The sequence below is a fragment of the Dendrobates tinctorius genome, unplaced genomic scaffold, assembly GCF_039654945.1.
Source record: "Dendrobates tinctorius isolate UK_male_01 unplaced genomic scaffold, ASM3965494v1 ptg000038l, whole genome shotgun sequence".
Lineage (NCBI taxonomy): Eukaryota > Metazoa > Chordata > Amphibia > Anura > Dendrobatidae > Dendrobates > Dendrobates tinctorius.
The window spans coordinates 25,838,881-25,910,969 of record NW_027361706.1 but is presented as its reverse complement, the minus strand read 5'-3'; the positions used below and the strand labels follow the sequence as shown (position 1 = coordinate 25,910,969).

Genomic DNA, 72,089 nt, shown 5'->3' with positions numbered 1-72,089 from the left:
ACAGAAAACCATGGAACAAACCCATAAACCATGGCCAGAGTGTCTCCCATTAGCATTATTCTCAGTAAGGTACACACCCACGGGGAAAACTAAACTGTCACCCTTCGAGATACTGTTTGGAAGACCACCGAACACAGGGTTGTACTACCCACAGGTCTTAACACTCAATGTGGATAATTTGACAAGTTATGTAATCCAGTTGCAAAAGCATTTAACTCAAATGCATTCTCTAGTTTTCTCTTCCACTCCAGATCCAGATAGTGTGGAAGGAATCACTGTCTACAACCTGGTGATTACGTATATGTCAAGAAACACTCCAGAAAGACCCTTGAACCCCGATATCAAGGACCTTACCAAGTACTCCTAACAACGCCTACTTCTGTTAAGTTGGAAGGACGACCAACCTGGATCCACGCATCGCATTGCAAACTAGCCACAGGAATTAACAAAGCATAAGAGTGCATAATGTTTTGGTTTGGTTTTGTTGCATTATCTGTAATAATGGTAGCTGCGTGGGACAATCTAAATTCTCCAATGTCCTTGAATAATAAGTTTATACAACATCATGAAAAAATACTAAATGATTGGTCAAAAGACACTCAGTCTCCAGCAGATTGCTGGATCTGCACACATTCACCAATATCGGCCACTAGTATTCCGTTCCTTGTTATTCCTGTGCCACCCGAGGAATTATTTGCCTGGACCAGTTGTTCTGATACACTCGCTAATAATGCCACAAATAATGTGAAGTTATGGAACACAACTGTTGGAATACCTATTGTGGGATGGGTAGGATACCCTTGGTGGCAGGGTAATCTTTCAGGAAGTAACACATACCTTCAATATCTGGCATATAAAGGGGGGCTTGGGTACCCAGGAATAGAACTCGATTAACCTACCTGGGGCAAATTCCAATGTATGGCCTACAAGTTAGTTTTAATGTAACTTCCCACTCTACTGAGGCCTTCAAACCAATACTGCTAGAAAGAAGGTTGCATAATACGTCCTGGGAGTATTCCAATTTATTTCCCCAGGGCAATAATGAAACTTGTTTTAATATTTCAGGTAATATACCTTGCAACGAGTCATCTGGATATGAGAAAGGAACTCCCACCTGTGGAAATCCCGATGTAGGGTAGTGTAGCCCTTTAGGACAACTTCCAAATTGGTGTATGCTTCAGAATGTATCTGCGTTCATAGATTTAGTTCATAGACTGGTATTACAACATTCAGCCCTATGGGACCTACCTAGTGACATGTTCTGGGTATGTGGAGACAATGCATATAAATGGTTGCCAGTAGGGGTAAAAGGTGCTTGTACTCTGGGTCGTTTGACTCCAGCTACCTTTGTTATTCCGAATGACCAGTTGAATACTCAGAGCATAGCTAAACACACGTTGTACAAAAGAGCTGCTGACAATACACCTCGCCTCTCTGGGAGACCACATATAGTGCAGATGAGTGTGGCTAATAAAATTGTCAGTTCTATTTTTATTTATCCTATGATTACTCAAATGTGGGATAAATTAGTCAGGGCTACAGATTACTTAGATGACCAAATATGGGATATATTGGATATATTGAACACCACCGTTGCTGTCCAAAATCAGCTCATCATAGCCACTAATCAGCATACCATAGTATTAGATTATTTAACTGCAGCGCAAGGAGGTATGTGTCAAGTCATCGGACCAGCTTGCTGTCATTATATAGATCCCAACAGTAGTTTAAAGTTAAGATAAAAAATAGAGGATGTTCAAAAACTTAGAGATCAGTACAATAAAGACAATGATCGTACTAAGGATAGTTGGTGGTCAGATACATTCTCCTTTCTTAATCCAGCTAATTGGTTTAAGGGTATTGGAGGCTGGATAACTGGGATTATACTAAGTCTATTACGTATTGTTGTCTGTATCTTCGTAATATATGTGCTATTGAAACTTGTTTTTTGGTGTATCTCTGTATGCAAGAAAAGATGTAGAAATAGATAAGGAAGTTTGACTGTAAACAACAAGAATTTAACTATTATTCCTTTGAGTCCTAGATTGACATCTCATTTCTGGCATGAAGGAGCGTACTCTTGCAATGATGGACGTGGCTTCAGTATCTGGGGGATGGAGAAGGTAGAAGACCTGTCTCCCTTGGGCAACCCGTCGGCCTGGGATAGTACCTGGTGAACGAGCCACTATCCGCTGTTGTTGCAGGATCCAGTGTTCCAGATTGTGGAAAATGAAGATGTCAAAGGGGGGAATGATAGGAACTGAAGGAGTTAAATTGAGTTCTGTCTATGTTGCATTCTCTTGTTTAAAACCTTATCTGTTCTTCGAGGAGATGTCTCAGACATCTCCCTTGTGAACCAAGGTCAAATACCTCTGCTTTTTCGCCTAAATGACTTTCTTTGTCGAAAACAAGTTGTAAAATCATTTGTACTGCGCATGTCTGTAAAATGTTTAAATTCTTTACTATAAAAGACGGAAGCCTAACTGATAAGCCAGAGGCGTCTTGAGAGGCATCCCGAGTGGTATTATACAGCCGTGTCTGTGTTATCCTTCTCGACGGAGCAATTGATTAGAGACATATGGTGCTTCACACCTAAGAACATCGGTCCTTCAGATGAAAGAGTAATCTGAGGGATCCCGACAGTTTCTATGCTTAATTATGGTTTCACTGTGCACACTAGTTCTTGTCACGATTCCACCCCTCAGTGTGTCTGGGATGCAGTTACTGACAGCTCAGTGTCCAGTCTAGAGCAGGGGCGTGAAGAGCTGTCGGTATATTGACTGATAGCTCAGCCATACAATCCTGAGACTGGGAGGTGATGGCTGTCTCCAGGTGTTCATCATCCTAGGCAATACTTAACTGAGCCGTTTCTCCCAGACGTACATTGAGCTACAGTGTGGTTTTGTCTCTCTGTGCCTTGTGTTCTGTTCAGAAATTTTTTTTTCAGACACTAGATAACCATAATAAATCATTACAATTGGAAGTGATTCTTTTACAGCAAGTAACTCTGATATAAAGACATCAACTGCATTCACCATGATAATTGCAGTTAAAATAATCTGTATAGGCTTCTCCAAGATAAAAGAAAATAATTGGACGATTCAAGTATTTTTTTTTTTTATTACGGACAGAGTGAAAAAAAAAAGAGACCTAATTTAACAGACTGTCTTGAAAGTTCTGCATGGTTGGCAACCCTAGTCACCAGTTGTGTGCTTGTGGAGGGGATAGTGAAAGTGGAGGGGATAGTGAAAGCAAGTTGTATATAGTTACAATGGAGCAGTGCTGCATGCAGGGGGCATTTATGCACATGTAATCGAAGTACATGTATCAAAGTACTACTGGCAGTTATAACATGGCAGTTAGACAGGGCAGGAGACAGGTAAGACATTTATATACATCTACTCCCTGTACATTTGGAGTACATCAAATATATACCATATGCATTTGTGTAATTTTTATTCTGGCCGCTGCATTCACACACATCCACCGCCCTGGCATTAACTCTCTACACTCCATCCATATCGGCCACTCGCTCCTTTCCTCTCCTATGTATAGCACTCACGCTCTTTTCACATTGCTAAATTGCACAGACCCAGTCAGTCCCACCATTCAACATAAGAGACGCTCTCACAAATCACTTAACCATCTGCTCACTCTTTCTATCCTCCTCCTAGTCGCTGGAGACATTGCTCCCAACCCTGGTCCCCCATGTTATAGAAAGTCAAACCCCCCGACTGCTACACTCAGATACCCCTCTAATCTTATTAATATTCCCTGCATGCCATCTGTCTCTCTTAATTGTGCACTTTGGAATTCTCGCTCAGTGTGTAACAAACTCTCCTTCATCCATGACTTCTTCCTTTCTAATTCTCTTAACCTCCTGGCTCTTACTGAAACCTGGATCCAGCAGTCAGACACTACTGCTGCTGCTGCTCTTTCATACAGGGGACTACACTTCTCTTATATCCCAAGATCAGACAATAGAGCAGGTGGAGGTGTTGGTCTGCTCCTATCACCAAAATGTACATTTCAGGTTATCCCTCAACTACCCTCACTAGTCTTCCCTTCTTTTGAGGTCCATGCCGTTAGACTCTACACCCCTTCTCCATGCGAGTGGCGGTGGTGTATCGTCCTCCCGGCCCCTCCCATCAGTTCCTGGATCATTTTGCCACTTGGCTTCCACATTTTCTCTCCTGTGACATCCCTACCCTCATCATGGGAGATTTCAACATCCCCATTGCTCTTCCCCTCTCACCATCTGCTACTCACCTTTTATCTCTAACCTCCTCATTTGGCCTTTTGCAGCTTACAAATTATCCAACGCATGAAGACGGGAACTCCCTCGACTTGGTCTTCTCTCGGCTTTGTGCAGTGGATGTGTCAGAGACACCGCACTACACTTGCTCATAGAGCCAGTGCGCGTGTCCTGAGTACAGAAGCAGTGCTAAGAGTTACCTGGGGAGCAGGGTAGCAGAGGTGACAATGCGTGCTACAAGCTAATAGTGTCAGGGTCCAGTCAGCGCTGGAAAGTAAAGAGGCACGGGACCTGCGGACACTGACAATGAACAAGCTTGCACGGGACCTATGGTCATGTGACTGCAAGGGGGAGTGGCTTAGCGTCCTGCTTTCAGATATGACAGTACAACTCAGAGTCAGGCAAAACGGAGGTCACAACAGTATGGGCAAACGGAGTACAGGAGGGACAAACAGACGGGAGGTCAGACAAAGCCAAAGGTCATACACAGGATCACAGTACAGTACCAGGGATGAGACAGAGCGGATAATCAGGGCCAAGCAGAGATCAAAACCAAACAGACATAGGAGGTACCAGGCAGAATCCAAAGCAATATCCAGAGAACAGACCGAGTCATACACAGAGAATCAAGCAACCAGAACACAGCACTAACACACTCAGGGGTCACCACACTATGCCAAGGGCAAGAGTATAACTTACAGGGATGGGAGCGTCCTGAAGCTGTAGGAAGCCTCCCCAGAACCAGGGGGAGGCCACAATCATAGCCCCAGGTGTGCAGGTAAGCCTGCATCAGGATCACAGCCTTTAACTTATCGCGTCATTTTTTGGACAAACATAATCAGTCTTACAAGGGGGTATCCTATTGTGGAATCCAGGTGGTCCCCCAAAATCCAAGGAAGGGCAACTATTTGAAAGCTATGTCAAGAGTGGAGTCAAAGTGGATTTACACTCTTGACAGCCTGGCCCCAAAAGGCCTCAACCATGAGATTGAGCTATATGCTTTTTAGATAAAATTATTAAAACATTAATCTTATTTTTATAATGTTTTTATTTATTTTTAATTCATTTTTAATACACTTATTGTTATTTCTATCTACATTTTATGAAACATACAATTAAGGATGTACATACTACATCCGTGGGTCAGTTTTCGTCTTTATCCATATTTTCTTTATATATTCACGACGAGTACCATATGGTCAAATTAGTCCTTTCCCCCCCCTTCCATTTCTATCCTTTTTTCCGGTATTTTTTTTTTTTTTTTGCTAAAGTGCTGGTAGCACACATATACTTTTTAGAAAATATAGGTATCTACAGTATTTTATTAACGTGCGGAGGGTCAATCTGCTCGTGTAGCCGTCCATACTCATGTTTTATTTATTTAGTTCCAGTAAAATTATTTGAAATTATCTTAAAATTGGTATAAATAAAAGTTATGTTTTAGTTTAGTATATTATGCACACAAGTTAGGTATACTTTTATTATTTAGGAGACAAAGCGGACTATCCATTTTGATAAATCAGCAATATAATATTGCAATTATAGCAGCAAGGCATATCTTGAGGCAACAATACACACAGAGAAAGGAAAAAAAAAAAAAACCATACATTTCTGCCCAAGACTAATGATTGGTATGGGTTGCAGCTGGGTGAGCTAGTATATAAGGACGGGCTGACAGGCATTCAGCATAGCCCTGACGAAGAGGGAAGCCCCCCTCGAAACATGTTGGTTGGTTTGTGCCTCTCGTGCACCTGTCCTCCTCCCTGCCTGTGACGTCACAGTAGCTCCGCCCCCCCCCACTCTCGCCGCGTCCTTGTCAATACTTCCGGCGGAGTACACGAGGTGCTGGCGTCTACCCGCTTCCCTACTACACGCTGCATAGCTTATCGCTCCATCAGCAGCCGCTGCCTCAGCCAGACTGCGCCAGAGCAATCACCAGAAGTAAGTGCATAGAAGTCCTATTAGGACTAACTGATTATTGGAACGCTAGCATAATTAGGGTGTCTAGTGGATCCCTCCTTACACTGCATCGCTTATCACTCTATCAGCAGCTGCTGCCTCAGCCAGACTGCGACAGAGCAATTACCAGAAGTAAGTGCATAGAAGTCCTACCAGGACTCACTGGCTACTGGAACGCTAGCACTATTTGTGGGTTTAGTGGATCCCTCCTTACCCAGCACTTTGTCATTTTTTTCCACAGTGGATATCGTCCCTGCACTGGCTCTAAATAAAGCCAACAAAGACCATTATAGAGAGTCTATCAGGATTTACACCTGGGTAGCATAACAAATCTAGCAAGTGCATATGTACCCCAGGAACTGGGACTGAATATCAAGGTTGTGGTCACTGTTAGTAATTGAAATTCTCTTCATATTTAGTATTGTATCAATTGATCCACCGTAAAGGGAACACCCCAAAGAGAATATAAACGTTAAGATACAACCAGTGAGTATGGTGGACATGCAAGGAGTGGTGTGACCTTTTGTATGTTTTATTGGTACCTTAATATATCATTGTTCCAATAGCATCAGCAGCTATAAAAACAAGATCTCTACCATCAGATAACCTGCAAACTACTTACCACGTAGACATCTCAACTTACACAGAATATTCTACATCAACTTCATTTTTAAGTAAGTACGTATAACTGCTGTTAAGTAGTATTTCCCCTTTTTTTTTTTTTTATACATCTGCTCAGCATAGCGCGGTGAATCACACAAATATACGGTTCGCTCAGAATTTATAACAGGAGCCGACACAGTCCTGTCTCTTCACCAGCTGCATCTGAGTTATTTGGATAGGTAGCGCCCGTGTTACTTTACCGTAATTACTTTTCATTCTCTACTCAATCCAAGAGTACAGGCCCCAACCACGGAGCTCCGAGCTGACGATCTGGCCAATTACTTCAAAGAAAAAATTGACCAGATTCGACAGGAAATTATCTCCCAATCACCTCATACCATGCACTGTCCTCCCTCCCCCACTGCATCTAGCTCACTCTCTGATTTTGAACCAGTCACAGAAGAAGAAGTAAGCAGGCTCCTTGCATCTTCTCGCCCAACCACTTGCAACAGTGACCCATTTCCGTCACATCTCCTCCAGTCCCTTTCCCCTGCTGTGACCCCTCACCTAACTAAAATATTTAACTTCTGGTATTTTTCCCTCCTCATTTAAGCATAAGCATGCCATCATACATCCACTACTTAAAAAAACATCCCTCGACCAAAACTGTGCCGCTAACTGTAGACCTGTCTCTAATCTTCCCTTCATCTCTAAACTCCTGGAACGCCTGGTCCACTCCCGTCTTCTCCGCTATCTCTCAGAAAACTCTGTTCTCGACCCTCTCCAATCCGGTTTCCACTCTTTACACTCCACTGAAACCGCCCTCACTAAAGTCTCTAATGATCTGCTAACAGCTAAATCAAATGGTCATTACTCCATGCTAATTCTCTTGGATCTCTCTGCAGCATTCGACACTGTGGATCATCAGCTCCTCCTCACTATGCTCCGTTCCATTGGCCTCAAGGACACCGTTCTCTCATGGTTCTCCTCCTATCTCTCTGACCGCTCCTTTACTGTATCTTTTGCCGGTTCCTCCTCCTCTCACCTTCCCCTTACTGTTGGGGTCCCTCAAGGATCGGTTTTAGGCCCCCTCCTCTTCTTGTACACTGCCCCTATTGGTCAAACAATCAGTAGATTTGGTTTCCAGTACCATCTCTATGCTGATGACACCCAATTATACGCTTCTTCTCCTGACATCACGCCAGCCTTTCTAGAAAACACCGGCGATTGTCTAAACGCTGTGTCTAATATCATGTCCTCACTATATCTGAAACTGAACCTGTCAAAGACTGAACTCCTGGTGCTTCCTCCCTCTACTAATGTACCTATACCCGACATTGCCATTTCTGTGTGTGGTTCCACTATTACTCCACAGCAACAGGCCCGCTGTCTTGGAGTCATACTTGATTTCGAGCTTTCCTTTGCCCCCCACATTCGATCACTGGCTCGCTCTTGTCATCTGCACCTCAAAAACATTTCTAGAATTCGACCTTTTCTTACTTTTGACTCTGCAAAAAATCTTACTGTTTCTCTTATTCATTCTCGTCTCGACTATTGTAACTCTCTTCTAATCGGTCTTCCTCTTACCAAACTCTCCCCTCTCCAATCTGTCTTGAATGCTGCAGCCAGGATCATATTCCTCACCAGTTGTTACACCGATGCCTCTACCTTGTGCCAGTCATTACACTGGCTTCCCATCCACTCCAGAATTCAGTATAAACTTATTACCCTCACCCACAAAGCCCTCCATAGCTCAGCACCACCTTACATCTCCTCCCTTGTTTCAGTATACCACCCTACCCGTGCCCTCCGTTCTGCTGATGACCTGAGGTTAGCATCCTCAATAGTCAGAAATTCCCACTCCCGTCTCCAAGACTTTACACGTGCTGCGCCAATTCTTTGGAATGCACTTCCCAGGTCAATACGATTAGTCCGCAATCCCCACAATTTTAAGTGTGCCCTGAAAACGCATTTATTCAGACTGGCCTATCGCCTCAACACATTAACCTAATCTATCCCTGTGTGGCACAGCCAAAAGTTTTACCATAACCAGATTTCCCACATCATGTTCCCACATGCTTTATGCATCCATTAGCCCTCTGTGTCTGTACTGTTACACACTTAACATTATGGCTGGTCCATACAATCAGGGCAACTGTTACCACCCACCTTTCGTGTCTACCTCTTTCCTCATAGACTGTAAGCTTGCGAGCAGGGCCCTCATTCCTCTTGGTATTTGTTATAATCTATGTGATTATTGTTATGCTGTAATGTCTATTGTCTGTACAAATCCCCTCTGAAATGTAAAGTGCTGCGGAATATGACGGCGCTATAAAAATAAAATGTATTATTATTATGCTGCAATTGTCTGCACAACAAAAACAGGATAGAAACTGCAGGGAAAAGCTATGGTATTTCATTCTCTGAGTTGAAGATGTGGAGTTGTCCAGAATTAAAAAAAAAATGGCTGCCTTCTTCCACACCTGTCCACAGGTTATGTGTGTATTTCAGCTCAGTCATATCAAATTAACCCCTTCATGACCAAGCCTATTTTGACCTTAATGACCAGGCCATTTTTTGCAATTCTGACCAGTGTCCCTTTATGAGGTAATAACTCAGGAACGCTTCAACGGATCCTAGCAATCCTGAGGTTTTTTTTTGTGACATATTGGGCTTCATGTTAGTGGTAAATTTAGGTCGATAATTTTTGCGCTTATTTGTGAAAAAAATGGAAATTTGGCGAAAATTTTGAAAATTTCGCAATTTTCAAATTTTGAATTTTTATTCTGTTAAACCAGAGAGGTATGTGACACAAAATAGTTGCTAAATAACATTTCCCACATGTCTACTTTACATCAGCACAATTTTGGAAGCAACATTTTTTTTGTTAGGGAGTTATAAGGGTTAAAAGTTGACAAGCGATTTCTCATTTTTACAACAAATTTACAAATCCATTTTTTTTAGGGACCACCTCACATTTGAAGTCACTTTGAGGGGTCTATATGGCAGAAAATACCCAAAAGTGACACCATTCTAAAAACTGCACCCCTCAAGCTACTCCAAACTACATTAAAGAAGATTATTAACCCTTCAGGTGCTTCACAGGAACTAAAGCAACGTGGAAGGAAAAAATGGACATTTTAATTTTTCCAACAAAAATTTTCTTTTAGCATCAATTTTTTCATTTTCACGTGGGGAACAGGATAAAATGGATCATAAAATTTGTTGGGCAAATTCTCCTGAGTACACCGATACCTCATATGTGGTCATAAACCACTGTTTGGGCGCACAGCAGGGCCCGGAAGGGAAGGAGCGCCATTTGACTTTTTGGAAAATTAACTCCAATCGTTAGCGGACACCATGTCGTGTTTGGAGAGCCCCTGTGTGCCTAAACCAGGGCCGCCATCAGGGCATGACAGCCCTTACTGCTGTATGGGGTCCGGTGAACAGCAGTACAGAAGGGGGGCCCGCATGTCAGGGGCCCCACTCCTGTGCTTCTAGTCATTGGGCCCCAACTAATGTGCGCTGCGGCCGGGCCCTAAGTGCTGTGCGCTGTGGCCGCGCCTGGGTGCGGCACACACACATCAGAAGAGCAGCAACAGCGGCCGACGTCAGATGAGAGCTGCGCAGAAATGAAAGAGGTGAAGGACCTGTGGTGACGTCATCATCTCCGCCCCTGATCACATGACGATGACGTCACCACAGGTCCTTCAGCTCACAGCAGCTGCACTTCACTGCAGGAGCGCGGTCAGGTAAGTAGACAGTTTTTTTTTTTATTTAAATACTGAAAGCGTCCAATATGTTTCCCTGGCAGGATGGAGACACATGGACCATGTGTCTCCATCCTGCCAGGGCAGATTGAAGGTACACGGGCAGGTTGAAGTGTGACACTGGGGGGCAGGATGGAGACGGGGCCGGATTGGAGATACAGGGGGCAGAATGGAGATACGGGGCAGAATGGAGATGCGGGGCAGAATGGAGATGTGGGGCATGATTGGAGACACGGGGCAGAATGGAGATGTGGGGCATAATTGGAGACACGGGGCAGAATGGAGATGCAGGGCAGAATGGATATGCGGGGCATGATTGGAGATGCGGGGCAGAATGGAGACATGGGGCAGAATGGAGATAAGGGGCATGATTGGAGACACGGGGCAGAATGGAGATACGGGGCATGATTGGAGACACAGGGCAGAATGGAGATAAGGGGCATGATTGGAGACACAGGGCAGAATGGAGATGCTGGGCATGATTGGAGACACGGGGCAGAATGGAGATAAGGGGCATGATTGGAGACACAGGGCAGAATGGAGATGCGGGGCATTGTCATGTCCGCCATGTTTGTCATGTCTGCCATGTCTGTTTTGTCTCAAGAACTCCTGGAGCGATGTGCATATCTTGTCTGCTGTCCTGCATGTTCACTAGGGCAGTGTGCACACTCACCTCATGTCTGAGCTGCAGGATGCCTGCGTTTCTGCTCTGCCTTCTGTGATCTTCTCATCATGTCTAGGAGTCCCTGATCATGTGTCCCTGCCTGGATCCTGCACTGTCTGGTTCTGCAATCATCTCGTCATGTCTGGAACGCTGATCATGTGACGTTTCCTAAAGATCCTGCACTGTCTGGTTCGGTAATCATCTCGTCATGTCTGGAACCATGATCATGTGACCTGTCTAGGTTTCAGCACTGGATCTGCAGTCGTCTCGTCATGTCTGGAACTCTGATCATGTGACTGTGCTCTGTTATCCTGTGGATCTGAACCCAGAAGTGCTCCCCTGGTCCTGACCTGGAAGAGGAGGTGCTATGCCCTATATCAGGCCGCCCCTTCCTTTGCTCAGGGCCTGAGTATTGTCCCTGCATGGCTGCTTGGTCTGTGGGGCGCTCCCTCTATTCTGTGCCCTTGCACTCTGCTCTGTCGTGCCTCTCTGCACACGCTCCGTGCTCGTACTCCATCTCTTGTCCCGTGCCTTGTCTTATGTTTGTCTCTTGTGCCATGTTCGTCTTTGTCCTGCTTGGACTTGTAGTCCTTCTGTTTCGCTGCCTTGCCTGTTTTCGCTATGCCTTGTTCCGTACCTTGCCTTGCTCTGCCTTGTTCCTCCCTATGGTCTTTGCTTGCTCTGCCTTGCTCTCTCCTATGGTGCTCTGTAGTTCTCCCTGGCACACGCACCATTCCTTCTCTCTTTCCTCTTGTGCTCTTTTCCATGTTTAGTCCCAAGGTTCTCCCTTGGCCCGGCTCTGGGCTTCGGCCTACGCTCCGCTGCTAGCTCTGTTCTTGCTCTGATCTGATTCCGTGTTTCTGCCTATGCTTCCGTTCCTGGTTCTCTACTCTGCTTAAGCTCTGTCTTGTTTCTCGTCTTGTCTTCCCTTGCTCTTTCTTCGTATGCTCTTGCATGCTCCTGGCCTTCCTAGCCTCCTGTCTGTACCTCAGCCGTGCCCGCCCTAGCCGTGCCCGCCTGCTTGTGCCTCAGCCGTGCTCATTGGTCAGTGACAGCTGTGTCGCCTGCCATGCCTCAGCCGGGTTCGCTGGAGTCTTGCCCGTCTGTCAGTGCCGCAGCCCGATCAGCTAGCCAGTGCCCCAGCCGTGCTCTCTGTGCTCCCTTGCACCTCACGCTGTTTCCGCACTGTGCTCTGCGTGCTCTCTAAGGCACGCGCAGGCCCTTGCCTGCTCATGGCATACCTCCCCGTGCTTCTATTATAGTACGCGCAGGTTTGGCCATGTACCCTGTCGTGCCCTCTTGCACGCACAGATCCTAACCTGGTCCTTGAACCCTGTCCCTGGCGTGCTTCTCTGCACTCGCAGGCCTCTGTCTCGCCTGGACCCTGGTGTGCCCCTTTGCACGCTCAGGACTCTATCTCGTAACTTGTGCCTTGGCGTGTCTCTACACACGCACTCTGTCTCGTGCCTTGGCGTGTCTCTACACGCACCCTGTCTTGTGCCTTGGCGTGTCCCCTACCCATGCACCTTGTCTCGCACCTAGCCTTGGACCTCGGCGTGTTCCCTAACATCTGTCTTGCCTCCTTGCCTGGAGATCTGTCTTGCCTCCTTGCCTGAAACCTGGTTTGCCTGCCGGATTCCCGTAACCTGCCGACCGTTGCCAGAGGTCCGGAACCAGATGACTGCGGCCTGATGTCCAGAGCTGATGTCCGCAGCCTGATGCCTGGACCCTGTCGGTCGTTGCAAATAGTCGGGAGTCCGATGCCATCACACCCCGTCTTGGATCCTGGCGTGTCCTAGCATGCATCCCTTCTAGGAACTCTTGTGTGATCCCTATCACGTATCCTGTCCTGGACCCTGGTATGTTTTCATGCACGTGTTATGCCTGGAACATTTGGCGTGCCCTTGCACGTATCCTGCCGTGTTTCACTGTTTGTGCCCTGCACCTGATTCCCTGTTATGTCTTGCACCTGAATAAAGTGTGAATCCACGTTTGACGAAGAAACTGTGTGACTTCGCTTTATGTTTGGTATCCAGTCCGTCTTGTTGACAGACACTCAATAGTGTCTCCTTGAGCCGGCCGTCTGGTCCAGCTGCCGTGGTGGCTCACCCCCTTGGTCTTGCCCCTGACTCTCCCTGTACAGGGGGTGGGTTCTCACTAGGTCAGCTCGCCCTAGGTGGGTGGGTGCCACAGCCCAGAGGGTCCACTCTTTCTAAGAAGAACGACTCAGCGTAAGCTGACACTCGTCACAGGCATGATTGGAGACGCGGGGCATGATTGGAGACGCGGGGCATGATTGGAGACGCGGGGCATGATTGGAGACGCGGGGCATGATTGGAGACGCGGGGCATGATTGGAGACGCGGGGCAGGATTGGAGACGCGGGGCAGATTGGAGACACGGGGCAGATTGGAGACACGGGGCAGAATGGAGATGCGGGGCATGACTGGAGACACGGGGCAGAATGGAGATGCGGGGCATGACTGGAGACACGGGGCAGAATGGAGATGCGGGGCATGACTGGAGACACGGGCCAGAATGGAGATGCGGGGCATAATTGGAGACACGGGGCAGAATGGATATGCGGGGAATGATTGGAGACGCGGGGCATAATTGGAGACACGGGGCAGAATGGAAATAAGGGGCATGATTGGAGATGCGGGGCATGATGGAGACACGGGAGAGAATGGAGATGCGGGGCATGAATGGAGACACGGGGCAGAAAGGAGATAAGGGGCATGATTGGAGACACGGGGCAGAATGGAGACGCGGGGCATGAATGGAGACGCGGGGCATGAATGGAGACGCGGGGCATGAATGGAGACGCGGGGCATGAATGGAGACGCGGGGCATGAATGGAGATACGGGCAGAATGGAGACGCGGGGCATGAATGGAGACGCGGGGCATGAATGGAGACGCGGGGCATGAATGGAGACGCGGGGCATGAATGGAGACGCGGGGCATGAATGGAGACACAGGGCAGAAAGGAGATGCGGGGCATGAATGGAGATAAGGGGCATGATTGGAGACACGGGGCAGAATGGAGATGCGGGGCATGAATCGAGACACGGGGCAGAATGGAGATGCGGGGCATGAATCGAGACACGGGGCAGAATGGAGATGCGGGGCATGATTGGAGTCACGGGGCAGAATGGAGACGCGGGGCAGAATGGAGATGTGGGGCATGATTGGAGACACGGGACAGAATGGAGATGCGGGGCATGATTGGAGACATGGGGCAGAATGGAGATGCGGGGCATGAATGGAGACACGGGGCAGAATGGAGATAAGGGGCATGATTGGAGACACGGGGCAGAATGGAGACACAGGGCAGAATGGAGATGCGGGGCATGATCGGAGACACGGGGCAGAATGGAGATGCGGGGCATGAATGGAGACATGGGGCAGAATGGAGATGCGGGGCATGAATGGAGACACGGGGCAGAATGGAGATGCGGGGCATGAATGGAGACACGGGCAGAATGGAGATAAGGGACATGATTGGAGACACGGGGCAGAATGGATATGCGGGGCATGAATGGAGACACGGGGCAGAATGGAGATAAGGGGCATGATTGGAGACACGGGGCAGAATGGAGACATGGGGCAGAATGGAGATGCGGGGCATGATTGGAGACACAGGGCAGAATGGAGATGCGGGGCATGAATGGAGACACGGGCAGAATGGAGATAAGGGACATGATTGGAGACACGGGGCAGAATGGATATGCGGGGCATGAATGGAGACACGGGGCAGAATGGAGATAAGGGGCATGATTGGAGACACGGGGCAGAATGGAGACACAGGGCAGAATGGAGATGCGGGGCATGATTGGAGACACGGGGCAGAATGGAGATGTGGGGCATGATTGGAGACACGGGACAGAATGGAGATGCGGGGCATGATTGGAGACATGGGGCAGAATGGAGATGCGGGGCATGAATGGAGACACGGGGCATGAATGGAGACACGGGGCAGAATGGAGATAAGGGGCATGATTGGAGACACGGGGCAGAATGGAGACACAGGGCAGAATGGAGATGCGGGGCATGATCGGAGACACGGGGCAGAATGGAGATGCGGGGCATGAATGGAGACATGGGGCAGAATGGAGATGCGGGGCATGAATGGAGACACGGGGCAGAATGGAGATAAGGGGCATGATTGGAGACACAGGGCAGAATGGAGATGCGGGACATGAATGGAGACACGGGCAGAATGGAGATAAGGGACATGATTGGAGACACGGGGCAGAATGGATATGCGGGGCATAATTGGAGACACAGGGCAGAATGGAGATGCGGGGCAGAATGGAGACATGGGGCAGAATGGAGATGCGGGGCATGAATGGAGACACGGGCAGAATGGAGATGAGGGGCATGATTGGAGACACAGGGCAGAATGGAGATGCGGGGCATGATTGGAGTCACGGGGCAGAATGGAGACACGGGGCAGAATGGAGATGTGGGGCATGATTGGAGACACGGGGCAGAATGGAGACACGGGGCCGAATGGAGACACGGGGCCGAATGGAGACGCGGGGCATGATTAGAGACATGGGGCAGAATGGAGATGCGGGGCATGATTGGAGACACGGGGCATGATTGGAGACACGGGGCAAAATGGAGACACAGGACAGAATGGAGATACGGGGCAAAATGGAGACACCGGGCATGATTGGAGACACGGGGCAAAATGGAGATGCAGGGCAGAATGGAGATACGGGGCATGATTGGACACACGGGGCAGAATGGAGATACGGGGTATGATTGGAGACACGGGGCAAAATGGAGACACAGGGCAGAATGGAGATACAGGGCATGATTGGAGACACGGGGCATGATTGGAGACACGGGGCAAAATGGAGATGCAGGGCAGAATGGAGATACGGGCATGATTGGACACACGGGGCAGAATGGAGATACGGGGCATGATTGGAGACACGGGGCAAAATGGAGACACAGGGCAGAATGGAGATACAGGGCATGATTGGAGACACGGGGCAAAATGGAGACGCGGGGCATGATTGGAGACACGGGGCAAAATGGAGATGTAGGGCAGAATGGAGACACGAGGCAGAATAGAGATGGGGGCATGATTGGAGACACAGGGCAGAATGGAGATGCGGGGCATGATTGGAGACACGGGGCAGAATGGAGACGCGGGGCATGATTGGAGACACGGGGCAGAATGGAAACACGGGGCAGAATGGAGACACGGGGCAGAATGGAGAGACGGGGCAGAATGGAGAGACGGGGCAGAATGGAGAGACGGGGCAGAATGGAGAGACGGGGCAGAATGGAGAGACGGGGCAGAATGGAGACGCGGGGCATGATTGGAGTCACGGGGCAGAATGGAGACACGGGGCAGAATGGAGATGCGGGGCATGAATAGTAAAATGGGGCAGAATGGAGATGCGGGGCATGATTGGAGACACGGGGCAAAATGGAGATACGGGGCATGATTGGAGACACGGGGCAAAATGGAGATACGGGGCATGATTGGAGACACGGGGCAAAATGGAGACATAGGGCAGAATGGAGATGCAGGGCATGATTGGAGACATGGGGCAAAATGGAGACACGGGGCATGATTGGAGACACGGGGCAAAATGGAGATGCAGGGCAGAATGGAGATACGGGGCATGATTGGCCACACGGGGCAGAATGGAGATACGGGGCATGATTGGCCACACGGGGCAGAATGGAGATATGGGGCATGATTGGAGACACGGGGCAGAATGGAGATACGGGGCATGATTGGAGATACGGGGCAGAAGAATGGAGATACGGGGCATGATTGGAGACACGGGGCAGAAGAATGGAGATACGGGGCAGGATTGAATACACTGGGGACAGGATTGGAGACAGATGGGGCAGGACTGGAGACAGATGGGGCAGGGTTGGAGACAGATGGGGCAGGGTTGGAGACAGATGGGGCAGGATCATGGGGCAGAATGGAGATGCGGGGCATGAATGGAGACACGGGGCAGAATGGAGATAAGGGGCATGATTGGAGACACAGGGCAGAATGGAGATGCGGGGCATGAATGGAGACACGGGCAGAATGGAGATAAGGGACATGATTGGAGACACGGGGCAGAATGGATATGCGGGGCATAATTGGAGACACAGGGCAGAATGGAGATGCGGGGCAGAATGGAGACATGGGGCAGAATGGAGATGCGGGGCATGAATGGAGACACGGGCAGAATGGAGATGAGGGGCATGATTGGAGACACAGGGCAGAATGGAGATGCGGGGCATGATTGGAGTCACGGGGCAGAATGGAGACACGGGGCAGAATGGAGATGTGGGGCATGATTGGAGACACGGGGCAGAATGGAGACACGGGGCAGAATGGAGACACGGGGCCGAATGGAGACACGGGGCCGAATGGAGACGCGGGGCATGATTAGAGACATGGGGCAGAATGGAGATGCGGGGCATGATTGGAGACACGGGGCATGATTGGAGACACGGGGCAAAATGGAGACACAGGACAGAATGGAGATACGGGGCAAAATGGAGACACCGGGCATGATTGGAGACACGGGGCAAAATGGAGATGCAGGGCAGAATGGAGATACGGGGCATGATTGGACACACGGGGCAGATTGGAGACACGGGGCAAAATGGAGACACAGGGCAGAATGGAGATACAGGGCATGATTGGAGACACGGGGCATGATTGGAGACACGGGGCAAAATGGAGATGCAGGGCAGAATGGAGATACGGGCATGATTGGACACACGGGGCAGAATGGAGATACGGGGCATGATTGGAGACACGGGGCAAAATGGAGACACGGCAGAATGGAGATACAGGGCATGATTGGAGACACGGGGCAAAATGGAGACGCGGGGCATGATTGGAGACACGGGGCAAAATGGAGATGTAGGGCAGAATGGAGACACGAGGCAGAATAGAGATGGGGGCATGATTGGAGACACAGGGCAGAATGGAGACACGGGGCAGAATGGAGACACGGGGCAGAATGGAGACGCGGGGCATGATTGGAGACACGGGGCAGAATGGAGAGACGGGGCAGAATGGAGAGACGGGGCAGAATGGAGAGACGGGGCAGAATGGAGAGACGGGGCAGAATGGAGACGCGGGGCAGAATGGAGACGCGGGGCATGATTGGAGTCACGGGGCAGAATGGAGATGCGGGGCATGAATAGTAACATGGGGCAGAATGGAGATGCGGGGCATGATTGGAGACACGGGGCAAAATGGAGATACGGGGCATGATTGGAGACACGGGGCAAAATGGAGATACGGGGCATGATTGGAGACACGGGGCAAAATGGAGACATAGGGCAGAATGGAGATGCAGGGCATGATTGGAGACATGGGGCAAAATGGAGACACGGGGCATGATTGGAGACACGGGGCAAAATGGAGATGCAGGGCAGAATGGAGATACGGGGCATGATTGGCCACACGGGGCAGAATGGAGATACGGGGCATGATTGGCCACACGGGGCAGAATGGAGATACGGGGCATGATTGGAGACACGGGGCAGAATGGAGATACGGGGCATGATTGGAGATACGGGGCAGAAGAATGGAGATACGGGGCATGATTGGAGACACGGGGCAGAAGAATGGAGATACGGGGCAGGATTGAATACACTGGGGACAGGATTGGAGACAGATGGGGCAGGACTGGAGACAGATGGGGCAGGGTTGGAGACAGATGGGGCAGGGTTGGAGACAGATGGGGCAGGATCATGGGGCAGGATGGATACGATGGAGACAGATGGGGCAAGATGGGGCGATCATATGGGGCAGAATGGATACTCATGAGGGCAGGATGAGAGAACATATGGCTGAAGCCAGGAATGAGACACACGGGGGTCAGGATGGGGGATATTATTACCATAGGGGCTAATTAAAGAATTTTATTACTGCAGTGATGTATTTATTTTATTTTTTGAGTATACTGTTTTAAATGGGGGGCTTTCCTGTTACTGTGTTGAGTGACACTATGTCGCCTTTTTTTCTTCATGTGGTGTAATGTAGAAGTTGGGAAAAAAATAAGTAAAGTGTTCTGCAAGTGGAGCTCTAGATAACTGTGTTATTTCCTGCAGAGACGAGCCCTGGCTGGAAGACGTGATGGCGGTCTGTGCTGGATTAAAGATGAAAAGCGAAGATGAAGGACTTCACCTAGAGACGTCACTGGTGAGTTAGTGTGTTACCTATATACTGTATACTATATACAGAGCTCCTGTGTATAATGTCATGGATCACTGCATTACCTGTATGCAAATTGCCTCTTCAGAGAAAAAGAGGACTTGAACTCTATAGCGCCACCTGTTGGTAGTAGCGATCCTTCAAGTCACAATCAACCCTTTAACGAGTCTTGTAATATGACTTAGGATAAGTCATATGATTTATCCTAAGTCATATTACAAGACTCGTTAAAGGGTTGATTGTTACTTGTAGGATCGCTACTACTAACAGGTGGCGCTATAGAGTTCAAGTCCTCTTTTTGCTGAAGAGGCAATTTGCATATTATTTTCCCAGAAGAACACTGCACGGCTAATAAGCCTCCTTACCTTGACAAGCCAGAGCTGGCATGTCACTCTCCACAAGGAGATACCTTACCCCTTATACCTGTATTACCTGTACACAGACACTGCATACTAAGTACAGGTCTCCTGTGTATAATGGCACTTATGGTGAAAGTATTATGTTATTTTATTACTGATCAGTATTGTAGTATTCAGTCACCATGTGGTGGTAATATGTGGTCTGGACATGGTGTAGCGGTATTTGTTCCTTGTATGTGGTATTATTCAGTTACTGTGGTGGTAAAATGTGGTCTGGTCATGGTGTGGTGGCATTTTTTCCTTGTATGTGATATTATTTGGTCACTTTGTGGTGGCAATATGTGGTCTGGACATGGTGTAGCGGTATTTGTTCCTTGTATGTGATATTATTGGTCATCTTAAATATTGAAAAATAAATAAAAATATATCTAAATTGTATTGCATATTTTAACAAATATTTAATACAGTAGAGTAGAGCTCGGCCAAAAGTGTCTACCCTGTTATGGTGGTGGCTTAAAAAATCTTTTGGCCAAAACAAAAGCTGCCGGCTATATGTGTGATCTGGTGATGGGAACTGTTAATGTGTGATAGGAGAGAAGTGGAGTTTTTCCAAGAGAGAGCAGTGGGACTGTGGACAGTTCGAGGGGTGGTGGGCAGGGCTGGGGTGGAGCCTGGGTGGAGTCTCAAGGGGTCCCCGAAAATTTTGCCAGTATGGGGCCTCGAAATTCCTAGTGGCAGCCCTGGCCTAAACATTGGAGCTCCCCCACAAGTGACCCCATTTTGGAAACTAGACCCCCTAAGGAGCTTATCTAGATGTGTGGTGAGCACTGTGAACCCCCAAATGCTTCACAGAAGTTTATAACGCAGAACCGTGAAAATAAAAGATTTTTTTTTCCCCTCAAAAAATGATTTTTAGCCCAATATTTTTTATTTTCACAAGGGTAATAAGATAAATTGGACCCCAAAAGTTATTGTCCAGTTTGTCTTGAGTATGCTGGTACCCCATAAGTGGGGGGGGCCACTGTTTGGGCACACGTTGGGGCTCGGAAGGGAACTAGTGACGTTTTGAAATGTCGACTTGATGAAATGGTCTGCGGGCGGCATGTTACGTTTGCAGAGCCCCTGATGTACCGAGACAGTGGAAACCCCCCACAAATTACCCCATTTTGGAAACTAGACCCCCTAAGGAGCTTATCTAGATGTGTGGTGAGCACTCTGAACCCCCAAGTGCTTCACAGAAGTTTATAACGCAGAACCGTGAAAATAATTTTTTCTCCACAAAAATTATTTTTTTAGCCCCCAATTTTTAATTTTCCCAAGGGTAACAGGAGAAATTAGACCCCCAAAGTTCTTGTGCAATTTCTCCTGAGTACACTGATACCCCATATGTGGGGGTAAACCACTGTTTGGGCACACATCGGGGCTCGGAATGGAAGCAGCACTGTTTGAATTTTTGAACGCAAAATTGGCTGGAATAAATGGTGGCGCCATGTCGTGTTTGGAGACCCCCTGATGTGCCTAAACAGTGGAAACCCCTCAATTCTATCTCCAACCTTAACCCCAACACACCCCTAACCCTAATCCCAACCCTAATCATAACCCCAACACACCTAGCCCTAATCCCAACCCTAATCATAACCCCAACACACCCCTAACCCTAATACCAACTCTAACCCTAATCACAAACCTAATCCCAACCCCAACCCACCCCTAACCCTAGCCCTATTTCTAACCCTAACCCTAATTGAAATATAAAAATATTTTATTATTTGTCCCTATGGGGGGTGATAAGGGGGGCAGTGATTTACTTTTTTTATTTTGATCACTGTGAGAGTTTATCACAGTGATCAAAATAAAAAAAAAAAAGAATCTGCCGCCGGGAAATGCCGGCGGGCACACTGCGCATGCGCCCGCCATTTTCCAAGATGGCGGTGCCCATGGACCGGGACGGCGGGACACTGGGACGGCCAGGGGGGCTAGTAAGTATCGTGGGGGGGATCGGAAGGTGGGGGGAGCGGAGGGAAGGGGGAGGGGGGCAGAATGTGACAGCGGCGGCCGATCGCCGCCGTCAGTCGGTGGCAGCGCCCGATTGGCGCCATCAGTCTGCAGGGGGGGTTAACTTAGTGTCTCCAGCCATGTCTGATGCTATTTCAGGAAGGAGCTCTGCCATGCGCCCAAACAGTGGTTTACCCTCACATATGGGGTATCAGCCTACTCAGGACAAATTGCAAAACAACTTTTGGGGTCCAATTTCTCATGTTACCCTTAGGAAAATCTTTCCTGTATCATTTTTAGAGAAGAATCTGGGTTGCCTGGACACCTTGTTGAAAGCACGTTTTACGATGTGATCATTATAACCTCTGTCCAGGAGACGTTGAGTCACAGTGCGGCTTTCACTAAAAAAAGAATTAAGGTCAGAGCAAAGGTGTCTGGTTCTGTTGAACTCCCCATACGGTATCGCTTTAATGGTGTGTTTTTTTTTCTTAAATACAGAGGTGTGTATTTTCTGATCCTGAACATTGCCAGATAGCCAAATGTCGAGAAAGGACAATTCATTTCCAATGCCACTTATTGTAAAGGATAAATTAAGGTCATAAGAATTCAAAAAGACATGGAAAAAATCCAAGGCTGTGCGTGGACCCTTCCATATGAAGATCAGATCATTCACATATCTGCCGAATCAGTGGATGAAAGAAGAAAAATAATTCAAATAAGAAAAAAAAAAATCTTTTTTCCCACCATGCCATATACAGGATGGCTAGGGAAGGGGAAAATTTTAAGCCCATCGTGACCCTGGCACTATGGTATGTGCACGTGCGTCCCTGCAAATCATGGGACGTGCTTTTAAAGGGCCCACACATTTAAAGGGGGAGCATTTTTAAAGGGCCTCAGCGACCCTCGGGGCCCACCGGGTACCCCGCCAGGCCAGACCGAGCCTGGTCCTAAGTGATACTACCACATATTATCCTCTGTCTGCAGATTCTACTCCAGTTTATAAAATGAAATTATCTCTTTTAATTCAGCAAGGCATAGCTTCCGGTGTCATGAACTCGAAGGTTGGCACATGGCTACTACCCGAATTCCCCATCATACCGATTTTTCATGGTCTACCCAAAACCCACAAAGAGGTTTTTCCTCCTCCTTTAAGACCTATTATTTCAAGCATAGGCTCACTAAATGAAAATCTCAGTTTTTGGGTAGACAGCCATCTGCAGCCTTTGGTGTCGAGAATTCCTGGTTACCGGAAAAATATTCAGAATTGAGAGTCCTCAGTGGTTGATACCTTTTAATGGCTAACTGAAAAGATAGTAACACATTGCAAGCTTTCGAGACTACTCAGGTCTCTTCATCAGGCATTGACTAATACAACATCTGAAGAATCACATATATATGTGCACAACACAGCACAGAAAAAATGCAATAGATAAGACAAGTGACGTGAAGCAGAATTATCATTATGGGATAGGGAGAAACATAAATATTGGATTAGTTCATAGATTAGGAGTCTGGATGTTTTATTGTTCTCTGATTGGGGTCTCCTAATGTGTTGTGATGCCCCAACAAGGTCTTAGGAGCAAATTCCTTAATTGATGTAAAAAGACATAAATCCATGCAACACATTCATTCCAGCACTGAGAGTGTCAAAGGTCGTCATAAATTTATACTCCCAGACCCTCCTGTCTCTCTGAGATGTGAAGTTACTTTTCAATACCAGTAATTTTATATCCATGGTGTTGTTGTGATCAGGGATACAAAAATGTTTTGCCACAGGTAGATCCATTCTTTTTTCTCTTATTGTGTGACGATGAGAATTAATGCTTGTTCTAAGCTTTTACCCTGTCTCCCCCACATACAGACCCCCTGTTGGACATTTAGTACAAGTAATTAAGTACACCACATTAGATGTGACGCAGCTGAAAGTATCTGGGATCTTGTAGTCCTGATGTGAATTGGGGATCTTTATCGTGTCCGTGGTCATTATAAATGGACAGGTTTTAAATTTTTTCTAGTTGCAAGGAAAGGTTCCTGCAGCTGTTGGAGAGGACAGGGAGCTTCTGACAATGATGCTTCTTAGATTTGGGGGCTGCCTAAAGCACAGTAGTGGGGGGTCTGGAAAAATGACCTTGTGCACCGAGCCACCGCATCGCTAGGCTGTGTACTTCTCTTCTAGTGATGTGTCGTTCATGAACGATCCGATTCAAAGAGCCGGCTCCCCGCTGGGAACGAAATGAGCCGGCTCTGCACTGTGAACGAGCCGATTCTTTTTTTTTTCTTCTTTTTCTGGCGCCAGGCAGAGGCAGTGATTTATCTGGGAGGAGGCGGAGCTGTCAGGAGACAGAGAGAAATGTGTGCTGTCTGTGCTGGAGTGAGTGGAAAATTTTAAAGTGATATACTCCTCCTAGCTTCAGACATGCATGCACGGCATACAGTATATGGCATGTGACTGTAGAGGGGTTACACTTAAGTGACAGCAAGTTGGTCTCATGTAGACTCTCAGATACACTACCGTCTTTCCCCGAATATAAGACACCCCCGAATGTAAGACGTACTAGGGGAATAATGGGGGATGCCTAATGTAAGACATCCCCCGTTTATAAGATCAGCGGATCAGCGGTGCCCCGAAAGTAAGACGTTGTGCGGTACCGGTATAATGCATTAGGTTTAACATACCGGTACCGGTGCCTGTGTCCCCCTGTGTCCCCCGGGCAGAAGTCAGGGCCTCTCTGATTGGCCCAGCGGCTTCTGTGAGCCCGCCCGCCGGCCGCCGCCCTGACATCACCGCTCATTGGCCAGTGTCCCCCTGCACGAGGAAGAAGAAGCCTGCCCTGCCCTGTCCCGCACCGCAGAGGAATCGCCATCCGGTAAGCAATGGCTGTGGGATACTGTACCATACCGTAATGGCAGGCTGTGGGATACTGTACAATGGCAGGCTGTGGGATACTGTACAATAATGGCAGGCTGTGGGATACTGTACAATGGCAGGCTGTGGGATACTGTACAATGGCAGGCTGTGGGATTTTTTTCTAATATAAGACATACCCCGAAAGTAAGACATAGTGGGACTTTTGGGGGTCAAAAGAATGTAAGACACTGTCTTATATTCGGGGAAACACGGTATAGTATAGCATACTATTAGTTAAAGTCAGCCGCCTCAGCTCAGCATCAGCAGCAGTGCATCACTGAGTGAGTAAAGAGGATACAGGACAGTCACACAGGACAGAAACCCTACAGGGAGAAGCGTCAGTTCTTGCTGAGGGTAGGGTAAAGCTGGAGTCACACATAGCGACTTACCAGCGATACCGACACCGATATCAAGGTGTCAGGATCGCTGGTGAGCTGTCACACAGACAGCTTCACCAGCGATCAGCACAGCGATGCCAAGCGCCTGGCATCGCTGGCCGTCCCTGTAAAAAATAGAATTTAAATAAAAAATATTGTTATTCTCACCTTCCGACGTCCCGCGCAGCATTCCCGCCTCTCTCCACGCTCCGGTCCCAGTAATGCTTTGCGAGAATGACCACGAGACGTCACGGTCTCGCGGGAGCGCGAAGTCTCGTGGTCATTCGTGCAAAGGATCACTGGGACCGGAGCGTGGAGAGAGGCGGGATGGCTGCGCGGGACGTCGGAAGGTGAGAACAACAATATTTTTTATTTAAATTCTATTTTTTACAGCTGATCGCTGGTCTCCCACCTGTCACACGCAGCGATGCATGCTGGCCAGCGGGAGACCAGCGACCAAAAAATGTCCAGAGGTTTCTTGCAGCGATCAGCGATACCGGCAGGGGGGCCGGTCGCTGATCGCTGTCACACACAGCGATCTCGCTGGTGAGATCGCTGTTACGTCACAAAAGTTGTGACTCAGCAGCGATATCGCTAGCGAGATCGCTGTGTGTGACTCCCGCTTAAGGGTAAGCAATATAATAAAGTGATTTCAGGCAAGACTGTGCAGAGATCTAGGTCCAGCCCCAATAATTAGGCCATGTGCACACATGATTTTTGGTGCTGCGGATTTGGAAAAAAAGACCTGCGGATTAGCCTGCGGTTTCACATCTCTACAATGGAGGTTTGAAACCGCAGCGGATTCTGCACAAAGAATTGACATGCTGTGGATTTGAACCCGCAGCAAATCCGCGTGGAAAAATCTGCAGCATGTGCACAGCGTTTTTCAGTTTACCATTGAAAACAATGGTACTGTACAAGGCACCTAAAGCTGCTGCAGAGCCTGAAACGCTGCAGATCCGAGGCAGAATCCGCACCGTGTGCACATGGCCTTATAGGGTTAAGCTGGACTCACACTTGCATATTTTGGCTGCACACAGATCCGTTTTTGTCTCCATTGACTTTCAGTGGTGACGGGTGGGACTGTGCATCCAGTTGTCACCGTTTTCCCACGGATCGCTGTTTCTGCATATTTTATCAGATGCACAAAAACGCAACTTGTTGCAGTTTCGTGTCATCTGAAAAACACGCAGGCACAGGGAGACGCACGGATCCGCGGCTACACGTCTGGAATTAACATGGAGCACGGATCCAGGACAACATGGGTCCGTGTGCAGGGATCCGTGTTGCGGCACTGATGCTCGGAAGTGAGGGATGTGCTGTATGGGAAAGTGATGACACTGTATGGGACCAGACTGCAGATATAATCTAGACTATGCCCGCATGCTGCTCTGTCATACAGTGATCTTTCCCGCCTCACTAGAAGGGCTTGTGCCCTGTGTTACAGTGTGGTAATGATAATAAAATGTATTGGGAGCATGTATATGACATGGGGGCACCTGGTTAGGGGCTGCACGAGTGGGGCTGCGTTCACACTAGTGTTGTGGTACGGTGCGTTGTGAAGCGTAGCAATCCTGATCCAGATTACATCCCTATACTTAACATAGGGAGGCAAGGACCTGCATTTGCATCAGGATCAGGATGCATCAGGGTTTTCCATGTTCTCCCAAAACGTAGCTTGTTGCGAATTTTGGGTGATAAAAAAAATCTGCAGACATCCTGATATGTGTCAGCAAAACCATATGATTGTCAATGTAGACGCAGCTGAATCAGGAGGCCTGCGTCCAATCTGCATGTGGATTTCATACTGCGCAGGCTCCGAGCCCCATTGTCTTTTTTCTTTCATCAGTCTCTCTCCCCTCTCCCCCTTTTCCTCTGCCCCAGAAGTCAGAATTTCACATTTCCAACCAGATCCTCATTAGGGTGCAGGTCCATGCATCTTCATCCATTTGCAGAAAAAACACGCATGCGAATAAATCGCGTCCAAGAGGGAATGACTGCAGCAATGAAGGTGCGGATGACTAGTCTGGGGGAATAGACGTCCCGCTGGGCTACTGCTGGTTCATTATCACATCGCCAGGGCCGATATGAAACTATTCTTAAGCCCCCATTACACACTGCGATATCGCTAGCAATATAATAATAATAATAATAATTTTTATTTATATAGCGCCAACATATTCCGCAGCACTTTACAATTAAGCGGGGACATGTACAGACAATAAATTCAATACGAGTTAAGACAATTCAAACAGTGACATTAGGAGTGAGGTCCCTGCTCGCAAGCTTACAATCTACAAGGAAATGAGGGGACACAGTAGGTGAGAAATGCTTGTTAATTCAGGTCTGGCAATTATAATAGGGATTTTCATATAAAGCTGCATGATCCGGTCATCAGCCCGTGTGTTTAAGTGCAATAGACAAGTATCAAGTGCAGTTATCATGTGCATGAAGGGTGTGGAGACAGATGAATAGTAGGGTGCAGATTCAGAATAATATTTGGAAGGAGGGAACAGGGCAAAGTTAGCTTGCTGAGTAGTTGATGTGGTAGGCTTGTTTGAAGAGATGGGTTTTCAAAGCGCGCTTGAATAGGTCAGGGCTAGGTATTATTCTGATTGTCTGGGGAAGTGCATTCCAGAGAGCTGGAGCAGCACGAGAGAAGTCTTGGAGACGGAGGTGCGAGGTTCAGATTACGGGGGATGTTAGTCTTAGGTCATTTGTAGAACGGAGGGCACGTGTAGGGCGATAGACAGAGATGAGAGAGGAGATATAAGGCGGTGCAGAACAGTGGAGAGCTTTGTGGGTGAGAGAGATGAGTTTATACTGGACCCTGTAGCGAATAGGTAGCCAGTGTAATGACTGGCACAAGATGGAGGCATCGGTGAAGCGGCTGGACAGAAATATGACCCTGGCTGCCGCATTCAAGATGGATTGGAGAGGAGAAAGTTTGGTAAGAGGGAGACCGATCAGAAGAGAGTTGCAGTAGTCCAGACGAGAATGAATAAGAGCGACAGTAAGAGTCTTAGCAGTTTCAAAGGTGAGAAAAGGTCAGATTCTGGAGATGTTTTTAAGATGCAGGTGACAAGAGCGACTGAGTGATCGGATGTACGGAGTAAAGGAAAGTTCAGTGTCGAATATGACCCCAAGACAGCGGGCATGCTGCTTGGGAGTTATGGTTGAACCCTCCAGGGTTATTTCGATGTTAGGTAGAGTGAGGTTAGTAGAGGGGAGAAACACAAGAAGTTCAGTTTTAGAGAGATTTAGTTTCAGATAGAGGGAGGACATGATGCTAGAGACAGCAGACAGACAATCCTTGGTATTTTGAATTAGGGTAGGGGTGATGTCAGGGGAAGAAGTGTATAATTGGGTGTCATCAGCATAGAGATGATACTGGAACCCAAATCTGCTGATTGTTTGTCCAATAGGGGCAGTGTATAAAGAGAAGAGGAGGGGGCCTAGGACTGAGCCCTGCGGGACCCCGATAGTAAGGGGACGAGAAGAGGATGAGGAGCCGGAAAAAGATACAGTGAAGGCGGTCAGAGAGGTAGGAGGAGAACCAGGAGAGGGCTGTGTCCTTGAGGCCTATAGAGCGGAGCATAGTGAGGAGGAGCTGGTGATCCACAGTGTCAAATGCGGCAGAGAGATCCAGGAGAATCAGCAGGGAGCAATGACCTTTCAATTTAGCTGTTATTAAATCATTAGAGACTTTAGTGAGGGCAGTTTCAGTAGAGTGTAAAGAGCGGAAACCAGATTGTAAGGGGTCGAGAAGAGAGTTATCCGAGAGATAGCGGATTAGACGGGAGTGGACCAGGCGTTCCAGGAGTTTAGAGATGAAGGGAAGGTTAGAGACAGGTCTGTAGTTAGCAGTGCAGTTCTCGTCCAGGGATGGCTTTTTAAGTAAAGGGGTTATAATGGCATGTTTAAATGAGGAGGGAAATATACCTGAAGAAAGAGAGAGGTTAAATATTTTAGTCAGGTGAGTGGTGACCACTGGTGAGAGAGACTGCAGGAGCTGTGAAGGAATAGGGTCACTGTTGCAGGTTGTAGGCCGAGCAGAAGCGAGGAGCTTGGAAACTTCCTCTTCTGAAACAGGCTCAAAGATGTCTAGTGAGCTTGAGGTGCGGCAGGGAAGGGGATCCAGGCACTGAGGAGATAGGGCTGAGATATCCTGATGGATGTGGTTGATTTTTTCTAGGAAATAAGTGGCCAGATCCTCACCGCTGAGGTTGGTGATGGGGGCCTGTACTTTAGGTTTCAGGAGGGAGTTTAAGGTTTCAAAAAGTCGTCTTGGGTTGTTGGATAGTGAGGTGATGAGGGTGGTGAAGTAGGATTGTTTGGCCAGATGAAGGGCAGAGTTATAGGTTTTGAGCATGAACTTATAGTGGATGAAGTCTTCTGCTAAGAGAGATTTTCTCCACTGCCGCTCTGCACACCTCGAGCAGCGCTGAAGAAAGCGTGTTTGCGTTGTGTGCCAGGGCTGCCGTTGTCTGTGTCGGGTCTTTCTGCGTATAGAAGGTGCTGCTTCATCTAGGGCATTCTTCAGTGTATTATTGAAGTGTGACAATGCTATGTCTGGACAGGAGAGGGTGGAGATGGGGGCTAAAGATGTGTGGAGATTGTCCCTAAGCTGTTGGGTATTAATGGTACGTGTAATATCGCTGTAAAGTCACCGATTTTGTGACGTTACAGCGATATTACTAGCGATATCGCTGTGTCTGATACTTACCTCTGACCGGCTCCCCCGCTGGTAATCGCTGATCGCGCGAGAAGCTGCTGGACCATTTCTCGTCGTCTGCTTCCTGCGGCGCTTCCTGCTGTGACGACGAACGATGCGTGGAGCCGGGCGGGAGGAGGCAGGATCGCCTAGTCTGACAGGTAAGTAGCGATCCCTGTCCCCAGCGATGTCGCTGGTGAGATCTGCCTGAGTGGCAGCTCACTAGCGACCACCCAGCGATTCACCAGCGATCCTGACCGCATCATATCGCTGGTCGGGATCGCTGGTGAGTCGCTAGGTGTAACGGTACCCTTACTGCACATGACTTTATTACAATGCAGTAATAGGGGAGTCAGGAGGAAGGGCGCCACGTAGGGAACATGAAGGATCTTTTCAGTGTAATATGGAAACAAAACTGGCCCTGGTCCAAATCATTTTGCAGGCTTCAAATACAGTAAGTGCACAAGCGAAGGTGTCCATGACTGTAATACTGGCTGACCTTAGAATAGGTCAGCAATGTCTGATCAGTGAGGGGGCGACACCGAGCACCCCGGCCAGGCAGCTGCTCTCAGTGTCTGATTTTACCATTCAGTAGGCTTTGCTTACATATTTTGGAGTGTGTGTGTTGGCACAGTGCTTCCAACATACCTTTTACGGATTAGGCCGGGGTCACACTAAACGACGCAAAATACGGTCAGTATTTTACATGCGTAATACGGATGAATGGCCCCCAAACAGTGCTCCGTATGTCATCCGTAAGCAAGGTGCCATCACGTATTTTGCGCATGTAAGCATCCGTATGGCTAGATTTTCTCGCAGGCTTGCAAAACGGACATATAATGGAGCCCTATGACAGGGTTTCTAACAGAAACCAAAGATTAGATATAGACACATAGAATGTATATATATATATGTATGTATGTATTCTATGTGTATACTGTATACCGTTTCTTTATTAAACCTGTCAGTGTGAGTTTGCTGTATCGCGCACTGAATTGCCGGCTTTGCTAAAAGACACTGGGTGCGTATTTCTCGCAAGTCACACGTGTGTTCCGTGTGTAATCCGTATTTTTTGCACCCCCATAGACTTGCATTGGCGTATTACGGCCGTAGTACGCTGACAGTCCCAGCATGCTGCGTTTGGCACGGAGCGTAGAATACGGGTGAGAAATATACGGCTGGTGAGAGGGACCCCATAGAGAATCATTGGTCCGTGTCTAATGCGTGCTTTTAGCGCCTCTCACTCGGCCGTATTCCTCACCAGTGTGACCCCGGCCTTATACTCTTATACAGTGCCAACACAGATTGCAGCAGTGACTAATCCAGACAGGACATGTACATAAAACGCCACAGATTAGAAAGGAATGCATGGTAAGACTGTCTGCAACCGAGGAGCCGGGGCCTGATCTCAAGAGCTGGCAATCTGAGGAGACAGCAATGCTGAATAACAGTCTACACTGCCTCACTAGATCCTTATATAGGTGGAGAATGAGGCCCTCACTTTACAGGCAAAGACCTGGAACGAGGACTGTGGAAAACGGATTAAGGCTGGAGTCACACACAACCATTAAAAAATCGGTCCCATTTTAACGGTACGAAATCGCACAAAGAATTCTTGGCCAGATATCCGTCTGTCATCCCATTTTCCGGCGAGGAACCAATTTTAATCGCATCTAAGCATCAAATTGACATCCAATGCCAATGCCTGATGCCCTATCCTGTAGACCTGGAGAAGTTGTGCGATTTAATCGCAAGTCACACGTTTGGTGCGTTTTCCATGCGTTTTTTTATCGCATCCATAGACTTGCACTTGGGAATCCGATCCGAAAATCGGTGACAATCGCAGCATGCTGCGATTGTCTCGGTCCGAGGATCGGATGCGATAAAAAATCGCATGATGTGAGCTGCCCCATAGAATAACATGGGTTCGAATGCAATGCGATTTTTTTATCGCATTGCATTCGACCGTTTTAATCGCTAGTGTGACCCCGGCCTTATATTAAAAAAAGAGCCGTTAAAAGAGCCGGCTCTTTATGGTGAGTGGAGCCAAATGAGCCGGATCGCCAAAAAAAGCCGAACTTCCCATCACTATTCTCTTCTGGCACAGGACCTGTGATGAGGTCACAGGAGGGGAGGAGTCAGTGGTCACATGATCAGAAGCCTCGGGTCTGCAGGTCTCTGCTGTGCAGGTTGTCATGGTGCTGGATGAGGGTCTGGGAAGTTTGTGGGGGGGGGTTTAGAGGGGGAATGTAGCAGAGCTGTGTGTATGGAGCAGAGCTGTGTGCATACGGAGCGGAGCCGTGTGTGTGCGAGGTGTACGGAGCGGAGCCGCGTGTGTATGGGGCGTATGGAGCGGAGCCGTGTGTGTACGAGGTGTACGAAGCGGAGCCCAGAGCCGTGTGTGTATGAGGTGTACAGAGCGGAGGCGTGTGTGTATGAGGTGTACGGAGCAGAGCCGTGTGTGTACATGTGTGCGGAGCAAAGCCGAGTGTGTGCGAGGTGTGCGGAGTGGAGCCGTGTGTGTACGAGGTGTACGGAGTGGAGCCCTGTGTGTACGAGGTGTACAGAGGGAAGCCGTGTTTGTACAAGGAGGTGATTGGAGCGGAGCCTTGTGTGTACGAGGTGTACAGAGCGGAGCTGTGTGTGTACGAGGTGTACGGAGCAGAGCCGTGTGTGTACATGTGTGCGGAGCAAAGACGCGTGTGTACGAGGTGTACGGAGCGGAGCCGCGTGTGTATGAAGTGTACGGGCGGAACCGCGTGTGTACGAGGTGTACGGAGCGGAGCCGCGTGTGTACGAGGTGTACGGAGCGGAGCCGCGTGTGTATGAAGTGTACAGAGCGGAGCCGCGTGTGTATGAAGTGTACGGAGCCATGTGTGTATGAAGTGTACGGAGCGGAGCCGCGTGTGTACGGAGCGAAGCCGCACGTGTACGAGGTGTATGGAGCGGAACCGCTCGTGTACAAGGTGTAAGGAGAGGAGATGTGCGTTTATTTTGGAATGGAGGGGCCCCATTTGAAAGTTTGTAGTTACGCCACTGCATGTGGGGCTGTACTGTATACCATGGACCTGTGCTGTTACCAATGGGGGGCTGTGCTGTATACCCTGTGGGGCTGTGCTGTATACCATGTGGTGCTGTGCTATATACCATGTGGGGCTGTGCTATAAACCATGTGGGGCTGTGCTATAAACCATGTGGGGCTGTGCTATATACCATGTGGGGCTGTGCTATATACCATGGGCCTGTGCTGTATACCATGTGAGGCTGTGCTGTATACCTTAGTGAAATGCTATATACCATGTGGGGTTGTGTTATATACCATATGGGGCTGTGTTATATACTATGTGGGCTGTGTTATATACTTTGTGGTTGTGCTATATACTATGTGACTGTGCTATATTCCATGGGGGGATGCTGTTTTATGTAATTTGGGGGCTACTTTATATTCTATGGGGAGGTGGGCTGCATTATATTCTATTTGTGGCTACATTATATTCTATGGGGTGCTGTATTATCTTTATTATATTCTATGGGAGGTGATCGCATCATACTCTATGAAGGGGCTACATTATACTATATGGGGAGGCTACATTGTATTCTATGGGGGGCTGCATTATATTTTATGGGGGGCTAGGTTATATTGTATAGGGGCTTTATTATACTTTATGAGGGGGGCTACATTATATTCTATTGGGGCTGCATTATACTATATGAGGAGGGCTACATTGTATTCTATGGAAGGGCTACATTATACTATATAAAGGGTTGCCATATATTCTATGGAGGGGCTGCATTAAACTATAAGAGGGGGGCTGCATTATATTCTATATTCTATGGGGGTTACATTATATTGTTTGGCGGGGCTGTATTATACTCTGTGGGGTGGCTGCATTATACTGTATCGAGGACTATGGGGAATACATTATACTATATGAAGCACTACGGCATGCATTATACTGGAGACCAGAAAAATGCCCATAAGAAAAATGCCCACATGGAAAATTGCTCACACGGAAAATTGCCAATTGCATCATCACAAAGTTTCAGATCTTTGATATTTGAGGTGCAAGATGAGGATGTTCACATGATATGCTAATACTGATCGTGGCTGTTCAAATAGGTTGTCAGGTGCGATGTACAGCTTACCTCAGCGGATGATAGTGTCGGCTCTGCATGTGAGCCTGCGCTATCATCTCGCTGTACACGCACAGCCACAGTCACCTGTAAAATCCAGCAATGGGTGGAAAGTCACGCATCCGCTCTCTGCGCGCTGGCGTGATGTCATTACACAGCGCCAGAGGGATATCATCACGCAGGGCCACAGCCACTCCGGAGCGGCGCACTCCTCTCTTCTTGTGTGAGCAGTGGCGTAACTACAGAGTTATGGGCCCTGGTGCGAAATTTCAAATGGGGCCCCCCCATGCCAAAATACACGCACATCTCTGCTAAGCACACCTCGTACACACGCGGCTCCGCTCCCTACACGTCGTACACACGCGGCTCCACCTCGTACATACGCGGCTCCGCTCTGTACACCTCGTATGTACACTGCTCCACTCCGTACACCTCGTACACACGCGTCTCCGCTCCGTACACCTCGTACACACACACGACTCCGCTCCGTACACCTCGTACACACACGGTTCCGCTCGTACACACACGGCTCCGTTCTGTACACTTCGTATACACACGGCTCTGCTCCGTACACCTTGTACACACACGGCTTTGCTACATCCACCCTGTAAACCCCTCCTGACCCCACACAGACTTACCCGCATCCAGCACCATGGCAACTAGCACAGACTGCAGCATCCTGCACACACTGAGGCCCCTGATCATGTGACCCCTGATTCCTCCCCCTCCTGTGACCTCATCACAGGTCCTGTGCACACAGAGTAGCCATAGCATGTAGTGATGGGCAATCCGGCTCTTTTTGGTGATCCAGCTCTCACGCCAGCTCTTTTTCGACTCCTTTTGGATCCTAAATGGATCCCTATTGTATATGTGTTATGGTGTCCTAAACTCCGCTCACCTACCGCATAAACCCCGCCCACTCGCTAGAAACCAATTAGATTGCTTAGTGGCGGAGTTTTGTTCCGGTGGGCGGAGTTACGTCTGCCAAACACCGGGATTTTAGACCCAGTGAGAGCCATTCAAGGATTTTAGTGGCTCACTGGGGCGCCGGCTCCCATCATTCACCGTGGGGAGCCAGCTCTTTGTGTCGGATCGTTCGTGACCGACACATCACTAATAGCATGCTCCTGAATGCGTGCCTTCCCCCTTCTACCTGCCTCAGGGGGTGAGACATGTGGTGCACCGCGGGCCGCACATGACTGCCTCAGGGGCCGCATGTTTGAGACACCTGCTTTAGATGAACTCAAAATACACTTTTATTGAAAAGAAATTAATAAATATGGGGATAGAGCTATTAAAGTTCATGCTTTAACTAACCAAAACACAGTTGGCTGGCACAGCAGGAAAGCCATTGTTCACTAGGGTTGTACCAAATAGAATGACAGGATTGCCAATTTGAAAAAATGGGGGTGGGGAAGCGCTGGAAGGAACATGTGAAATGTCAACAAGGAAACCCAGTTGACTTCCATGGGCTCCATTGAAATATAATACAGCACAACACAGGCAGCAAAGAAAATGCAGAATGGATTTCACCACAGGTCTCTGGCCCAGCTAACTTCTCTGGGTTCTACAGGTTCGGTTCACTCATACCTAGTCCCAGAGTACAGATTCTGTTCTTATGAGTTGTCATTCCACTGTGCTAAAAATAATTCCACTCTCTGTGGTGTGTATGAGCCTAGAGACCCTTAATCAAATCCATTCTGCATTTTCTGTCATCCTATGCCTGCCTACACCTGCAGTATATGTGTATGATACATAACTATGTAGGATCTGTTCACTCTTACTCTTGGTAGTCATAAGTGGACAGGGAAGGAAGTGCAGGCGCCAGATTCACTGCCACTGAAATCAATGGGAGAGCGGCGCTGCTCTGCCACGTCTAGCTCCTCTGTTGGTCAGTGACATCACTATGGAGACACACGGGTCAGTGGGTGCTCTTGTCTGCTGACCTGGCTGTCTTTCGAGAGCCCGTAAAAACCAGGGCTCATCCCACTGAACGCCTGCACTCGATACCCACAGGCAGAACACCACTCAGACAACACAGGGTGCGGGGAACACACATTGGTAAGACTATTGGTTCACCAACAGAAAAAACACAGGTGCAACAACGGTTTTGAAGGCCACGAGCAGGCACGGGGGTACAGATGCCTGCTTTTGCTGGATCTCCGTCCTCACTGAAGACGCAGATCCAGATGACATGCATGGTGTTGCTGTAAAAAATGCATTTCTTGTATAATACTCAGGACTAGTTACCAGATGAGATATGACAATGCAAATGTTCTTATAAAAATATTGTAGTGGTTTATTTGGATTCTTCCATCAAAGAAAAGATTATTACAGAAAAACATAAAAATAGGAGAGAGATTGTCCATTAGTTCATATATAAGTTTGTAACCTTCTTTCTCTGGGATTCCACATGGCAAATGGCCTCTGTCTCTCTTAGGCTTCTTCTTAGTAAAGATACATAACAGCTGTTCAGCTATGTCAATGCAGAGATGACATCTTGCGTCTGTGACTCATGATGGTGATACGGAAGGAGAGAGAGCGACCTCTACAATGAGCCATGAATTATATACGTCTCTTAAAGTACGTGATCTCGGTATACATGGAGTTGTCCTGTACCATGAGCCAAGCTTACAAAAATAGCCTATGTCGTGTCAGCTAAAGCAATGTACAGAACTGAGTCTTATGCGAAATTAATGGATTATTAATATTTAACAATTCCCCCTTTTGAGGGAGACAGACATTAATTGGAACCCTCAAAATATAACAAGATCTTCTTTCTTCTTTTCTTCTTCTTTGACAAAATAATTTAATATCAATAATAATAATAATAATAACAACATCAGATTATTGTTATTAGTACTTAATGACATAATTGATGTGAATTCATGTTATGGTAAGCTGTGAACAATATTCATATACAATATGTATAATTATACTTCCCTAAATCTAAATTGAAGCATCTCAGGTCCAGTCATCATCATCTGATGTCATCTGGTCTTCATTTTGATGTCTTCTGTCGTCTTCTTGGTTCTTTTAAAACCACAGTTTTTCTATAGCATATAGATGTTGTAGAAATTGTGTTGTGTATAAAATCAAAGTCCATAAATTCAAATGTTAATACGAAAACAAAGTCTATAGATGAAATGCAGCTTTAATATCTGTGCAGTGTCACCTTTAAAAACCTGGACTTACATTGGCTCGCCTTGGATATTCTGGAATCCTCCATCGGTACTGGTCTTTGAACAGGTGTGACGTCTTTAGTCAGCAAAGCAAGGGTTAAAATGACTCTTCCTTGTTCAAAAACAATTTAAGCGGGCACCATCAATGAATAGTACAAAAATATAACCTACTGGGATCACCAAATTTACATAGAGATACCATAGATTCTAAATAGATGAAAGGCTATGCAAAGAAAAAATTTAGGATCACCACACTAGTAACTAGTAATTATGAAAAAATCATGAATTTTTATTGTACATCAGGTCATGAAACACTACACACAATAAAAACATTTAAAAACAAGGCAAGGGACTATAACAAACAAGAGGTCCCATAGTCCACAATATGTCCATCAACTGCCTGGACAGTATACAAATCACATATAAATTACTATTTAGTAGTAGTATGCTGCTGGTTGTTCCATTTAGGTAAGACCATAGGTTGTGTAAAACAAAACCTGATACACAGTGGTTATAGTATACTCAGGTAGAGTGTAATGTCATATCAAGCATAATACCTGAATAAATGACCACACAAAAAATATGTTTAATCCTAGTAGTCAGTGGCTCTAGCAGATCAAAAGTGAAATACTGAGAGATGCACTAGCCCTGATTGAAGTATAGCTATACATCACCATTTCCCTATCAGGGTAAGTATCAGAGTCCGGTCACCCAGTCATCCCAGTCAGCAGTCAGACAGGCAGCCCATCAGGTGGCATAAAGAAACCCACGCGTTCCGACACACAAGGTGTCTTCCTCAAGGTGAGTGTACCCCATCCCTGTGTACACCAGATATTTATATACAGCAATCATTAGAAAATAAAGAGAAGATTATTACCAGCTGGGAGCCCTCAGCAATAGAGCGGTTAAAGTCAGAGTCTCGGCGCATGGTGTAATACCCGGAAGCGCACGCTCAGGGCGGGGGGAAATGACCCACAGGAGTCTGTGACGTAACACAGACGGCGTCTACGCTTATAGAGCACAGCACGGGCTAATCCTCCAAGGTTACTCCAGGTTGTGTACGCAAACAGCGTACCAGATAGAGCAGTTAGCACCAAGGGAGGGGTTACACAGATGACGAAAATATGAGGGAGATTGCTGAGCAGGCAGCGCCCTCATGTGGTGAAAAAGTCATCCCGATCAAACGCTCCCATATGTGTCAACACAATTATTAACCGTGCAAGCGCCAAGATATGGCACCCTTATATCATGGCACAAAGGGTACGTTGCATAGCGTTTTTGAACAGAACACCTTTATTTACAAGTATAAGGGTCACACTATCAATGTAATACAGTAATTCCACTTGTATGTAAAAGTGGTATAGCGTAAATCAACAGAATATTTTAGCAGATAGAATTTTTGATGAAGACTACTTTAATACAGCCTTTGCATAGTAATTTTGTCAATTTATACGCGTCTTGTATGATATATTTATACGCAGGTGATCTGGATGAGCAGTCTGCCTTGAAATTCTATCTGCTAAAATATTCTGTTGATTTACGCTATACCACTTTTACATACAAGTGGAATTACTGTATTACATTGATAGTGTGACCTTTATACTTGTAAATAAAGGTGTTCTGTTCAAAAACGCTATGCAACGTACCCTTTGTGCCATGATATAAGGGTGCCATATCTTGGCGCTTGCACGGTTAATAATTGTGTTGACACATATGGGAGCGTTTGATCGGGATGACTTTTTCACCACATGAGGGCGCTGCCTGCTCAGCAATCTCCCTCATATTTTCGTCATCTGTGTAACTCCTCCCTTGGTGCTAACTGCTCTATCTGGTACGCTGTTTGCGTACACAACCTGGAGTAACCTTGGAGGATTAGCCCGTGCTGTGCTCTATAAGCGTAGACGCCGTCTGTGTTACGTCACAGACTCCTGTGGGTCATTTCCCCCCGCCCTGAGCGTGCGCTTCCGGGTATTACACCATGCGCCGAGACTCTGACTTTAACCGCTCTATTGCTGAGGGCTCCCAGCTGGTAATAATCTTCTCTTTATTTTCTAATGATTGCTGTATATAAATATCTGGTGTACACAGGGATGGGGTACACTCACCTTGAGGAAGACACCTTGTGTGTCGGAACGCGTGGGTTTCTTTATGCCACCTGATGGGCTGCCTGTCTGACTGCTGACTGGGATGACTGGGTGACCGGACTCTGATACTTACCCTGATAGGGAAATGGTGATGTATAGCTATACTTCAATCAGGGCTAGTGCATCTCTCAGTATTTCACTTTTGATCTGCTAGAGCCACTGACTACTAGGATTAAACATATTTTTTGTGTGGTCATTTATTCAGGTATTATGCTTGATATGACATTACACTCTACCTGAGTATACTATAACCACTGTGTATCAGGTTTTGTTTTACATAACCTATGGTCTTACCTAAATGGAACAACCAGCAGCATACTACTACTAAATAGTAATTTATATGTGATTTGTATACTGTCCAGGCAGTTGATGGACATATTGTGGACTATGGGACCTCTTGTTTGTTATAGTCCCTTGCCTTGTTTTTAAATGTTTTTATTGTGTGTAGTGTTTCATGACCTGATGTACAATAAAAATTCATGATTTTTTCATAATTACTAGTTACTAGTGTGGTGATCCTAAATTTTTTCTTTGCATAGCCTTTCATCTATTTAGAATGACTCTTCCTTGCTAAACATAGCACCATAACCAGTCCTTGTCCTAATGCACAGGACATATGTCAGGTTTGTAGCTTCCTGACAATTACCTTATTGTTCACCAGCCTTCATCGAAGCTTTACAGGTGATTGGAAACCTCTGGAACTTGGTAAGAACGTGATAACACAGTTCATCTCAGCATCATAGGATCATCGTCCTCTGGTTGTCAGGTTAGACACTTTAATTGTGACTGACAGTGGTGGATTCTGCACTTGTGACTTGGCTCAGTCTATTACTCAGAAATCATAGCTTTGTTACCTTCTGGGACTTCTGGATAGCGGCATTCTTCTTCTTGCAACTGATAAGAATTCAATAAAGTTTAGAAATATGAAAAGTCTTTATTAACGTAATTTCAGTATCTTGCTTGAAGTCTTCATTCCCTATTCTATACCAAATTTGGTAATTTTCCTAACCTATATCACAGCGTACCATAGCAACCAATAATATCCATATAATTATTATCAGAATTTGTACCGTATATGGATTTTAATGTTTGAAATAATAAACCAATAATAAGTGATAATACATTATTAACCATATTCTTCATGTGATAGAACATTTTTTTTATGTCATAGGTGTAATTACCTTTTTCAACCCATAGGTGTCAGTGTGTTTTATGTAACCAGTGTTTTCATCTTTATTAATAAGGAATATATTTATTATACTAATAATATGTAGGAATGTATAGCCATGAACCAAAATAAGAATATATGAGTGAGCGAATGAATGAATAAAAGAATTGTTGGACATAACTCAGAAGTGAAACATTTTCCTTTGTAATAGAACCATATCATCATTATATTTAATGAAGCAATATTCTCAGTAGATATTACTCTCCTAAATATTGATGAAAGAAAAAATAAAAATGTAAGAATTAAAATAAAAATAGATTAAAAAATTGAAAATTAAAAATAAGAATAAAAATAAAAATAAGGCTTTTATGTTGATGCAGAGTAGTTATGTCTTCAGTAACATATACCCTTAATATTTCCATGATCTGGATTATTTCATAATTGTCATAAACTTGTGTTACCAAAATATTCAAATTATGCAACTTTGCATGTAATACTCTTCTCAGTGTAAAGAAATGACTCTTTATCATACCTAATGTTATTATACCCAGTACTTATACCATTGTACCTTATTTATATTTCTTTTCTATTAAAATGTGTGAAGAAGAGGTATTAATCAAATGTGATGATGTAGTCAGGATCAAAAACATATTTTCCCCCTTAATACCAAAAAATATTGTTTTATGAAATAATTCATTTATCAAAACCAAAATTAAAAATAATTAATTTATAAATTATGTGAATTTATACTTGCTTATACCATTATTTGTCTGAAGATGTGTGACCATTAAAATTAATTTGAATATCATAAAATTATCCTTTGGAAAAATTAATTTAAATGTAGATTTTCTTCATAAACCATTTTGATGTGCGATTGCACTTATCCACAATTAACTAAATCAAGAAATAATAATTACTATAGAAATATAGAAATGTATGTTGTGTAGATAATATTTCATTATATATCCTAATATTCTAATAATTTAACTGATCTGCATATTTCTCCTAAAGTTAAAAGTTTTTGGGGTGTTTTTTTTTTTTTTTTTTTTTCCTCTTGCATTCAGAATCCTGAGGCTTCACACAACAAACGTATCACATCACTCGCTCAGCAGCTGCTCATACACTCAGTCACTGTCACTCAGACTGTGTCACATATTTAAGTTTAAACCAAATACCTCACATACGAAGGTGTGATGAATACACGTATTTTAACCCTAATTATCAATGCATTGTAAACTATTTTAATTTAGTGTCTTAATATTTCTTTGAATATTCCCCAAATACACATGACATAAATATATGTTGTATAGCTATACTTGACATTTAGGCCTGAAAAAAATTCCATTGGTTTGCAAAAGTTGAGACCCCCTAAAAAATTATTTTCCTAAAGAACAGGGACGTAGTATACTGGTATACTTATTATTAGACCAAAGTTCAAATTTCACATGCTGTGGTAGTCATTCAAGCCGTGCAGTAAAGGCACACACAGAACACATTTAAAATGCAGTTAGTTATTTTCTTTTAAGTGTTAAATATATGAAATCATGCAATTATTGCAACTTCCTGTGTAAATAAAGGCATAAATCCTTGTAAGAGAATTTTTCCGATTAAGTCCTGCTATGAAATGAAAATTCTAAGGAAAAATAAAAGAGAAGGTTAATATCATATTCATAATTCTAAATTTTATTACTGGAGTAGATGTTAACAATCTCTACTCCTACAAACACTCTATATACTCTATATATTCTGTATGAATATGTATCTATCCACAAACCATAGAACTACAGAATTATACGCTATATAATAATTACATATACCTGACTAATACATTGTATAACACTTTTACACAATATATATAATTACATTTTTAGCCAATTCCTACACCCACTCTTTCCCTGTAAAAAATGTCTTTAAATATTCTTGCTACTTTGAAGTTAACGGATTTTCTGAGCTGCTCCGATGAACCCTTCAGCTCAAAGTCAATGATGTCACTCACCACCTGCTTCTGTCTGTCACATTCGGCCATCTTTTTTACAGAAAGAAGATCAGAACTTTGAATTTTTCTTAATTCAATCTGTGTTTTTTCGGTGATCCTTTGCATCATTCCATGTGGCTTATAACAAACATGTGATTTTCTTCGTTCTTCATAGATTTGATTTTGGGGAAAACTCATTTTAGAAAGCTTTGCTAATACAGGCTTCTGATAAGATTTTGCTCTGCCTGCCTTCACAAAATTAGCACAATTTACTTTCCTTTCACGATTCTTGTGTTTTCTGGCAAAATCAAGGGATTGCGCACATTCCAATAAAGAATCTTTTTGTGACGCAATAACACGAGATGCAGGATTTAAAAACCAAAATTTGCTTACAAAACTCTTTATGAGGGACTGTGTTTTGACATTCTCACTCAGCATTTTGTACAGACGTTCATATATGGACATAAACGTAAAAGTACATTCCTTCCGACCAATCCTTAATTTTTGAAGAATATCAATATCTGGATGATTTTCATTTGATGAACAAAAGATGAGAAATTTTAATCTGTCTTTATCACTTAAGTTCTCATGTTTTTCACCAGATAACTTTAAAGTCAATCTCCTAGCAAAGTTTACAGGGATCCACATTTTGAACAACTGATTCTTCTTCTCGTTAGATAAATCAAATTTGTCAACACAGCTTTCAAAAACCTCAGTTTCTACAAACATGGATTTTGTTATCATATGCAGGAATGATTTTGCATATTTTTAGCAAACTTTTCCTTACTTTACTTCGGATTTGGGCCTGTGAGTCGTCTATTTTTAGTGGTCCGTCTTTCCCTTGTACGGCCTCTACGTCAGTTCTGAAGTCTCCTCCTACTTCTCCATCTTGTTCCACATCTGCAAGGTCACCTTGAATGGCTGCTGCTACTATTTGCCTTTCATCTTGTAACTGCTTTTCTACATTACAATGTATCTCGGGAACATCACTATTTTCCTTTGCACAGTCATTTTTGAATTTCTCTGTTACAAGTTTATGGAATACACTTACCATTTGAAAAATATTTTTAAATTTCTCTCTTTCTCTAGTATAGGATAACAACTTAGAATCTAACTTTAGATTCTCTTTTTCACACTCGCCATATAAGCTAAGCCATAATACTTCTGAGTTAGACTTGTCTACAGACTTAAATTTCAATTTACTCTGCTTAGCAAGAGAATTAATGACATCCATTTTATTTCTCTTACCTTGAAATGTCTCAGCTTGTTCCTTTGATGGACAACGCTGGGCTCTTGTCTTCACACGTCTGGCTTCAGCACGTCTGGCACTTTGGCACTTGTAGTACTTCTCAATCTATCTGGCAATTCTTAGTCATAGAATCATAGAATCATAGAATCGTCGAGTTGGAAGGGACCTCCTGGGCCATCTGGTCCAACCCCCTGCTCAAAGCAGGATTCGCTAAATCATCCCAGTCAGATGTCTGTCCAGCCTCTGTTTGAAGACTTCCATTGAAGGAGAACTCACCACTTCTCGTGGCAGCCTGTTCCACTCATTGATCACTCTAACTGTCAAAAAGTTTTTTCTAATATCTAATCTGTGTCTCTTCCCATTCAGTTTCATCCCATTGCTTCTAGTCTTTCCTTGTGCAAATGAGAATAAAGTTGATCCTTCTACAATGTGACAGCCCTTTAGATATTTGTAGACAGCTATTAAGTCTCCTCTCAGTCTTCTCTTTTGCAAACTAAACATTCCCAAATCCTGCAACCTTTCCTCATAAGACAGGGTTTGCAGACCGGTCACCATTCTGGTCGCTCTTTTCTGAACTTGCTCCAGTTTGTTGATGTCTTTTTTAAAATGTGGTGCCCAAAACTGGACACAATATTCCAGATGAGGTCTGACCAAAGAGGAGTAGAGGGAAATAATGACTTCACGTGATCTAGACTGTATGCTTCTGTTAATACATCCTAGAATTGCATTTGCCTTTTTTGCTGCTGCATCACACTGTTGACTCATATTCAGTCTGTGATCTATTAGTATACCCAAGTCTTTTTCACATGTGCTGTCACTTAGCCCTATTCCTCCCATTCTATATATGCTTTTTTCATTTTTATTGCCCAGATGTAGTACTTTGCATTTCTCCCTGTTAAAAACCATTCTGTTAGTTGCTGCCCACTTCTCCAGTTTATTTAAATCTTTTTGAATCCTCTCTCTCTCTTCTCTAGTATTTGCTATCCCTCCTAGCTTTGTGTCATCAGCAAATTTAATCAGTTTACCCTCAATTCCTTCATCTAAATCGTTGATAAAGATGTTGAACAATACAGGGCCCAGGACAGAGCCCTGTGGTACCCCACTTGAGACATTCTTCCAACTGGATGTGCAGCCATTTACGACCACTCTTTGGGTCCGATCACTAAGCCAGTTATGAATCCACCTAACAGTTGCCTTGTCCATTCCATACTTAGTTATTTTATCAATAAGGATTGTATGAGAGACTTTGTCAAATGCTTTGCTGAAGTCAAGATATACTATATCTACAGCATTTCCTTGATCCACCCAATCAGTGATACCGTCATAGAAGGAAATTAAGTTAGTCTGACATGACTTATTAGTTAGAAACCCATGCTGACTCTGTTTAATCACTTCATTCTTATCCAGGTATTGACATACATGTTGTTTAATAATTTGTTCAAAGATCTTTCCTGGTATAGAAGTCAGACTCACCGGCCTATAGTTGCCTGGGTCCACCTTCTTCCCCTTTTTGAAGATAGGAACAACATTTGCTCTTCTCCAGTCTTCTGGCACTTCTCCTGTTCTCCAAGAATTTTCAAAGATTATGGAGAGGGGTTCAAAAATTTCTTCTGCTATCTCCTTCAGTACTCTGGGGTGTAATTCATCTGGACCTGGAGATTTGAATTCATTTAGGTTAGCTAAGTGTTTCCTCACTATCTTTCTGTTTATAGATATCCTGGATTCTTCTATTCCCTTAATAGGACAGTGAATAACAGTTGATGTTGCATTTCCTTTCTGAGAGAAAACAGATGCAAAATAGGAATTTAAAAGTTCAGCCTTCTCAACATCCTGTCTTACCATTTCATCATTTTCATCCTGTAAAAATCCTATAGCATCTTTGACTTTTCTTTTACTTTTGACATATCCCCAAAATCCTTTATTATTGCTTTTGACATCTCTTTAGTCCTCACTTCTAGGTTCTGTCTGATTCTTGTGAATAGTGGAGTTCCTGATAACTTGCACATATGACTGACGTTAGCAAAGTTCAATCCCCCTTTTGGGCAAGTTGAGGGAAATCTGCAAAAAAATAAAAAAATTCAGATCTGGCTGGCTCTCCAATGTAAAAAATGCATTTCTTGTATAATACTCAGGACTAGTTACCAGATGCGATATGACAATGTAAATGTTCTTATAAAAATGTTATAGTGGTTTATTTGGATTCTTCCATCAAAGAAAAGATTATTACAGAAAAACATAAAAATAGGAGAGAGATTGTCCATTAGTTCATATATAAGCTTGTAACCTTCTTTCTCTGGGATTCCACATGGCAAATGGCCTCTGTCTCTCTTAGGCTTCTTCGTAGTAAAGTTACATAACAGCTGTTCAGCTATGTCAATGCAGAGATGACATCTTGCGTCTGTGACTCATGATGGTGAAGGAAGGAGCGAGCGACCTCTAGAGTGAGCCATGAATTATATACGTCTCTTAAATCACGTGTTCTCGGTATATATGGAGTTGTCCTGTACCATGAGCAAAGCTTACAAAAATAGCCTATGTCGTGTCAGCTAAAGCAATGTACAGAACTGAGTCTTATGCGAAATTAACGGATTATTAATATTTAACAGTTGCAGAGACCCGTCGGGCCCCTGCACTGCGATACATGCTGCACTGCAACACATGCAGTGGCTGTGAGCTGACGTCGGAGGTGCAGCCACGGGGAGTGGCGCATGACAATGGCGCACACTCCGATGTCAGCTGCCGGGCTGTACAGTGGATACAAAAGACACTGGGCGACATGGGAGCAGAGGAAAGGTGAGAAGAATGTTTTTGTTTTTAATTATGCATTAATTAGGGGCAGAACGGAGACACATACACTAGGATTGGGAACCATGTAAACCAGGATGGGGACATATATACCAGGAAGTGGGCTTACAGTGATGGCCAAAAGTATTGACACCCCTGCAATTCTGTCAGATAATACTCAGTTTCTTCCTGAAAATGATTGCAAACACAAATTCTTTGGTATTATTATCTTCATTTAATTTGTCTTAAATGAAAAAACAGAAAAGAGAATGAAGCAAAAAGCAAAACATTGATCATTTCACACAAAACTCCAAAAATGGGCCAGACAAAAGTATTGGCACCCTCAGCCTAATTCTTGGTTGCACAACCTTTAGCCAAAATAACTGCGACCAACCTCTTCCGGTAACCATCAATGAGTTTCTTACAATGCTCTGCTGGAATTTTAGACCATTCTTCTTTGGCAAACTGCTCCAGGTCCCTGATATTTGAAGGGTGCCTTCTCCAAACTGCCATTTTTAGATCTCTCCACAGGTGTTCTATGGGATTCAGGTCGGGACTCATTGCTAGCCACCTTAGAAGTCTCCAGTGCTTTCTCTCAAACCATTTTCTAGTGCTTTTTGAAGTGTGTTTTGGGTCATTGTCCTGCTGGAAGACCCATGACTTCTGAGGGAGACCCAGCTTTTTCACACTGGACCCTACATTATGCTGCAAAATTTGTTGGTAGTCTTCAGACTTCATAATGCCATGCACACGGTCAAGCAGTCCAGTGCCAGAGGCAGCAAAGCAACCCCAAAACATCAGGGAACCTCCGCCATGTTTGACTGTAGGGACCGTGTTCTTTTCTTTGAATGCCTCTTTTTTTCTCCTGTAAACTCTATGTTGATGCCTTTGCCCAAAAAGCTCTACTTTTGTCTCATCTGACCAGAGAACAGTCTTCCAAAATGTTTTAAGCTTTTTCAGGTAAGTTTTGGCAAACTCCAGCCTGGCTTTTTTATGTCTCGGGGTAAGAAGTGGGGTCTTCCTGGGTCTCCTACCATACAGTCCCTTTTCATTCAGACGCCGACGGATAGTACGGGTTGACACTGTTGTACCCTCGGACTGCAGGGCAGCTTGAACTTGTTTGGATGTTAGTCGAGGTTCTTTATCCAAAATCCGCACAATCTTGCGTTGAAATCTCTTGTCAATTTTTCTTTTACGTCCACATCTAGGGAGGTTAGCCACAGTGCCATGGGCTTTAAACTTCTTGATGACACTGTGCACGGTAGACACAGGAACATTCTGGTCTTTGGAGATGGACTTGTAGCCTTGAGATTGCTCATGCTTCCTCACAATTTGGTTTCTCAAGTCCTCAGACAGTTCTTTGGTCTTCTTTATTTTCTCCATGCTCAATGTGGTACACACAAGGACACAGGACAGAGGTTGAGTCAACTTTAATCCATGTCAACTGGCTGCAAGTGTGATTTAGTTATTGCCAACACCTGTTAGGTGCCACAGGTAAGTTACAGGTGCTGTTAATTACACAAATTAGAGAAGCATCACATGATTTTTCGAACAGTGCCAATACTTTTGTCCACCCTCTTTTTTATGTTTGGTGTGGAATTATATCCAATTTGGCTTTAGGACAATTCTTTTTGTGATTTTTGATTTAAGACAAATTAAATGAAGATAATAATACCAAAGAATTTGTGTTTGCAATCATTTTCAGGAAGAAACTGAGTATTATCTGACAGAATTGCAGGGGTGTCAATACTTTTGGCCAACACTGTATATGCCAGGATGGAGACCATGTGGACCATACATACCAGGATGGGGACCATATATACCAGCATTGGGACATATATATGCCAGGATGCGGACATATTCACCAGGATGGGGACATATATACCAGGAAGTGGCCATATATACCAGGATGGAGACCATTTGGACCATATATACCAGGATGGGGACCATATATACCATCATTGGAACATATACTGTATACCAGGATGCGGACATATTCACCAGGATCATGGGCATATATACCAGGATGGGGGACATTTTGCTACATAATGAAAGGGGCAATTCATAAGTCCTTATAGAATTTAGAACACTACAGTGGCCCATACATCTGACCAACGTGTGTGTGTGGGGGGGCAGGTCCAAATTTGGCACTGGGGCCCATCGGACTCCAGTTACACTACTGCAAAAGCATACATTCTCAGCAAGTACACAAGGTGGTACAAGTGGCAGAATTTCACCTTTCTGCTGTGCCTTCTTGACTTCCAGGAACAACTATCTCTGCCAGCAGCTCCCTGCTTTTGGTGGGCTCCCACTGAGATGATTATGTATTAGATGTGACTTGCAGTCCCATGTAACTCCATAGATAATACAGTGATACTTTTGTGAGTACTGATAGCAGTGATGGCTCCTCTGGATCACACTGCTTCTGGTTCTGCATGTGCTGCTGTTTTGGGCTGGTGGGAGGAGTAAGGCTGGTTTCACATTTGTGTCTCAGGGCACAGCGACGGCCTGCGCACGGCCGCCACAAAACCCCGCCCCCTGCTGCGCCTCAGCCGGTAGCTCCGCCTACGGGCGCATGACGCTGCATGCGTCCCCTATCTTTATCACTGAGGACGCAGGCTGTGCGCTGTATGAGTTTGGCGGCGCCTGCATCCTTTTGACGGTGCGCCAAGCGCAACCAAATTGCAACAGGTTGCGTTTGGCGCTGGTCGGCGCACCGTCAAAAGGAAGCAGGCGCAGCCAAAATGCATACTGCGCACGGCCTGGGTCCTCAGTGATAAAGATAGGGGACGCATGACGCATGCAGCGTCATGCACCCATAGGCGGAGCTACCGGCGGAGGCGTGGCAGGGGACGGGGCATAGCGGCGGCCATGCGCAGGCCGTCGCTGCGCCCTGAGACACAAATGTGAAACCGGCTTAAGGCAGAATCAGTGAGAGATGAGAGCAGACTATATCTATTGCTGATAATGACAGACTGCTACAAACACAGATCTTCATCATTTTTGCAGTTTTGCACTAGGTCAACTGTAAATCACAAGTTAATCACATATCATGTGAACATTCTCACCTTGCACATCAAAAATCATAGATCTTAAACTTTGTGATGCTGCAATTGGCAGTTTTCCGTGTGGGCAAATTTCCATGTGGGCAATTTTCCGCGTCGGCAATTTTCAGGGAACCCATTATACTATGGGAAGTCAATTGTACTACATGGATGACTGGCGGTGTATTATACAATATGGAGCACTATGAGGAGTGTATTATACTATATGGAGGAGTGTATTATATTATATGGAGGACTGAGGGTCTTTTAATATATGAAGGGCTATGAGGAGTGTATTATACTATATGGAGGACTATGGGGAGTGTATTATACTATATGGAGGACTGAGGAGTGTATTATAATATATGGAAAACTATGGGGCACATTATATTATATGTAGCACTATGGGGTGTAAACTTTAGAAGTGCTGCTGATAACATGATACTGTATGGGGACAGATTGATCCATTAGTGATTGTTCTGTCCCCATCATTCTTTCTCAGATGGTGGAAGGAGACCGGGAAACAAGTGTTGAATGACTTCAATATTGTCGATCGCACTCATTTAGCGTCCTGAACTCAACGCATGTAACTACAATCGAAATGCTTCTGTGTGATGTGCAATACGTTAGCATTTGGGGCCTCATTCTTGCCTCCTATATAAGATACACACACCACACTCTTATATGGCCTAATATGTCATATGAGGCCTGTATATCGACTGTACAGACTGCACTATCATCCTCCTGTACAGTATCGAGAGGGCGACAGTCTGTATGTCTTATAGGGGGCCTAATAGTAGGCCGACACTCTGTATGTCTTATAGGGTGCCTAGTAGTAGGCCAACAGTCTGTATGTCATATGCGAGGCCAATATGAAGTACATACCACAATAGTGGCATCCTATATACTGTACATACCACACTCAACCTCTTGTAGAAAGTATCTGTTATAGGAGGCTGAGTGCGGTCTGTACAATATATAGGAGGCTGAGAGTACGGTCTGTACGATATATAGGAGGCTAAGAGTGTGGTCTGTACAATATATAGGAGGCTGAGAGTGCGGTCTGTGCGATATATAGGAGGCTGAGAGTGCGGTCTGTACGATATATAGGAGGCTAAGAGTGCGGTCTGTACGATATATAGGAGGCTGCGAGTGCGGTCTATTTGATATATAGGAGGCTGAGAGTGCAGTCTGCACGATATATAGGAGGCTGAGAGTGCCGTCTGTACGATATATAGGAGGCTGAGAGTGCAGTCTGTACGATATATAGGAGGCTGAGAGTGCGGTCTGTACAATATATAGGAGGCTGAGAGTACGGTCTGTACGATATATAGGAGGCTAAGAGTGTGGTCTGTACAATATATAGGAGGCTGAGAGTGCGGTCTGTGCGATATATAGGAGGCTGAGAGTGCGGTCTGTACGATATATAGGAGGCTAAGAGTGCGGTCTGTACGATATATAGGAGGCTGCGAGTGCGGTCTATTTGATATATAGGAGGCTGAGAGTGCAGTCTGCACGATATATAGGAGGCTGAGAGTGCCGTCTGTACGATATATAGGAGGCTGAGAGTGCAGTCTGTACGATATATAGGAGGCTGAGAGTGCGGTCTGTACGATATATAGGAGGCTGAGAGTGTGGTCTGTACAATATATAGGAGGCTGAGAGTGCGGTCTGTGCGATATATAGGAGGCTGAGAGTGCGGTCTGTACGATATATAGGAGGCTAAGAGTGCGGTCTGTACGATATATAGGAGGCTGCGAGTGCGGTCTATTTGATATATAGGAGGCTGAGAGTGCAGTCTGCACGATATATAGGAGGCTGAGAGTGCCGTCTGCACGATATATAGGAGGCTGAGAGTGCAGTCTGTACGATATATAGGAGGCTGAGATGCGGTCTGTACGATATATAGGAGGCTGAGAGTGCGGTTATTACGATTTATGGAAGGCTGAGAGTGCGGTCTGTATGATATATAGGAGGCTGAGAGTGCGGTCTGTATGATATATAGGAGGCTGAGAATGTGGTCTACACGATATATAGGAGGCTGAGAGTGCGGTCTGTACGATATATAGGAGGCTGAGAGTACGGTTTGTACGATATATAGGAGGCTGAGAGTGCGGTCTGTACGATATATAGGAGGCTGAGAATACGGTTTGTACGATATATAGAAGGCTGAGAGTGCGGTCTGTATGATATATAGGAGGCTGATAGTGTGGTCTGTATGATATATAGGAGGCTGAGAGTGCGGTCTGTATGATATATAGGAGGCTGAGAGTGCCGTCTGTACGATACATAGGAGGCTGAGAGTGCGGTCTGTACGATATATAGGAGGCTGAGAGTGCCGTCTGTACAATATATAGGAGGCTGAGAGTGCAGTCTGTACAATATATAGGAGACTGAGAGTGCGGTCTGTACGATATATAGGAGGCTGAGAGTGCAGTCTGTACAATATATAGGAGACTGAGAGTGCGGTTTGTACGATATATAGGAGGCTGAGAGTGTGGTCTGTACGATATATAGGAGGCTGAGAGTGCGGTCTGTTCGATATATAGGAGGCTGAGAGTGCAGTCTGTACAATATATAGGAGGCTGAGAGTGCGGTCTGTACGATATATAGGAGGCTAAAAGTGCGGTCTGTACGATATATAGGAGGCTGAGAGTTCGGTCTGTATGATATATAGGAGGCTGAGAGTGCGGTCTGTACAATATATAGGAGGCTGAGAGTGCGGTCTGTACGATATATAGGAGGCTGAGAGTTCGGTCTGTATGATATATAGGAGGCTGAGAGTGCGGTCTGTACAATATATAGGAGGCTAAAAGTGCGGTCTGTACGATATATAGGAGGCTGAGAGTTCGGTCTGTATGATATATAGGAGGCTGAGAGTGCGGTCTGTACAATATATAGGAGGCTGAGAGTGCGGTCTGTACGATATATAGGAGGCTGAGAGCGTTCTCTTTTGCACACTGTACAGCTTACTAAAAGACACACGTTTTAGTGGGAGGGGCCAAAAAATGAACACGTAATAAAACCGTTTATGGTAGCCATAGGGTGGGCCCCTAGAGTCAATTCCCTTGGTGGGCCCTAGGCACCTCAGTCCGACCCTACTTAGGACCAAATTCACACAGTGCATATAAAGACCAGTATCAAGATTCACAGTGCAACCACCTTTTGTCTGTTTGCCGAATTACAATATTTGTATTGTTTTGCAACTCAGAAATAGCTCTGGATTGCTGAAACGTCAAATTATGCTGGAAATGAGATTAATTTGTTTATCAAGAATTCTGAGATCTTTTTCGACTAGAGATTGAAATAAGTCAAGGGACGTTCTGTTCCTACTTAACTGAGCTGTCTGCCCCTGATCCCTGCCGGACGTAGTTTGTTCTTCTTGGTGAGTGGTAGCCTAATTCTGCTGCTCTGAGGTCTGATATTCTGCTGCCTGACCCTTTAGACCGTGTTCTGACTCTCCGTCTGTCTTGTCTTTTGGCTTTTGATCTGCTATTTTTTTTTTATTGACCCTGGACTGTGACCTGACTTACACCGTTGTCTTTTTCAGTATTGACCCCGGAACCTCTGACTCTTCTGCCTCACGGCCTGTCTATGAGTAGTGACTGGCATCACAGACAGCAATCGGACTCGCGGATGTGACATGTACAGGCTCGGACTGGCCCATAGGGGAATCCCACGGAGGTCCCCTGTGCAGACACGGGCCCCCAACCTCCCTACATGGGTAGTTCTTGGCATAATTTACATGATTTACTCCTTAGAGAAAAAAACAGCATCTCATCATTCATTAACTAAACTACCTAGTTTATTTTTTATATAGAGATATAGGTACATTTTTGAATGACGGTAGTGTATTTTTTTATGCAGATGAAAATGGGCCCCCACAGTCATTGTTACTGGTCGGCAGTTGGCACCTCAGTCCAACACTGCATACGTATGTACAGATGGCACACGCTGCATTATATCCTATGAGGGGACTGCATTATACTCTATGAGGGGCCTGCATTATACTCTATGAGTGGGCTGCATTATACCCTATGAGGGGGCTGCATTATACCCTGAGGGGGGCTATATTATACCCTATGAGTGGGCTGCTATTCCCTATGAGGAGTCTACATTATATTCTATGGGATGGTGCATTATGCTGTATTGAGAGGGCTACATTATACCCTATGAGGGGGTTGCATTATACCCTAAGAGGGGGCTGCATTATATTCTACGGGGGGCAGCATTATGTCCTATGAGGGGGCTACATTATATTCTACAGGAGGGCTGCATTGTACCCTATGATGGGGCTGCATGATATTCTGTGAGGGGGGGTACATTATATTCTATGAGCTGGCTGCATTATAATATACTAGCTGAAGAGCCCGGCGCTGCCCGGGCATATTAACTAACTGTGGTTAGTAATAGCAAATTATATCCTCCATCCCATAGTCCCATGCCCATATACCCATCACACATCCTCCATCCCATAGTCCCATGCCCATATACCCATCATACATATTCGCCATCCCATAGTCGAGTGCCCATATACCCATCACACATCCTTCATCTCATAGTCCCATGCCCATATACCCATCATACATATCCGCCATCCCATAGTGCCGTGTCCATATACCCGTCATGCATATCCTCCATCCCATAGTCCCGTGCCCATATACCCATCATACACATCCTCCATCCCATAGTCCCGTGCCCATATACCCATCATACACATCCTCCATCCCATAGTCCCGTGCCCATATACCCGTTATAACGTCCAACTGCAAGTCTGGGCTGCAGAAAGACAGCACCCCAAGTAACCCCGATACCCTTTACCCCTATACAGGGATCTGGATTTACAGCAGAGCCCAGGAGGCGCTGTCAAAATAGGGGCAGTGCGCCAGAGCATAACGGTCGCCAATAGAAAAGCAGGAAGGAGCCAAAAACGTGGTCAGAACCAGGCAAGCAGTGGAGGTACAGAAACGGCAGGCAGAGGCAGAGTCGAGAGTCCAGGCCAAGGTCACAAAACAGGAGAATAGCAGAAGTACCGAGTCAGCAAGCAGAAGAGAGGTCAGGGATCCAAGCCAAGGTCAGCGTCAGTAGTCGGGAGAAAGGTAACGGTACAAAAACGGTAGGCAATAGAATAGTCAGAAATCCAGGCTGAGGTAAGAGTAAACTATAGTAAATCACAATGTAGCACGCAGGGGAACCAAGAATATATCCGGCGGCTTGCAAGCCCAGTCCCAAGGTATTTGAGGGATCAGGTCATCCCTCACAGGCTCCCGGGCTGATGATGTCATCAGGACCGCCCCCAGGACCAGACCTGATGATGATGCACCAACCCCTTCATGACTGACAGAGGAGCGGAGTCTGCATCCACTAGACGCCTGCGCAGAAGCCCTTTCACTGTTGCTGCCATCACTCGGGCGCGAGCCACGGTGCCTCCCAGTGGCCGAGGAAGGAACAGCAGGCCCCGAGTTCGACGGCGATGTGTCAGTCCGGCGCCTCCTGGTGGCCGAGGCCTGGACAGCAGGCCCCGAGCCCGAGGGCGGCATGACAGTCCGTCGCCTCCTAATGGCTGAGGGCGGAACAGCAGGCCCCGAGTCTGACGGCGACGTGACACCCGTCATACATATCCTCCATCCCATAGTCCAGAGCCCATATACCCATCACACATCCTCCATCCCATAGTCAACCATTATGACATCATAGTGAGCGGCAGGGCTTGCAACCTATGATGACATCAGCGTCGCCATGGCAACCACTGACATCATAATGAGGGGTGGGGCTTGATACACACACACACTTTTTCCCCATTATGCAGATAGGGGCAAAATTGTTTGGTGAATTGGAACGCGCGGGGTTAAAATTTTGCTTCATAACATAGCCTAGGACGCTCTCGGGGTCCAGACGTGTGACTGTGCCAAATTTTGTGACTGTAGCTGCGACGGTGCGGATGCCAATCCCGGACATACACACACACATACACACATACATACACACACTTGAGCTTTATATATTAGATAAGGTCTTCATATTCTATGATGGGGCTGCATTATATTCTATGAGCTGGCTGCATTATACTATATAAGGGCTTCATAATATTCTAAGAGGGGGATACTGTGGCGCCCCTGAGGCTCAGTCGCTACAGAGGTACTGCACCTTCTCCTAAGGTGTAGTACCCCACCAACTAGGTAAGTTGGGAACTCCTTTCCACACTCCAACACTCGCACCCTACACAACAGGGTAGTTCTGCACAACAACATCGAGGTGTCTCTCTCCTCCTAGACAATAGGAGTGCCTTGGTGGTTCCCTGCATGGAACACTGGATGTGCTGGGAGGTGGGTGGAGTTGAGATCCATATAAAAGGTTTGGAAGGTTTAGAATTAAAGAGCAGTTGGAGGTTCAGTCTGGCGGGAGGTCAGGCAAGAGAAGGACTGTCAGTCAGGAGAGTCTGAGGACGGGTCCGGGAAGAAGGAGATCCCTAGAAGAGGGAGAGAAGGAGTGCTGCAGCTGCCTCAGTGATCTCAGCTAGCTTGCACAGGAAAGGAACAAGAAGGAGAAAGACGTAGAACTTCGACCTAAGCTTCCATATGAGAGAGAAAGAACAGTGTGGAACGAAGGAGTAGGAGAACAGAGAGGAGTTGTGGGTTGGAAGAGGAACTCTGCCTATAGGTTCTCAGCGCAAGGCCGGGGCCCGGTCCCCGAGGTTGTATGGGCACTTATGGTTCTGCAGCAGATATCGGTGGAGTAGTTGGCTGTAAATGCACTACTCCCATCTAAGACTTGGGGCACAACAGCAACTGAATAGAGAGCCAGGACTCCAGAGAAGGGAGTCCCCGAGAGAGGCTACAGCTGTCTGCCATACAAGTAGAGTTGTTAGGAACATTTGAAAGGAGGAACTCCAGAGTACCACGGTACTGGAGCTCTTCACACCTTAAGGCGCAATAGAGTAGTCGTTCAGGAGAGGTACATGTTGGCGGAGTGTTGGAGAGGAGAATCCTGACTTGCCCAGGAGGTCGATTGAGTCTCTGCCCCGGAGGACATGGCCCGGAGGCAGGCACCAGTATGTACCACGGACTGTGAGTAAAGCTTTGGAACTGCAAGCCCTGGTGTCTTCCATTCATTTGTGCGCTAACACCGTCAGCACCGCTACATCTGGGTACCAACATTCATCACACCGCCTGCGCCTATTCTCATCTATTGCCATTACACTGCCCTGGGATTACAGCTTCACCTGTGGGGAGCTACACCATCTATGCTGCAACACACCATCAGCCCCAGAGGATCTGCACGCAGCGTTGGCTTAACATCTTGCTTGCCAAACACCACAGGTGTACCGAGTACCCCACAGCCCTGGGAGGGCGACCCACTACATTATATTCTATGAGGGGGCTGCATTATACTATATGAGGACTGCATTATATTCTATGAGGACATATATGATAATGCCCAGTATCAGAGAACGAGACAAGGCGGTGACCATGGTCCAAAAACGCCTTGTGCATGGATTACCACTCCATATGCTAATCTTAAAAAGGAGAAAACGGAGTAACGGATACAAAATATATGCAAAAGTATAAATTTTATTAATACTCACATCAAGTGCTGACAAGTATAAAAGTCGACTAAAATAGGGGGGATAAGCCCCAATGATACAACAATCAGGACAGACAAGGACAGGGTAAATAAAATGATACCAGTGCTCGAAATCTACATGGCACAACGTTCAGTCAGCCCATGGGCATTGCACATAACAGACATGTGTCTAATGGTAAAAGATAGTCAAATATGGCATACTCAATTAAATGTGTATTGTACATAGTTGTACATGTCTAGAGAGCCAAAAAAAAAACAAAAAAAAAAAACATCCAGATGGGTCAATGTGCAAGTCCAATGGACACTGAACATAAATGAATCAATGACATGTGGAAGGATTCTTACATAGTAAATAACATATGTATCAGCATATCAAAACTGCGCAATTGTGCCAGAGAGAACCCGGGAGACGACCCGCCCAGCGGTCCAAATGACCGAAGTGTGGAAACAAGTAAAGGCAGGCTGCTTACCGGGGAGCAGAGGAGGTGAAGGCCCATGCAACGACACCCGACGTACGTTTCGCGCCCGCCACAGGCGCTTTATCAAGGGAGTGTTGACTGAGGTGAACCACCATGTTTTTATGCAGAAAGACCTCCCACTTGAAAGCGGTCACATGGGGCAGGTCTACCAACCAAAGGCAGCGGACAGAGCATGCGCAGTGCAGCTCACTCAAACCAGGAAGTGATCAATAGTATGGTCACAAAAAAAAAAAAAAAATATGGCGGGACAAAACCGCACTCATATAAAAACTAGATAGCATCGTTACCCTAGACGCCTGCGCAGTGTATTGCGTTGACAAAAAGTGTCAGAGCTCAATGAATGATAAAGATGTAATCAGACCATAATAGCGGCGCATACTCAGTGCAACACCTCAGTCCTCCAGGAGATGGGGCGGGCGTCACGCGTCAGGGAAAACAGAGGGAATTAAACCCCGTGTATAACCTGAGGCGGGCAGACGCCCAAACCCATATCGGAGCAACGGGTGAGCGCAGGTATGCGCACTAAGGTCACAGCATAAAGAATCAGGAGAAGAAAATTAATTTTTTTTTTTTTTTTTTTTTTTTTTTTTTTTTAATTTTCTTCTCCTGATTCTTTATGCTGTGACCTTAGTGCGCATACCTGCGCTCACCCGTTGCTCCGATATGGGTTTGGGCGTCTGCCCGCCTCAGGTTATACACGGGGTTTAATTCCCTCTGTTTTCCCTGACGCGTGACGCCTGCCCCATCTCCTGGAGGACTGAGGTGTTGCACTGAGTATGCGCCGCTATTATGGTCTGATTACATCTTTATCATTCATTGAGCTCTGACACTTTTTGTCAACGCAATACACTGCGCAGGCGTCTAGGGTAACGATGCTATCTAGTTTTTATATGAGTGCGGTTTTGTCCCGCCATATTTTTTTTTTTTTTTTTTGTGACCATACTATTGATCACTTCCTGGTTTGAGTGAGCTGCACTGCGCATGCTCTGTCCGCTGCCTTTGGTTGGTAGACCTGCCCCATGTGACCGCTTTCAAGTGGGAGGTCTTTCTGCATAAAAACATGGTGGTTCACCTCAGTCAACACTCCCTTGATAAAGCGCCTGTGGCGGGCGCGAAACGTACGTCGGGTGTCGTTGCATGGGCCTTCACCTCCTCTGCTCCCCGGTAAGCAGCCTGCCTTTACTTGTTTCCACACTTCGGTCATTTGGACCGCTGGGCGGGTCGTCTCCCGGGTTCTCTCTGGCACAATTGCGCAGTTTTGATATGCTGATACATATGTTATTTACTATGTAAGAATCCTTCCACATGTCATTGATTCATTTATGTTCAGTGTCCATTGGACTTGCACATTGACCCCTCTGGATGTTTTTTTTATTTTTTTTTTTTTTTTTTTTTTTTTTTTTGGCGCTCTAGACATGTACAACTATGTACAATACACATTTAATTGAGTATGCCATATTTGACTATCTTTTACCATTAGACACATGTCTGTTATGTGCAATGCCCATGGGCTGACTGAACGTTGTGCCATGTAGATTTCGAGCACTGGTATCATTTTATTTACCCTGTCCTTGTCTGTCCTGATTGTTGTATCATTGGGGCTTATCCCCCCTATTTTAGTCAACTTGTATACTTGTCAGCACTTGATGTGAGTATTAATAAAATTTATACTTTTGCATATATTTTGTATCTGTTACTCCGTTTTCTCCTTTTTAAGATATTCTATGAGGAGGCTACATTATATTCTATGAGATGGGCTACCCCAACCCCTGCTATATCATTAAGACATGTACTACCTTATATTATTATTTACACCACAAATTGTGATCTTGTATTTATTTTTATGTATCTACATAGTGGGCCCCTAGTGGGCCCAAGGAGTTCTAGTCTGACGCTGTGCACATGCATTTTCCCCATGCTGTTCTCATTCCTTTTGAGCATTTTTTCCATCTATTTCAGCTATTTTAATGTCCCTCCAGACCTGCTGGGAAGGTCCGCCAGAAAAATGCTCGAGTTTCCTTTTGACTTCAGTTATACTCGTTACTAGAGACGAACACTCGAGCATTATGGAAAGCTTGTTACGAGTAAGAGCAACCAATAATTTCAGGGCTCGCTCATCACTAATTATATGATAAAATGAATGGTGTTGCTGAAAACTACTATACAAGGCATCAGCATACTGAGATTTCTTGGACCTGTAAGATGTGTTCTTTGTGCAGTGAAAAAACTGTGTCAAAAACAAACCAAATACCATTGTGGGAACTTAAAGTGAAGTCTGCAATGATTACGTTTCTGCAATGATTAAGGATGACTTGGCTGCTGTGGTAGATCGTCTCACTCGGCTGCACGTAGAGGTGGACACAGGAACGCTGTTTCTTAAATCTTCAACTATTTTATTGAAGGTACTGCGTAAACCAGTGCAGCGTTAGCAAAACAAACAGCGTTTCTGGCCTAACGGGAAACCAAAACCATAACGTATGGCACAGTCTGTGTTGCTGAGGAGATCCGCCCGCTCAGGAATAAATAACAAAAAAAAATTCAGCTTTCCTTATCATGAAAGCACAGCTTGGGGCTTGCACCTCCAGGTACGCTCAACACTGAGCAGAATGCTGTGTATTTATCCTCTGGACTCCACACACTTTACAGATGTTCACTCACCCTGGCCCTAAACATGGCTGATTAACCCCTCTCAGCACTTCGGGTGCTGAAGCGTTTATTTAGGTTCATGTCACTGAAGCTAACGACCGCAGTGATACATATCTTCCCTCCAGTACTTTGCCGCACCATATTAAACATGTTGTTTTGTTTTCATATCTTCGAGGAGTTAAGACTGCACAAACAGGTCACCAGCCAATATCTATATATATGCAGATATTAAGTGCTGCTGAGTGCAGTGGGCAAAACTTAGATTAGTGAGATGACTTAAAAGTCCTGCCGAAAATGATCTGTTTTTAGTGCACACTCAAAGCCATAGATAGTGGGAATGAACCTGACTGTCTGGAGTAGTGCACTCCTGAGAGCTGGTGCAGCACAGAAAAAGTCATGGACGTGTGAGTGGGAGGTCCTGATTATGGAGGATAGTATAGAGTAATACCACGGTTGCTGGGGGGTAGCCTCATCAGCCAGTATTCACTGTGCTGGAGGCTGCTTCATCCCAGGTACAATGCTCCCTACTAGGGACCAAAAGATTGGAGGCAGAGGCCGGGATAAACTTTAACAGCTCATCTTTATTTTCTTCAGGGCACAGCACATCCCCAACGCCATCAGGACTCTTTCTTTACGTGATACCAACAGTACATCTTCCTCTACAGCAGCACGTCACTTCTTCAGACACACTTGGGTGGACCACACAATGAACAAGGAACACGGTGAATGCGGCTCTTCGTCTTCTCTCCTGGCAACCGACTACAGACCACGAAAGTAACCGTCTACTACGTTGTGTTTCACCCCTTTACAGCACTGGTGATTCTATCCGTGCTGCTCCCAGACTCCGGCTGTCGTCTCCACAGGGACTCCTCTATTGTTCTCCCTGGCTCAAGAGCTCCCAGACACAAGCTGACTTCTTCCACAGACTGGCTTCAATTCACATCCGCTTCCAGTCCCTAGCTGACGGCTCCAGTGGCTCTCCCCACTGGCTGCTGCTGTAGGCACAATTCTCCACTTCTCTGCTCTGGTGTTCTGCCTCCACTTTAGTACCAGAGGCTACACTGTCTCCAAGCAGGAAATGTCTCCTCAAGTACCAGCTAACTATTCCTCTCATCTTAACCCCTTAGTGTCCTCCAGAATTGCTCCAACCTAAGTGTGCTTAGTGCCCCCTTCTAGTGTCCCTATACCCAAACTACACCTCTCTCTACATATCTAACTAATGTCATGTGGCCGCAAACACATATGTACATATCACATATACTGCACACAAACACGTCAGGGATAACAAGATAAAACAATGACGTCATTATTTACAGGGCTAGTCCCTGTCACCTTCTTACACTAGTCTTAGCTCAATGGACTGTAGACATGGTAGTAGACTGACAAATGAGAGGAGTTGTAAGACAGTGCAGCACTGTGGAGAGCATTGTGGGAGAGTGCAATGACTGGTACTGAGTGGAGGCATCAGTGTAGCTGCTGGACAGAAATATGAGCCTGACTGCTGCATTCAGGATAATGACAAATGCATTTAGTGACAAGAAGAGCAATTAGTGACTTACAGTTAGTTGTGACTTCAAGATGAAATGGAATCCGAGCAACAGTAACGGCTTTTAGTTATTTTTATTAATAACGAGTAACTGCGCAGCCTTCGGGCGCGCGCTGGGATTACGAGCCACGCAATGGGGTGTAACCACGCATCAGACTGACCTCACAATGGGGTGTAACCACGCACCAGACTGGCGTATGTGCAGACTAACAGCAAACATAAATACCTGGTGTACCTCTCCTGCCACTCCTACCTTGTGTATGAAAAAGCTCTGACGTTAATACTGTTCGGGTAGAGCTATTCAATGGCACTATCCATGAAGAAAGTGCACGGGTAGAGCTATCCCATAGCGCTATTCCTAAAGGAAATGAGCTGGTAGAGCTATCCGATAGCGCTATCCCTCACTGTTCCTGAGCGTAAGCTATTTCACATGGTTGAGCGCACTTGGGATCTGCCCCCAAGGCCCTGCCCATGCCCAATGTTTGGTCCGTAGACCGCGGCTAGGAGTTAGTCCCGCTTTTGTGTACAAAATTTTTGGTGTTTTACAATTGTTAAAAATCTTAATAAAAGACTTGTTTGTACACACAGTTGTACAGATCTGCTGTACTTCAGGGCGCTAGATGTGGAGGTTTACTGTGTTTCAGGGCAGCAGCAACAACCTGCAAATACTTGAGCAGCCCTGGCTAATCCACGCCGGCAGGATGATAAGATCCGGCGGAGGCGGGAACCTATGAGAAGAGAAGTAAATATAATGTAAGTGACGGGACTCCATATAACATGATACTACTGTGCGGTCACTGTGGCCGGACGTCAGAGGAATCTTATCACACAGAGGTCAGAGATCATCGTCAGCCATCATACATGTGACAATCCCATCAATGACAGATGTCATCTTACCCACATGAATTATTCTCACTGACTGACACCACACAACATAGAGCTGATTCTCACACTTACGTTGTCTCTTTCCCTTCTTTTCTTCATTTTTTGGGTCTTGTTGCTCCATACTCAGATCTTTGTCCTCCTGAGCTGGAAATTCTGGTCAGAAAGTAAAAACAACTCAGTAACAATATATTCTTATAGGATTTGCTTTGTATCTATACTGTAAGTAAAGGGACTCGATGTTACATGATACTACTGTGCGGTCACGGTGGCCGGACGTCAGAGGAATCTTATACAGAGGTCAGGGATCATTGTCAGCCATCATACATATCCCATCACTGACAGATAACATCTGCTCCTCACGAATTATTCTCACTGACTGACATCATATAACATGGAGCTCATTATCACACTTACCTTGTCTCTTTTCAGAATTTTCTTCATTTTTTGAGTTTTCTTGGTCTAAACTCAAATATATGGAAGAATTACTTTCCTCGTGAGCAGGAATATCTGATCAGAAAGTAAAAAACACTTAGTAATAATATATTCTTATAGGATCTGCTTTGTATCTGTACTGTAAGTAAAGCGACTACTTATTACATGATACTACTGTGCGGTCACTGTGGCCGGACGGCAGCGGAATCTTATACAGAGGTCAGGGATCATTGTCAGCCATCATACATATCCCATCACTGACAGATAACATCTGCTCCTCATGAATTATTCTCACTGCCTGACATCATATAACATGGAGCTGGTTATCACACTTACCTTGTCTCTTTTCAGAATTTTCTTCATTTTTTGAGTTTTCTTGGTCTAAACTCAAATATATCGAAGAATTACTTTCCTCATGAGCAGGAATATCTGATCAGAAAGTAAGAAAAACCTCTTAATAATATATTCTTATAGGATCTGCTTTGTATCTATACTGTAAGTAAAGCGACGACTTATTACATGATACTACTGTGCGGTCACTGTGGCCGGACGTCAGAGGAATCTTATCACACAGAGGTCAGAGATCATCGTCAGCCATCATACATGTGACAATCCCATCACTGACAGATGTCATCTTACCCACATGAATTATTCTCACTGCCTGACATCACATAACATGGAGCTGATCCTCACACCTACCTTGTCTCTTTTCCTCCATTTCTAGCTCTATACTGAAATATATTGATTTTGTTTCCTCGTCAGTTTCATTTTCTATTCAGAAAGTAAAAGATAAACCTCTTAGTAACAGAATATTCATGTAGGATCTGCTTTGTATCTGCTTATAACATTAATGTGCAATATAAAAATTGTCAGGTGCCAAGGTTTTTTGTAATAGATTTATGGTTTTTCGAGGGTGTTGAATTAAAAAAATCTCACGGCATTACATAATTTACTCCCAATACCTATACAGCGCATAAAATAATACAACTGTGACACATTGACTTAGTTAAAAATTGGCCACCAAAGAATTTTGTAACTTATTATACTCAATAACTTGAACCAATCCCCGCAGCTTGGCCAAAAGGCTCAAGGCCGTTTATCCGAATGACTGAATGACATGAGAGAGTTAATGGCGGGGCAGCACTTCTGCTAGGAAAACGCTAGAGGTCGGACAGGGACCCGTGCCGCTACCCTCTTTTATCCCATTCTCCTTTATTTACTAATACACCAATCAGGGACCATTCACAGGAAAGGAAACCTATCCTTCCCCCTGCTACGGTCCCCTGAATGGCCAGGTTTGCTAGCCAACCACCTGGAAAGCACTTGTGAGTATGTACCATGGCAAAAAGAGAGGGAAAGATTTTTTCCCACCATGTAACCCTTTCAAGACGGGGATATATAGCAAATAGGGTAATGCCATGTGTTCCCCTCCTGAAGGTCCATTGATCACCATTACTTTTGCTGAATTGGTTGTAGTTTTTGAGGTAATTGTCACAAGTGTGTCACGTCCTCCTGAGATATCGGGGGTTAGAAGATCACTACGTATTGTGAATCACAAATCTTCTATTTAACCTGTGTGTTCGTTTCCCATATTAAATGGATTTTGTTTCATTTATGAAAATAATGATTTCTCCCAATGTGACTTGTGTGTGATAACCAATGCAATAGCTTTTGGTGTTTGGGTCGGTCTTTTGACTATAACAGCATCTCAGGTAATGAAATAGCCTATATAATTATTTTGTATTTCAATTTGTAGGCTTACAGTGCCATAAAAGCGACTTTTTGAGGCCAGAATTCTATTGTGATTAACTATTAAATATTTCAGAAACTAGAGGGAATCTGCCAAAACCAAAGTAATATTTTTAATCAGCACCATAAACTTAATATAAAACTGTTCAGACATTGTTGTCACCAAAATCACTGTTTACCAGTGCAATGTAAGTAATGGGACGCCTTATTACATGATACCAACCATACCATGCGAACGGCAGAGGAATCTTATCATATAGAAGTCAGCGATCATTGTCAGCCATCATACATGTGACAATCTCATCACTGACAGATAACATCTGCTCCACATGAATGATCTGGTAATCTTGGAAAACTCTACAAAATTAATTAAATCTATGGGCAACATAATTGGGATCCCTGAAACATGGATAACATAGGATACAAATAACTGAAAAACCATGTGGAAATATTGGAGACTTGAAGTCAACATTCTCATGTTTTGTCCTGTAGACATATACGTACCTGACAATGGGGACGAGGGTGGCAAACTGGTAACAGCATCGTCATTAATAGATACAGGAAAAGATTTTTTCTGCCTGTTTGGAAGAAGAAAAACATGTAAATCACAAGTAAATGCAGTATAATAGGGGTTGTCTCACTAGATTAACACCAACTATAAGGCCCATTAGGACTTATGAGAGTTATAGTGTGGAAAATAGAGCAAAAAGAAAAAAACTACAAAGAATGGCTGGCATGTAGTAGTACATCTCTCCTACAGTGTGGGCAGCTCTAAAAGTGCATGACTGGCTGCAATTATGGGATGTTACCATCAGCAGTTTCTGAAGCCAAGAGAACAATGACTGCTAATCATGGGGCAATGGATGCTGTATTTGATAGTATGGTATTTATGTCCTATATTTGGGGTTGTGCACATATATCAGCCTGGAGCTGCAAGTAATGACCCTATAATCTACTCACATTTCTGAGATGTCTGTGTTGGATTCTTGGGTACACTCTGGAGGGTACTTGGGATCCTCCTTGTTCATCCTACTGGTAGCGTTGGTACAGAGCTAAATGCAGACAACAAGAAGATATGAAATACATTTTTTTTACATTTAGAGGTTTTTTTACTTTTTTATCTATTCTCATACTTACTTTAGAAAGCCATTCAGAAGAAGATGTAAAATTTGGGTAGTTATAGCTCTCATTGTCTTCCTCCTCTGAGACCAGATGTTCGTCATCTACAAGACATAGGTAATGAAATACTTTTAGAGGCTGTCAATAAAACACAGTAACCATTTATCTGTAATATTAATGACAACCAATTGTCTCAAACTATGGTAGACGAGACAAACAGCTGCTTAGTCTAGATGACATCTCCTTCTACTTACTGATAGAGAAGCTTGTGCCCACATTTTTTTAAATCAGATAATTTTTTATTAAACATAAGAGCATTGAAAACAAATATCACATGTCACAAACCAACGTTCATTTTACAATGTTTTCCTCCAGTAACTTACCACTCCCCCTCACGCTCAAGTAGACCATTCCAGAAACAAACAGATCCCATACTGTCAGATATTGGTTCAGTTCACCATAAATTTAACACAACATTCCTGTACACTGGTGTACCATTAATGATATCTGTCCAACCACGGCGGCCATATTTTGTGAAAAAGTTCCAGTTTATTTCTCTTGGTGTATATACTTTTTCCAGTTGTATTACATCATCCATTTGAGCCATAAATTCTCATCTGGATGGAGGCTCCTCTCTGATCCAATATTTAGCAATCAATTTCCTTGCAATAAATAATATTCTTGCAATTACATTTTTGGTCATACTGTCAGTTACTAACTCCTCCACATACCCCAGTATACATATCAGCGGGTCCCTAGGGACTGCACACCCATACACCACTCCAATACAGTTCAGCACAACAATCCAAAAGGCTGACAGTCTGGGACAGTGCCAGAGCATATGCAGTATACCTGCCTGAGATTGTGAGCACCTCGGGCAGTCAGAGTTAGACTTCAACCCAGTCTTGAATAACCCATCAGCGGTTTTATAGATCTTATGGATCACGTGCAATTGTGACAGTCTCCCAGGTTCACTCATAAATATCTTAGGTACGTACACCAGAATAGATTCCCAACTAGCTCCCATTTCCTTTTAGCTTTAATAGGGTGATCTCCCAAGAACGTGTGTAAAAGGTCCCTATAAACTTCCGATATTGCCCCCTTGTTCAACTATTTTTTAGTATAAAATCTAATCCCTATGGTCCCTCCTCTATACTGAGACTGAAACGCGTGTTGAACCCATCTATACTGATATAGAATTAACCCTGAGAACTGAAATTCCTCTCATAGCACTTTGAATGACTTAAGTTTCCTCCAGTAAATTAAATGATCTATCAAACTAATGGCTACCTCTTTCCACTCCTCAAATCCCTTCATATGTCTGAACTCCTGGAAATAACTGTTACCCCAGATAGGCGAGAACCTAGTAAATCCAGTGGCCCCCCTAATCTGTTTGGTTTTCTGCCATACCTTATGGATGTCAGGAACCCCGCACTGCACTTGCTCACTGGGCCAGTGCTTGTGTCCTGAGTACAAAAGCAGTGCTCAAAGATACCTGTGGAGCAGGGCAGCAGCGGTGACGATGCATGCTTCAGAGTATCAGGACCTGAAGCACGTGACTGCTGGGGGCATGGCCTAAGCTCTACAGTGCTAGGAGCTGCAGGGAAACTCCTAGAAAGGTAACTACAGGACAATGTTACCAAGGGGCATAGACAGAGACAGAAACCAGATGAAGTCGGGGTCAAAGCACAAGATAGCCATACAGTACCAAAGGGTTAGACAGAACGGATAGTCAGGACGTAGCAATAGATCAGAAAACCAGAACGGGCAATAGACGGTACAATAGGGACAAACTGTAACGGAGTAACGATAGCCAAGCCAGGAGGTCAGAACCAGAAAAGACAATAGTACCAAAACGAGAGACGGAGTACAGAGTGAGGGAACAGACCGGGTCATACATGGGAAGCAAACAAGCAATGCAGAATACACGCACACCAGGGGTCAGACACACCAGAACAACAGTATAGCTGACAGAGAACCCTGGTAAAGAGTGAGTATAAATACCCCTCCCAGATCCAGAAAGAGGCCACTTACACTTAACCCTGTGAGTGCAGGGCAAGAACCCTGTTCAAACCATGACAATGGATAATGATAAGGTTAATAGTCTGGTACCGAAATCCCAATTTTTTTGAAAATTCCTGCCTCCAGACCCATACTTAACACCAAGGTCTTAATTAGGTGCCTCAAACATCCAGGTATCTGACCCATTCCTAACACCTCCCCCCATCCTTTAAGGTGCTGGCATTGTGCAGATAGAAAATATATCCAGGGATTGGGTAATGCAAGCCCCCCTTCTTCCTTTGGCCTCTGCAATATTTTCTGTTTGAGTCTCGGACTCTTCCCACCCCACACCAGATCACCAAATAATTATTTTATCCTATGAAACTTGCACATTGGAAGTCAGATCGGGAAATTATGTAACGCATACAATAACTGAGGCATAACAATCATCTTGAGGAGGTTTACTCTGCCCACCACCGATAGATGTAGATTATTCCACACTGAGACTTTGGTATTCGTATTCTTTGCAGTAACGGGCTCAAGTTGAGTTCCTCAAACCTCGTCAGTGGAAGCACTATATGGATCCCCAAGTACTTAAATTGCTGAACTACCTTTAATTTAGTACCTGCCTCCACCTCCCCAGTACAATCGTCATCTCCATCAATCGGCAAAAAACACGACTTATCCCACTTAATCTTCAATCCCGAAATAAGACCAAAACCTTCAATTAATATCATTACCCTTCTTAGGGACTCCCCGGAATCTGCCAAGAAAAGCAGCGAATCGTCGCCGTACAGAGCGATCTTCTGCGCCCACATTTGACGCAAGCTGAGGCTTCTGACTTAGAAGGTTGTTAAAGTCTAAGTCTATCAGGAATGGATGACCCTTGATCTCAAATGCTCCTGCTGGAAAAGACAAAAGAAAAGGGTTGCAGATATTGTCAGAGACTGTTCCATATCTGAGCTGTTTAACTTAATCTAAACTAATGAAATTTACATGAAGGAAAATTACTGAAAGTGATATGAAGAATTAGAAATGGATGAGCTGATAGAGAAGTGCTGATTCTCATGGACATGGGCGATATGTCCTATGTGTAATAAGCAAATTGTTACCTGTCCCAAGTCTTTGTTCAGGATTTTTTCTGAGCAGTCCTGTGATGAGGCTCTGAGCATCAAAGGGGGGAACGGGATTACAATCCCAACGTATGTCTCCTGTTATATAGAAAATTACAGAAAATAAAACATCTTTATTGGACTGTAAGTTAAAGCAAAGGAAATAAGTAAAACAATGTAACTAATCAAAGCAAATGATCGGATTATTCCACTTACCATTGACAATATTATTAAAAATCTCAGTTTCGGATTTCCCATAAAATGGTACACGTCCCACAAGAAATTTATGTAGTATGATCCCCATTGACCACCAGTCTACAGGTCTTCCATAGTATTTTTTCAGGATGACCTCTGGGGCTATATAACATGGGGTGCCCAAGACCTGGAAAGCAACAGAAGAAGGAGATGAGATTGATGATACCATTATTATGACAAGTTCTCACATAAAAACACAATGACAGAAGATAAAATATCAGTGGAAAAGTTCTCTAGAAATGAAGAATGCAGAGAAGAAACAACAGTGTGATGAGATTAGTAAGAACAAGCTGCGTTTCTGTAAGTGATGCCAACCTCATGGTCCCGGAACTCTCTGCTGATGTCTTCTGCTAATCGCTTGTAGGTGTTGGTTTTTGGTGTCATGACACCAACTTTTGAAACTCCAAAATCGGTAACTTTAATGTGTCCGGCAGATGTTATCAGGAGGCTGTGAAAGAAAAGATGGTTTTAACCTTGCAGACTATATGATAATAAATGATAACTTCCAGTATTATACTACATCGGGTACTTACTTCTCTGGCTTCAGGTCTCTGTGCACCACCCCATAGCTGTGCAAGTATTCTACAGCCACAACCGCTTCTGCAAAGTACAAGCGGGCCAAGGGGACAGGTAAATGACCCATGGTGTTTAATAGGGTCCGACAGTCTCCACCTGTAGAAAAAAGGAAATATGACCGGTGAGGGGTTTATAAAGCAGACCACCGTGATGTGTAATGAGAATTGAGCAGAGATATTTGTCAGGAAAGACTGTGTACAGCTATAATGAATAGTGCACATAATATTAGACTAAAGTAGTGGTGAAGTGTGCTCCATGTAACTAATAACATAAAGTGATATCACATCTTGTCTACAGCTGAGGATACTGGAGATACTGGCTTGCTCAGTGTGGACATACGGGGGAGATCACACAGACAGTGGCGTACATAAAAATCACAGGGCCCCATAGAAAAAGTTCTAATTAGGCCCCTAAAAATAATATCTATTGAAGCCCCTTTGTGTTCTCACCAGCAATACACTTTTTATGGCCATTTCAAAGTATGATGGCCTCAAGCGTGCCCCCACCCACAAACACGGAGTATGGTATCCCCACAGTGAATCCTCCTGCCTACCGTATCACCCCACATATACAGTGTCAGTATGAGGCCCCCACTTACTATAGTGGCGCACACAGTGCCTATACTCAGTATAACGTCCCACACAGACACACAATATAATGGTCCCCACATGTCTCCTCTCAGTATGATGGCCCCTCACACATAAATTTGGATCCTAACACAGAATGAGGACCCCCATATAGAATAAAGACCCCCCAGAGCACACCACTCAGTATGAAGACCGCACCCAGTATAGGGGCATTCACAGCCAGCAAATCAGTATCGTGGCATTAGCAGTCTCCCATAGCCTCTCATACAGTACTATGTCCCCCACAGCCACCCAATCAGTATTATCACCCCTAGAAATGCTGACATTAAAAAAGCACTATTCACCTGGCCCCATTCCCACGGCACGCTGCTCTGGTCAGTACAGTGTGAGTACTGAGACTCCACACTACAGGCGGGATGCTGTGACTACTTTACACCTCCAGTGCACGGAGTCTCAGACCACAGTCTCACAACCACGGGCTGAATAGTGGATCGGGGGGCTTTTGGCTTCCTGAGGCACCATTCTGTTCATCAGTATTCTCATTCTGAGGATGCGGCTGCTCTGAAATTGTGATGATAGGAGGAGTGATGTGGCCCAATGCCGAGTGGCGCCAAGCCTCCTCTGACTCATGGGCCCCATAGTTCCCCTGCACACTGAGCAATGGATTTCCGTGCAGCTATGTAATATATAACCTATAGTAAATGTTCTGTGGTGATGGAACAACCACCTGGACAAATCCTAGTTATATGTGCGGTGATAAGATGTGAGCAGACATGGAGTGACTAGAATATAATGCATATGTGTCCTACCTTCCACATACTCCATGACCATACAGAGGTGAAGTTTAGTTGGAAAGGAGCAGAGCATGGAGACCACAAAGGGACAATCAGCGAATGTTAAGATGTCCCTCTCCATAAAGGCCAATTCCACCTTTTTTGGAGTATTCAGGTTCTGCTTGGCCATTGTCTTCATTGCAAAGACCTGGTGCAAGTCTTTATGGCGCGCTAAGTAGACGGACCTGGAGAAAAGGACAATCCATGGTTAGTAATCAATCCTTAATAACAGTCCAGCTATAGAAATCATTATACGATCTTCTGTACTAATTCTTGAAGTCTGTCCGTCACTGGAAATAAATTTCTAGAAATTAATAAAGTAGCAGCACATAATGTAACCTGTTATAGGTCAGAATGCTCCGCTGTCTATAAATGAGCTGAATAGTGAGAATTAGATGTGGACAATGATGTGGACTCCGATTATTTCCCTATGATAACACTGAATGGCAGAGCACAGAGGCAGAAGTGTTGTCATAGGGAACCCTGAGAAATGTGGATTATACCAACAGAAATCTCACCCAAAAGTTCCAGCGCCGATCAGTTTGGATGTTTGAAAGTCGCTTATATGCGGCTTTCTCGCTGGGATCAATGATTCGATCGCTCCCTATAAGAAAATAAGAAATTATATTCAGATCAAAAAGCTGCAAGAAAAAAGCTCCAGAAAACTTCTCCCTCCAATATTATGTCCCAGCTGATATACAGCGATTGACTGTAGGGGACGATACAAGCAGAACACTCCGCAGACACGGATGCCATTTAACCCCTTAACGACCAGGGGTATTTCCGTTCTTGCGTCTCCGT

At 45.3% G+C, this 72,089-nt stretch overlaps 1 long non-coding RNA gene across 2 annotated transcripts; it reads left to right on the top strand.

Moving 5' to 3' along the window:
* The first annotated feature begins 38,995 nt into the window (after window positions 1-38,995).
* LOC141088282 (uncharacterized) lies at window positions 38,996-63,937 on the top strand. Of its 2 annotated transcripts, none has more exons than XR_012231892.1 (2): window positions 38,996-39,149; window positions 60,788-63,937. It is a non-coding gene; the product is annotated as an uncharacterized lncRNA (long non-coding RNA). The 2 variants fall into 2 exon arrangements; XR_012231893.1 differs by lacking the exon at window positions 38,996-39,149 and adding an exon at window positions 58,643-58,711.
* Window positions 63,938-72,089: the final 8,152 nt, after the last annotated feature.